This window comes from Castor canadensis, chromosome 19 (genome assembly GCF_047511655.1).
Source record: "Castor canadensis chromosome 19, mCasCan1.hap1v2, whole genome shotgun sequence".
In the NCBI taxonomy this organism is placed as follows: domain Eukaryota; kingdom Metazoa; phylum Chordata; class Mammalia; order Rodentia; family Castoridae; genus Castor; species Castor canadensis.
The window spans coordinates 21,757,104-21,818,051 of NC_133404.1; the positions used below are offsets into that span (position 1 = coordinate 21,757,104).

The 60,948-nt window shown below is 41.2% G+C and overlaps 1 long non-coding RNA gene and 1 pseudogene across 1 annotated transcript; one reads left to right on the forward strand and one right to left on the reverse strand.

Moving 5' to 3' along the window:
* Window positions 1-13,851: 13,851 nt before the first annotated feature.
* On the reverse strand, window positions 13,852-60,537 carry LOC141419241 (uncharacterized). Its single transcript, XR_012443993.1, has 4 exons — window positions 60,420-60,537; window positions 19,825-20,038; window positions 17,819-18,046; window positions 13,852-14,311 (listed from the first exon to the last, which is right to left on the reverse strand). It is a non-coding gene; the product is annotated as an uncharacterized lncRNA (long non-coding RNA).
* LOC109691344 (cytochrome c, somatic pseudogene) lies at window positions 25,551-25,971 on the forward strand (annotated as a pseudogene).
* Window positions 60,538-60,948: the final 411 nt, after the last annotated feature.

The following is a 60,948-nucleotide window of genomic DNA, read 5'->3' on the forward strand; positions in this document are numbered from 1 at the left end:
GCTAGGCAGGTGCTCTACAGCTTGAGCCATTCCACCAGCCCTACTTTGTGTTGGGTATTTTTGAGATAAGATCTCACAAGCTACTTTTCAGGCTGTCTTTGAACTGTGATCTTCCTGATCTCTACCTCCAGAGCAGTGAGGATTACAGGCGTGAATCATTGGATGGATACCACCTGGTTCCTCCCTTCCCAGCAGTTATCATAGGTTTTAAAAGCACCTGAGAAAGAAAAACACACTCCTCAGTCTCTAGACTCCATCTGAACCCCACCATGCTCCCCTTTGTATTTCTCTTCCCTAACTTTTAATAAATTCCATTTACACCCATGTGTCCTGCAATGGACTCTTCCCCCAGGACACAACGAATTTGGAAGTCTTCTGATCACAGACTGCACCAGCACCATTAACAAAAGTACTGTTTGAAGAACATCAGATCCTGGCTGTGGTGGGCACACTTAGGAATCTGGGAATTTCAAATTCTGCCTCCCAAATCCTCACTATAAATTTCAGTCCTGCTCGGGGAATCTGCTTCATTACACAGTGTGGCTGTGCTTAAGTATGCATTCAGCACAACAAAGAGCTTCTAAAACTCACACCCCATTTCTCTCCCACATGTGTAAGGACCCTCCATTAAATGGGCAATTTCTACCTCCACAGACAGAATAGTTGGGCTGGCAAAATCCACACATTCTTCCCCATTTTAGCTTTAAGCCTTTATAAGTAAGCAATATTCAACCAAAAATATTTATCTTTTTGGATAAAAATAAACCTCAGGATACAAACTACTCCAGTTTGTGTCTTAGAAAGGAATTCTGACTTGGATTCAAGTCTGACCTAAGAGAGAAATGTCATTTGTTTTCTAGGAGAGTTTTTGTTTTCTTTTTCTTAAGACAAGTTCTCATTATGTAACCCAGTCTGGCTGAACTCTCGATCCTCCTGCTCTACCTCCCAAGGCTGGGATTATAGACATGCACCACCACACCTGACAGGAAGTTGCTTTTTGTTCCTTTTTTCCCTGTACCTTATCTCTAGTTGTGGGGATCTTAGAAGAAATGGCACTATTTAATTTATAATTATATATTAGTGTAAAAGTTAATATCCCTAGGAAACTTATACATCAACTCTAATGAAAACACTCATAATTAAGCTTTTTAAAAAACTAGTAAAAATCAGACAAACATAAGATCACAGGACCTTCCTACACTATCGGAAGATAGGGAAGTGAAATGAAAGACTGAGCTCTGAGAAAGGATGCCTGGGAGATTAAGGATGAGGATGGAGCATCATAGCTGTATCTCTAACCTGTAAGAACATCCAGCTAAGAAAGCATAAATTCTAGATCCAATTGCCTTAACAGTGGGACTGGACATTGTGGTGCAAATCTGTAATCCCAGCTACACAGGAGGAACAGGTAGGAGGATCACAGTCTGGGGGAAACTCCCACAAAAAGTGAGACCTTATCTAAAAAAAAAAAAAAAAAATGCCTAAAGCAAAAAGGGATGGGGGGTGGCTCAAGTGGTAGAGCGCCAGCCTAACAAGCACAAGGCCCTCAGTTTAGACCCCAGTTACTGCCAAAAAAAAATAATTTACATACATATCAGCCAGTGTACCCAAAAGCTTGAGCCTCCTTAGCAGATTTCCTGTGAGATTTAAGCAAAATAATCAGTCTTAGTGTATAATGCTTATATGTACACATGCATAATGCTTACCTAGTTTCTAAGATACTTTCATGGACGTTACAGATATAATTTTCCCTGGAGAATTTGTAGAACCAGCAAGACCTATTAGTTGAAATCATCAACTAATAGGCATTTTGTGCAGATGAGCAAGCTGCCTCATTCTCCCTTCCTTCTTCCAGCTCTCTAACTCTTGGGATAATAAGACCTAAGCTGTCCCTGAGCCAAGAGGGAGGAGAAAAGAAAAGAGGGAGAAGAATCCAAGAGGCTTTGCCTTCTGGGAATTCCAAGTAAAAGATGAATGACTGTCGTGCTATAAATAGATCTACATAAATCTCAGCGTTTTAGCCCAGTTTTTGCCCTGCATGAGAGCACTGCGTAAAAACCTCACAGCATCACAGATCATCAACAGCAAATAGCATCCCTAGAAAAATCTCCTCTGTTACTGACCTTCATCCATAAAACGCATCCTGTTTTGTTTTTTGTTTTAATTTTTTCTAACATTCTAATTAAAGGGAAACAGCCCATCTCCATTTCTTTCCTGGTCACTTGATGCTCATGGTCCTAATATCAAAAAACAGTTGTCCCTTTATTGAATGGCACCATGTCAAACAAATAGTAAGTAGAGCCATCAGCCCAGCGATCTTGTCTAAACAAATGTTTTGAGATTAAAATATTGGCTCTTTAAATCCGCCATGTATTCAGTGGGTTATGTGGAGCAGTCATTACCATGAGCAAATGATTTGTTGCTTTTAATTAAATCCTGTAACAGTTATTGCCACTTTTGCACTAATCTGGAATACTGCAGTATTTTTTTTTGTTTGTTTGTTTGTTTTGGAAGATGATAAATCTTGCCTCCACAAAGCAACATGCAAAGTTCTTTTTTATTAATATTAAATTAGTTGGAGAATTTAAATAAATCATAGCTGAAAAGAAGAGTGAGCAAAGATTATCAGCTCAATGAATCTGTCCCTGTGCATTGAGGATGACAAGCTTATATTAACTGCTGGGCTGCATGGGAGAGTTGAGAACTATGTCTACTGGAAGTACTTGGGGAAATAACTCATGAGAAAAGCACAAGAGGCACAGGGAATCTTCGTTTTCTATTTCCTTCCTAAGTCTCCATTGTAATAGCAATGCTTCTGCTTCTTGATCTGACTTCATTGCTCATCAATGTTATTATCACAGATGATTGGCCATTTACGTGGCAAAGGTAAAGCAGCATAAAGCAGAAAAAGAAGAAGAAGAAAAAAAGAAACAAGTGACTTGAGAAGTTTCAAGTGTGTTTTTTTAACCTTGGTATACTTCTCTTTTTTGTGGTATTAGGATTTGAACTCAGGGCCTACACCTTGAGCCACTCCACCAGCCCTTTTTTGCTTAAACATGGTATACCTCTACAGCTTTCATTTCCATAATAACTTAAAGCTTTAAAATATATTTCCTCCATGAAAACAGGAAGGAAAACTACAATGAATAAATAGATAATTTAGGAAACAATTAAATGATATCTTTAAAATGCTAAAAGAAAAAATATTCTTCCAAAATGAAATAAAAATAAGAAAAAGGCTTTTTTGTTTGTTTATTTTTTATTTTTGTGGTTTTGAGGATGGAATCCATGACCTCATGCATGCTAGGCAAGAGGTCCAACACTGAACTATATTCCCAGCCCAAAAAGACACTTTTTTGTGGGACTGGAATTTGAACTCAGGACTTCATGCTTGCTTGGCAGGCTTTCTTACTGCTTGAGCCACTCCACCAGCCCTTTAAAAAGTCATTTTTGAACAAACAAAAGTGGAGCAAAGCAGCCAACAACTGGCCTGTACTTAAAGGATTGTTACAGACCACTCAGGAGACATAGGTAGAAGGGTCAAGGTCCAAACCTATCCAGGTAAAAACACAAGGCCCTATCTGAAAAATAACTAAAGACAAAAGGGCTTGGGTGGTGGCTCAAGTGGAAGAGCCCCTGCCTAGCAAGCACAAGGCCCTGAGTTCAAAGACCAATATCACCAAAAAAAAAAAATTGTCACAAGAGGTTATTTTCACTGACAGGAAATAATACCAGACAGAAACCCAATTCTGTAGGAGAAAGGATGCTGTATGGGAAAGCCATTGCCACTGCTCACTGAAAAGTGCTTTCTATTCCTTGTGCCTACCCCCACCTCCATTCCAGTGGGGATGATAGCAACCAGCACACATGCAGAGACCACATCAGGCTCCCACTCTGACATTGCCCTTGACCAAGATGAACAAGTAACTGTGAGGGCAAATTATCCACCAAACGTGGTCTTCTCAAAAGCAAACCAAGGACATAAGCAATCTCACTCCCAATTGAAATCTTCCTGAAGATTGAAGCCTGTGTTATCTGCCACAGCCAATGGCTGCAGCCCTCCCTTACTCCATGCTCCCCAATTCTTAGTTCTGGTTGCACCCACCTCCTCCCAATTCTTCACACAAAGTCCTGCTCTCTTCTACTGTAGAGCTTTTCAAGCACTGTGAAGCAGCCTCCTGAAGTGTCTTCCCACCCCAACTCTCGCCTATACCTATGTGAAGAGAGTTCCCTCCCTTCGCATCCCAGCTCAGCTATGCATTTCTCAGGACAGCGGTCCTGACCGTCCTTATTAAGATGCTGCTAGCATAGCACCTAGTTCATCTCCCATGGAGCAGAAAAGCACATTTGTTTGTGTGATTACTGGACTGAAGTCTATCACTGCATGATTATAAATTGTTTGAGGGCAAGGCCAAGTCATTTTGTGTCTTCCTCTCACTATTACCACCCAGTACTCAGCAGACTGTCTATCTTTGAATAAGTGTTTAGAGAATGAAGAAATATTAAATACCGGAAAAAAAGAGAACTGGGAGACACCTAAGCGCCCCTCCTCTTTACTTTGACCATGCTGCCATTTGTGACATGGAACCCACCTCAGAAAGGAGCTCTGGGATGCCACCCAGGGCTACATGTCTTCAGGTCCACTCAGAATTTGAGGGAAGAAAGACCAGAGTCTATGGAGGGAGAATATAGAGATACCCATGCAAAAACGGCATCTCTGAATAGAAAGAAAAGCTCCTCACTCGTTTTAAGTCTAACTTGACCAGGAAGGGAAGGTAGAATGAAACACTCTCACATTGTACCAGAACATGCAGAAATAGCTAGGGGGCTGAATAGCACCAGGCCAATAACTTCTAACTTTCTTTTTTATTTTTTGGGAACAAATTTTTACATGGCTAAAAATTTGAAGAGATATTATTTCCATTCAGCTGCATCAACTTTGAACAAACCAAGCAAAAGCAAATGAGAGACCATCCTGTTGTTCTCCAGAGCATGTTATATAATTTCCATAAATGTCTGGCATGAAGTTGGATAAGGCCACGAAGTGTCTTTTTCTCTTTTGAAGGTCAAAATATACATTTCTTTCTCCATAAATGGGCTAACCTTCTGTAAAAGTTGCTAGTAACCACACTCATATGTAAACATTTTTCTTTATAAACAGATTCTTCACATTTCATTTCTCATTTTAGAGCCCTATACATCTCAAAATAAAAAGTGATCACATGTATTTATAATGACTGACATCTCATTTTGGTAAATTATATGCTAAGGTGTAAGAAACACGATACTCCTGTCCTTAAGGTATAATTTGGCATATTTTTGTCATCGTACCCATCTTTATTTTTTTTTCAAGAGATCTTGCTTGAGAGATTGGAATAAATAGGTCTTTGTTAAAATCATCTTTTATTCTCCAAGACTGTTACAAAATGTCCTGTTCTGTCAGGCACTATGACTCACCAGTAATTCCAGAGCTCAGCTCACAAATGACAGAAGATGAGTCTGACACAGAGCCTTCTCCAGGAACATGAGCACACATTTCTTTGTTCTAGAAGAATGGAACTTTCTTTTTCTTTCTACCAACTACATGCATGGACATAAGCATGTACTTCACGTACACGCACATTGACATATGTACACATCACACATACACATGCTCACACATGTACTCACACACATGCACTGAAGATAACAGATCATGCTTTAGATGCTCAGATTTCCTTGAGGCAAATGAGTTCTTTGCAGAGATAGGATCTAATCCTGCTTAGAGTACTTCAAATGTTTCGACTTAGTGAGCAAATGAGTGCTAAAGTACCCTGTGACTCTTTGCCTTGTCCAATATTGAAATATCAGTCAACCAGGTGGCCAGATAAAATGGAGGACATCAATTACATTTGCAACATTTGAGACATAATTACATTAGAACACTATAACATTTACTTGAAATTCAAATTTAATAGGGCCTCCTGTATTTTTATTGCTAAATCTGGTGGTCCTGTAGTTAATGAATCAAGCAGCAAGAAACTCCTAACCTGTACCCCCATCAGTCCACATTCTTCTTGACTCTTCCTTGTCTGGAGTTTTCTCCTGTATTGACTATTGTGGGCCAGCCACAGCTGTCCTGACACAAGGAGAAAGAGTCCAATTGACTCAGGGGCCATAGGACCATGTGGCTGGGCTGTCCCTATCTCTGGGGGACTCAGAGCTGCCTGAGTGCCTCATGGCACTCAGTAAGCTGCCTGCGGGGTATGGAGGCACCATGGCCTAGCCTCTCAATCAGTGCTCTCTGTTCTTCCCAAAGCCATGGTTAAACCATGCCTGGCTGGAACTCTCAGTACAGGGAGCTTCACATAGCAGCCTTCCCTAACCCCATCCATGTCCCCAACCCCTTGTACTCACTTCTTTTCTCCCCAATGAAAATTCATCACAGCAAAACTCCAGGCCAAACATGGAGGCTTGTATACATTCTCCTCCATATTCTTATTTACATTCACCCACCTTGTAGTTAAGGACATAGCTATTTTCCAGAATTTACAATTGAAGAAACCAGGTTGTGTCATAAATATATGCTTTTAAGGCCTCCAAGTGGAAGACAAGACATGCATCAAAAGCATTTATAGATACATGACAGACCAAATACAGCTGTGTGATGCAATTGAACTCATGAGTCCTTCTGACAAACTGGACTAGCCTATGCCATCTTTCCATGGTATCTGGGATATCCAAATGAGTAGCATCATGAAAACAAATAGAAGCAACGGCAAGGTGGAATTTGATTACTCTAACAACATGTTTACCTTTTGATATTCCACCTCCGCTCTGTTAAGAATCACTGATAAAGGATACTATTTTTCCTTTTTTTTGGTGGTACTGGAGTTTGGGGGCCTTACACTTGCTAGGCAGGTGTACTACCATTTGAACCTCTCTGCAGCCTTTTTTTTGGTGTTGGTTATTTTCAAGACAGGGTCTTGTGAACTATTTGCCAAGGCTGGCTTCAAACTGTGATCCTCCTGATCTCTGTCTCCTGAGTTGCTAGGATTACAGGTGTGACCCACCAGCACTGGCTATTTTTCCTTTCTTTGCAAACACATATACATAATTACAGGGTTGGCATTTGTCATTTATCCTGGTGAATTCTGTCTTGAAGGAGTATATAACAGCAATAATACTAAAATTCTCATTCTTGATCTCATTTTTAATATGTCCTTACCAGCGATACCTTGAAAATCTTGTGGGTATCCTCAAATACATGGCCTGAAGCTGAAATACAACAGCCATGAGTTAGTTAGACACCCCAACGCTTTGCAGGGCTGTGAACTTGGTGGGAAAGGCACTCTGAATCAGGACTCTTCCTCGAGAAGAGCAGTTGGCCAGCCTGAAGGACATGAAATGTCTCATCTTGTTCATGATATGCAGATTGCAGATCTGAAATTTTCATTTCCTTTAACTAAAAGCTTTACTGAGACATAATTCAAATATAATTCTGCTACAAAACTAAATTCAATGCATGAAAAGCAGTAATTTTGAGCAAAATAAGGACAAACTCCTTTGGTGTCCATTTATCCATAACTACTTCCATCATTACTGATTGGTTTTTGATGAGGAAAAAAAACCTGATCCAATAAAACTTATCTCACTATCAGAAAATTATGGTTAATAATAAATTATATAATTTTCGCTTAGTTGTTTTATCTGGTAATATTAACACTGACTTGATTTAAATTTTAAGTTTTTGGGTTGGCAATGTAGCTCAATGATAGCGTGCTTTCCTACATGTGTAAAGCCCTGGTTCAATCTCCAGCACTGCAAAAAAAATTTTTTTAATTTAAAAATAAATAAAATTTAAATTATCATAAAATTGAGGCTTCATGGAGTACATACTTCTATTACTCAGATCTGTAGATGTTTGTGAGGGGTTCATACCATAAGTAACTCACCATTGAGTCCCCTCATTTTTGAGATGAGCTCCCTGATGTCTCACACAGATGATGGGGCAATGTCAAGTTTTTACGAAATTTTTAAAGATTTATCCTCAATCTCTATACTTAGAGATTTCATCACTTAAAGATGACATAGAGTTAACACACTTTGAGTGGACCTTGACTAATGGATTGTTGAAAGTCTGACATTAATTAAGGAAAATACTTTAACAGTCCCCCTTCCTGCAGGAATTCTCATGCTCTTTAACATATCAATGAGCCCTGGGAACCTACAAGAGGAAAACAGACAAGTAGAGCATGCCTCCTCCAAACTTATGCACTCCCGGAATTTTCTTTTCACTGAGCATCTCACACTTTGTCAAAGGTCTTTCCTGTGCCAGGCGTGAAAGAGAACATGTAGCCATTTTCGACACAGCTCAGGCATTCAGAAGCCTTCAGAGCCCACTACTCTCTGTGGCAAGCATCAGTTTCAACTGTCCAGAAATAAAAAAAAAAAAAAAAAAAAAGAATCACAGTCACTCAAGTCTCTCAAAACTAATAAGAACTTTGGCCAGGCACTGGTGGCTCACACCTATAATCCTAGCTATTCAGGAGGCAGAGATCAGGAGGATTGTGGTTCCAAGCCAGCCAGCCTGGGCAAATAGTTTGCAAGACCCTGTCTTGAAAAGCCCATCACAAAAAAAAAAAAAAAAAAGAAATGGCTGATGGGTGAAGTGGCTCAAGGTGTAGGCCCTTGTTCAAATTCCAGTAACGCAAAAAAAAAAAAAAATTTGTCTGACTTTCTTGATTTATGTGTTCAACCCAGTTGGCCATGAGTACAGACACAGCTGGTTTCCCCATCTGTAAGTTGGAAGCATTTTAGTCCTGGCTGTTAGGATGATGTATTTCCTCATCAGTGACCCCAACACAACAACTCAACTTAGTTTTTTCTTCTGTGGTATGCATTTATACACATTTACTTACGTCTGTCAATGACATCAAACATCCCTCCTGTCTCTATGTCTAAGAAAAATTGCTAAATACACCAAAGCCCCTTTCACAAACAGATATATGTATAAAAATCAGTGCCTTTAATAGGAATGTCTGGATTTAATAAAACAAAACAGTAGGAACCCTAGATAGAATGAAGACCTCATTTTGCAATTAAGGACAATGAAGGGTAGAGGATGAGGACATTGTACAAGACCATGCTTCTGATTACTGTCAGAGCTGAGGCCTATACCCTGGAACTCAAGTATCATTCTTGTAGTAAAACCTCAAAGAATATACATAATGATATGTGATAATCATTTGACATTTCCAGTCTGGTCACATTTGAATTTGTACATACTTTTTCCCTCCCAACAGTTTCTATGTACTTGGCAATTTGATGAAGTATGAGAATATTCAACTAAGTGGCCTTCAGTTCAACTGGTATCATGCATTTTCATAATAAACAAAGTACTGATTTCCTACTTAAGTTGTTATTATTTATACATAAGTTGCCCACAGGTGGAGTATCAGAATCATAAATAGGAAACACTCTTGGACATAAACACTGAGATACAGGGTTCCATTCACTCCATCCATTCATTCATCGTTTACCTAAAATCAATAAATCTAGTCTACATTTTGAATGTCTGGTTTATACCTGGTGTAAGAGACACACTAGGTTTTAAAAGACATAATCTCATCCCAAAGAATCTCACAGTTTAATTGAACAGTTGCATAAATATGAAAAAGTAGATCTGTACAGTGTTCTGAAAACAGTACCCCAAAGTACTTAGCTTTGACAGGCTAAGCAGTGTCAGAACCAACGTCTCTCTGTACTTTCTGAGCGGTTGTCTTTCTAACCTTCTCCTAGCCCCTGTCTCTCACCTCTCTTTCCTTTCTGAAGTTCCTTTATCTTCCTAAAATCTGGATCCTGCAGATTAACTCACAGAAATGGTGACATCACACCTAGACCCTAACTACTTTGTCCTAGGCTATTGTCTGTTCTTTGGACACGTTCATCTTCCCTAAAAATCATTTACTCTTTCTATAATATTAGCTACAGCCCCACTTTCCTGCCCCCTATGGAGAGAGTATATTATCTTCTAAATCTTACTTGGATATTGGGTCCTTACTCTCTGATGCATTTATGCACAGAATAAATTTGTATGCCTTTTCTCCTGTTAATCTGCCTACTACAACTTATTTCTCAGACTCAAGTATCAAGTCTCCAAAGGGAAGAGAGAAGGTTCTTTTGACCTTTTACAGAGTACTATGAGAGTTCAGAGGGGATGCTGAGCCAAACACAGAGATGGAGAGACCATGTGCCAGGAGCACTTCATGTAAGAGAATGGCCTGAAATGAACTCAAAGAACAAAAGGGACTTCATTCATGCAAAAAGGCATGAGAGAGGGAGAGAAAGGACAAGCCAAGAAGAGTCAGCTGAGCAAAAGCACCTGCAGGAGAGCCAGCAGGAGGAGTTACAACAGATCTCTGCTGCTGGACAGAGAAGGCAACTGAAGAGGAACAGGAAGTCAATGGTAAGAAGGCAAGCCAGTTGGGGAGGTGAGGAGGGCCTTGGGTACCATGTGGACTTTATTCTAGGCCAGGGAAGCTCAACCTCAGCATTATTGCCATTTGGGAGGAGACAATTTTTGTGAGGTCTGACCTGTGCATTGTAGGATATTAATAGCATCATTGAATTTTAACCACAAGATTCTGGAAGCATCCAACCATGTGTCTCCAGACATTACCAAGTGTCTCCTAGGGGCAAAATAGCCTCCAGTTAAGATCACAGTTCTAAGCAAAGGAGTCACTCAACTATCTTCTGACAAGGTCAGATTGGTCTGACACTGCAGACAGAGACTGATCAGGTGTGTGCCACAGAATAGCAGTCATCCTAGAGAGGGTCTGCGTTAGGAGGGAAGGAAGCTTCACACACAGGAATATCTGGGACTGACTAAGGTGAAAAGAGGGCAGACCCTGAATTCCAGCTGTGAGACACAGTGGCTCATGGGTCATGCTGAGGTAAAAGTGAATTTAGTGGTGAAAGTCAGGAGGTTCCATTAGGAACATGTCCCATTTGAAGTGGGGGCATAGGGAAGGATTAACTGTAATTCTCATGAAACAAGAAGGGCAAGTGTGTTAGTTAGCATTCCATTACTATGACAAAATACCTGAGGAAATCAATTTAAAGGAGGAAAAGTTTATCATGACTCATGGTTCCAGAGATCTCAGTCTGGTCAGTTGGTGAGGCAGCACATGGTGGCAGAAATGTGCGGCAGAGGGAAAGTTTCACCTCATAGTGACCAGGATTCAAAGAGAGAGACAGAAGATTCCAATGTGCCTTTCAAGGACCTAATATCCTAGCACTAAGCCCTACCTCCTAAAGGTTCTGGCACCTCCAAGGAGCACCACAGGCCACGAACCAAGCCTTCAACCTGTGGCCCTTGTGAGACTTTTAAGATTAAAATCATAATTGACAGGTACAAGCTAAAGGTTTCTATTTGGGTGCCACTACTCTATAGGATGTCATTGAAACCGTACAGGTGCCTTAAGTCCCTATGGAAAAGTTTCAGAACAAGCATCAGAGTAGGAAGTTCCCCGTTAGAGGAGGGTAAGAATGGGGACAAAGGACCCAGTGAAGGCAGAGTTAGAGACAGTCAGGGAGAGCAGGAGAACCAGCTATCCTGGAGACTACAGAGTGTCTGGGAAGAAATGTGGCCAGAGGTCCAGGGAGGGCAGAAGGGCACTGAGGAAGAGAGTTGGTTAGGAGGGTGGAGGAGGAGAAAGATGAGCGAGTCCCCTCTGAGTTTGAACACATCCCGGCAGCAGAGTTGAGCCAAGACATTTACCACCCAAGATTTCTGGAATCAAATGCCTCTGTCAGCTATGGTTATCAGTGCCACTATGTTTGCCTGACTGTCTGGTGCCTAAATCTGTTCTTTCCTTCAACTTTCTTGTTCATCATTTTATGATATTCCTCCATATATAAGCAGCAAGCCCCAGCACCCTCCCATTCAGTCCCTGTCTTTCCTGCATTCCCTTGGAGGATGGTATGGATCTAGATCTGGATGTAGATATAATGACAGATTGATATAACCTTCCAGAGCTCTCAAATCAGCTCCTTCCTGTGAATTGCCAAGGCCACACTCCCAGAGCCAGACCCTCAGAACTTTCACCCTTTATATGCAATCAAACTTACTGAATATATCACTACTTTTCTAAAACCTGGCTCCACTCATCTCATTCCTCTGCTCCACAGTCACCTGTGGGAGTCCCATGAGCACAGGACAAAAATCCAGCCACTTCAACTTGTCATCCAAGACCCTCCTCAGTATGGCTTCAGCCAGCTCTGGCTCTCACAGATTCCCATGCTGAGCCTATGTTCTGCCTCACCCCAATCATGGTCATCCTGCCTTCCTTCCCTTTATCACACTGCTGCCCCTGCCCGAAGGAGCCCTCTTTGTGCCTGCTTGCCTTTGATATAGCCTCCTTCGTGCATGGCCCCCTTCTTTCCACTGCTTCACCAACCTGTGGCTTCTTTTAATCACCATTTTGTGAGCTTATTATTATTGTGTACTTACTGCATCCCAGGAGGCTATGCATTTGCGAAGGGAGAGAAGGATTGCATCAGTAGAGATTGCATTTGGTAAATGTTTAGTAAATGTTAGCTGAGATGAATTAAAATAAACAAAGAAGCAATTTCAGTACCATTACTGCTGTTTGACTTTTTACTGTTATGAGGAAACGGACACTAAGAGATGTGAGTTCTGGTTGGAAAGTAACCATTGTAATTAAAGAAGAGGGATAAGGGAAGGAAGGAAAGACCTGAGGGGGAGAGAAGACTCTGGATTTACCCATTTTTCCCCCAAACCCTGAAAAAGAAAGGTCAAAAAGCATAATTTGCAAATTAGAAATTACAATATTACAAAAGTTGTAATTTACCTATTTTAAGAAGTCTATCTTTTTAATTATTAAATAAATTTAATAATATTTTCTATTAACATAAACATATACAATAGACTCTTTTGCTGCAGGAATATGGTCCAAAACCCCCAGAAGCATCCTGAAACCACAGATGTACTGAACTCTGTATATTCCTGTTCTCTGCTACACACACACAAGTTTAATTCCGTTTCCGTCTTAACTAAGTACTTGCCACACACGGTGGCCACAACTTTTGCAGTTTCAGATGTGACAGAAGAGCTAGCATGAATTCTTTTCCTTTTCACAGTATCATGGAGAGATTTGTTCTTATGGTGTATCTTAGCAACCTGAGCACCTTTTTTTTTCCTTTTCTTACTAAGTTGATAACTTTCACCTTGTCACTTAAAGGAAGCTCTTAATGGCTTCTCTTTGCCATGTCTCAATTACCAACACCACTGCTCTTTACCTTTGACGTCATTATTAGGTAAAATAAGGGTTGTTTGAACACACTCACTGTGATGTTCTGATCTGATAACCTAGATGGCTACGAAGGCACTGATGAGCAAGTAGCATATACAGCATGATAGGACAAATGGATGTCCTATCATGGTCTAGATGGGACAAAGAGGGAGGGAGTCAGCCCATACAATTGTGAGGAGTCCTAGTTAGTACTTAGTTGTCACATGGCGAGAATACCTCAAACCAGATTCAACTGTGCGAGAAATAGCTAACAGGCATCTCTGGCTATAAGCTCTGTAGGGCCTAGTACTAAATAAAAATGCAGAGACTCATTCAAATTTTACTAAGAATTTCAAGATGATATTAGAGAACATTAAACCCGACAGAGGCCAGGTGGGTGCTGGGCGCCATACTGCTGCCAGGCCAGATGCTCAGGAATTCAGCTCTGCTATCATTTAAATAAATAAGGCTAGCTTCTTCTCAGAGCAGTTTGCCAAATGATATATGTTTCCTTATTTGTTAAATTCAGGCCCGTGCCCAACTTCTTTTGCCCCTCTACCTCTGGTTTAGCTCAGAGGGGAAAGCAGCAGTCACGACTGTGTAATTGGTTTTTTTGTTTGTTTGTTTGTTTTCTGATTGTCCATCTTTTCAATCACTCCCTGCTCCAAAAAAACCCACATGGCAGAATGCTTCCCACTAAGTTCCATTTTGAAATGTCAGTCACCACACAAGTATGAAATGATTAAAAATTATGCACAAGGTGAGTGTGCACACTATTTTATTCAAAGAGTAGAACCACAAGTGCTCTCAGAGGCAGAGACTTCTGGTAAGAAAAAGAAGGACTAGAAAGTTTCAGAAGCTCCAAGCACAGGACTGTGGCTGTGACCCTGGTCACAAAGCAAACACATGACTCTATATAAATGTAGAATGAAGGCTTTATTTAACTCACCAGCCAAGAGTTCAGCAGGAAAGCAAACCTAGTTCAGACAAAATTCACAGAACACAGTCTGGAGCATCTGTCAGGAAGAAAAAAGTAAAAATGCCACTGAAATAAGTTTTCCAAGTATAGACAAATCTCAGCTAATATCCTAAGGAAGCAAAAGAAAACAAAAAAAGTGCCAAAGCCTGTGGTGGAATCTTCTCCTCTAGATACCAACAGTTTGTAGCTACAGTGACCACATGTAAGTCCATAGTCACGTTGTAAGGTCTGAGTCTGTACATGGAGAATTTAGAATGCCTCAGGACTTCCTCCTCTAATTCCTGGGGCAGTAAATATGACGAAATACCACACCCAGGATGATGTTATGGTACCTGCAAAAGGGATATTGCAGAAGTAATTAGATTAGTTGACTTTGAGCTTATCCAAAGGGAGATTGACTAGGTAGGCTTAGTCTGATCACATGTGCCCTCAAAAGCAGATAGTTTTCTCTAGCTGGTGGCAGGAGGGAAAGTTGAAAGGAAATATGAGATTTGGGAGATGGAGGTTATGAGTTGCTAAGATGAAGAGGCTACACACCAAGGACCTGAGAGTATCCCACAGTGGCTGAGAGCATCAAGCCTGGTGACTAGTAGAAAATGAGACCTCAATCCTAAAACCCCTCAGAACCTACCAACAACCTGAATGGTTCTCAAAACCAAAGGAGAACAAACAATAACAAAATGAAGGGAGTGTGAGAGCTGCAAGAACAGTCCATCTCCTACTCAATTCATTCCCTTCCCAGCTGGCTTCAAGATCTTCAGATTTCTCCTCCATCCCAGTGTGAAGGAGGGTCAGCCAGGGTACCCTCTCATCAAGTTGAACCTGTATTTCTCAAACATTTTTGACCAAGATTTACACACTAGGGTAATGTTCTTTACAACCCAAGATATATACACACACACACACATGTACACACACAAAAAATGTTGCCCCTTCATCTGTTGGGGTATGTTTCAAGATCCACAGTGGATACCTGAAAGCATGAGCAGTACTAAACCTTATTATACTGTTTTTCCTACATATACATACCTACAATAAAGTTTAGGTTATAAATTAAGCACAATTAAGAGATTAAGAACAATAGCAAAGTACAGCAATTATAACAATTTACTATAATAAAAATTACATGAATCTCTCTCTCTCTTTCCCTCTCTGCCTCTCCCAATATCTTTTTTGTACTTACCCTCTTCATGTGCTAATATGATAACTGAGACAAGTGCTAAATGACAAATGAGTGGATAGCTTATACAGTATAGATAAATTGAACTGGGTGGAACAGATCAAGACAGCACAAAATTTCATCATGGTACTCAAAATGCCCTGCAATTTAAAACTTATCAATTGTTTATTCTGGAATTCTTTTTAATATTCTTGGACCATGGTTGGCGTCAAGTAACTGAAGTCAACCTTAGTATAAAGTAAAACTGAAACTAAGGGAGAAGGACTACTATATTTGAAGTGAAAGTTTCACAAAAGTACATGATATGACATATCAGTTGAATTGTGTTCCCTCAAAATTCATATGCTAATATTTTCCAGAACCTCAGAATGTGATGGAATTTGGAGATTGGATCTTTAAAGAGATAAATTACAATAAAGTCATATTGATAGGCCCTGATCCAACATAACTGATGTCCTTATAAGAAGAGAAGATTAGGACACAGTTACACATAGATAAAGATCATGTAATGACACAGGGAAAAGACAGCCACTTGCAAGCCAATGAGGGACGCCTCTGAAGAAACCAACCCTGTTGGCACCTTGATCTTTGCCCCCTCAGGCTCCAGAACAGTGAGATAATGAATTTCTAGTGTTTAAATGTCCCAGTCTGTGGTATTTTGTCGAGGCAGCCCACAAACCTACTGTATGGTGGACTGATGTTTTTCTAGTCTTTGCTTTTCTTTCCTTCAACTTCAATGCTACTTGAGACAATATTGATTCCAGAAACACAAATGGACCACACCCACAGCTGGAAGGACAGAACTAAAAAATCTTTCTACTTACTACTCTGGTAATAAAACACATATTACTAATAGCTTTAGAAATGAAAACTCCATATAACCAATATGAAGGATAAGTTTGAGAAATAGAGCCTAAATTTAGTGCCTCTAAGTGAACTTCTCCAGTCATCCCTGACACAAACACAGCTAATGACACACCCTTTTCCATCCCCATAGAAAAAAGACAGTACTGGACTTGAGTTTAAGGAGAGGAAAGCATTTTTTACCTCTTTCTGAAACTGTGTACCCACCCTCAGAATGGAGCTTGTCTATGACTTCCATGTCACTCTGCAAAGAGGGAAGTGAGCAGTGGATTTTTAGGTTTGGCAACACTACATCCAGTGCTTTGCAGGATCACTTCTCCACCAAAAAGGCAAGAAATGATACCAAAACCAAGTCAGAGCTCCTGGCATTTCTGAAGCAAGGTACTGCCAAAATGTCCAAGACCTGATTCCATTCAGAGATGGAAAACTAAAAGTTTGGGAAATGTCATTAAAGTTATCATCACCACCATCTTCTACTGGTAGGAATTACCATAATAGGGTGTGTGGAATTTCACAGCTCATTAAACTAAACACTCCCCACAAATGGCATTTGGAAACCTATGGGATCTTTCACTAATCAGGTGTTGGCACCAAAAAGGCTGGGCCTGGAGGATAGTGTGAAGGCTCCATGCTCTGGCGCCAGATGGAGATAGAGGCCAGGGCCCTAGAGCATCCCCACTCCTCCTCCATGGGTCCTTGCTTCAGGCTTCCTTTGTACATGGGGATAGACAGCACCTATTTATTCCCCTGAAGATTCAGTACCTTGACCTCCTAAAACACTTAGAATCTTGCACTGTCTCTGCCCCTGAAATCCCGTGTTTACCAGGTGAGCACAAAATGGTCTGTGTATGTGTGTGTGTGTGAAATGCCCCTTCTGTTTCAGGACCTGAAGTGGGATTAAATTAATTTTATTTATTTATTTTATTTTGGTGGTACTGGGGTTTGAACTCTGGGCTTCACATTTGTGAGGATACCTCCATACCTCCAACCACTATTACTTTATTATTATTGCTATTATTATTACTATTGCAGTACTGGGAATTGAACTGAACGCCTTGAATGTATGAGTTATGCCCCCATTCCCCCTTTTATTTTTTAATTGATACATTATATCTGAACTTATTTATGGGGTACAGTATTGTAATTCGATATATGTATACAACGTATGGAGATCAAATCAGGGTAATTAGCATTTCCATCTCATCAAATATCACCATTTATATGCATAGGGAACCTTGGTGACTTCTCCTCTAGTTATTAGGAAAAGCATAAATAATTGCAGACTAAAGTTGCTCTCTTCTAGCTGGGTTTTGGTACTTGTCACCCTCCCTCCCACTGTCCCCGCTTTCTCCTACTCTTTCCTAGCCCTAGTGACTCCCATTCTACTCTGGAGTTCTATATTATGGAGTTCCAGAGCTGATGACAAAGCTGCTGCTGACCCTGGCAAGTGTCTAGAACATGCAACATGAATGGTTGAAGAGTTTTGTTAACCATTTTTACCTGTCTTTTTTTCTTTTAAAACTCTTGATGTTACAGCCCAAAAACTACAAAGCAAGGCCCAGGTCACGTTCTCTGGCAGGCAGCTTGGCAGCAACATGACACGAAGCATCTGGGATTTAACGTAGTGACGTGAGGATGTAATTAAAGGAGAATCGCCAAGTCTGTAACTTCTGGGAGTGCCAGCCCACGCAAGGAGTCCAAGTGCAGCTTCTGCTCAGCTGTCAAAGCCTAGGGAGTTCGTGAAAGTCAATAAAATGGTTAGTGTTGCTCCCCTAAGACTGATTTGAAGTGTACAAAATGGTTGGGGAAGGGCTGGCATACAGCAGGACTGTCATTGATGCATTGGTGAGTCCTGCTGTGGGGGGACCACAAACCTCCCGCACCTGGGACCTCTGCCCACATCTTTTCCAAAAGATACTCAGATCTCTAGGCTTAACAATTCTGACTCCAGTTCTGTCATAGTCACTCATCAAATGTGTTCATCCCAGCTGCAGCCTTGACCCTTCTTCCTCTCAGAACTTTGTGGGCCATGTTTCTGGGAATGTGACATTATAGATACTATCACCAGAAGGAAGAGAGAGGGGAGGGAAAGGAAACTACGTCCTCACGTGGTTAAAGGCAGAAAGGTGAGAGAGTTGGACACTGTGTGAAGCCTCATTCCATCCACAATTAGAGGTGGGTGCTGTCCTGGCCTAATCACTTATTTTGTGTGTGTGTGGGGGGGGGGGTGATACAGGGGTTTGAACTCACCAGCTCTTTTTTTGTATGTGTGTGATGGGTTTTTTTCTAGATAGGGTCTCGCAGAACTATTTGCCTGGGCTGGCTTTGAACTGCGATCTTCCTGATCTCTGCTTCCTGAGTAGCTAGAATTATTGGCATGAGCCACCGGCTCTAATCACCTCTTAAAACCCCTACCTATGAGTACTACCTCATCAACCCTGAATTTGAGCTTCACAGCCAAAGCAGTTCTGGAGCTGTGCCTCCCTGAGACAGCTTCTAGATATCTTTCACGCTGTTCTTCTCCACTTGGCTCCCCTCCTTCCCCATGAGAGCAGCACCAGAGAGGAATTCAAAGACCAGCAATGCAGGTTGTGGGTCGTGTCCACAGTGTTATTTTGCTGTAAAAAGGGGGTCAGAGTCACTCATTGTCTCTACTTTGTCTAAAGATGCTGAGAACACAGGTAGTGGGTGGAATTGGGGAGAGAATAAAGGCTTAGTTAGAATAACTCATCCTGGGAAGTGGGAGGAAGGTCAGGTTTAGGGACAGGTGACAGCAAACAGCTGTGTTTGCTTTCGCCCAGGCTGCGCCCCGCCCATGCTGTCTTGTGGCTGTCTTTGATTGTCCCTTCTGCACTGGCCACGCCCCGGCCACGCCCACCACGCGACTGATTTTTTTACCCTCCACATCGACCACGCCCCTGTCCCGCCCACACAGCTCTGTGATTGGCACTGGTTTTAATCTTCTGCATTGGCCACGCCCCAGTCACGCTCACACTGCCCGGTGGCTGGCTTGGATTTTACCCTCTGCCCCTTTCTCCCACCCCAGTCCTAGCAGGAGGACTTCAGGAGCCTCCCCCAGGAGACCACAGTCCCATCAGACTCCCAGGCAAAAGCAAGGAAGTGTGCCAGACTTCCCTCATAAGCTGAGAGCCCGGGGTTGAAAACCAAACCGCAGCAAGAGAATTTGGACGTACTCTCTTTGAATCAGAAGGAAGCGGTCAGAACAATTGTCTCAGCGGATGGACCTCTATTAGATGTAAAATTTTAATGGACTCTGCAACTTTCAACATGAAAACGTTTCGGGGTAAATCCTGAAAATGTGGCTATACAATCACAAAAATAACAGTGTTTGGGATTTTTAAGTGATGCGATCTATCAGATTGCCACTTGCCCTCCCGCCCCCTTCTCTTCTCCCCGCCCCCCTCCCCACACACCCACCCCCAAAAAAGGCCGGCTCTGCCAAAATAGCCTGACTCCAAACAAAAGTGGAAAGTGGATCAGAGTACCTGGGAAGCTGCTTCTCTGGAGGCTGGTGGGGACAAGTGGTGGAGGCAGATGGGGAGGCTGGCCTCCCCCATCCAGCACCCACTCAGAGGCTCCTGAACAGGTGCTAGGAGAGAACACCCCGCAGCCTTTCCTTCTTTCCAACTTTCTGGTTTGCAGCTTGCCATCCTTCAAGGATTCTCTTAGTGACCAGGTTTCTTCAAGCACCCACCTGACCTGTTTGGGAGACAACAGCCAACTCACATCCCCAAGAGAACCTCCCATTCTGAGACCTGTTACAAAAACGTGTCAGGGCTGAGGGTGTGGCTCAGTGGTAGAGCACTTGCCTAGCATGGACAGGTCCTGGGTTCCATCCCCAGCACCAGGGGGAAAAACACAAAACAAAAAAGTGTGGCACTTGGGCAAACACTGCTGTCATCCAGAGATTATGAGATCCAAAAGGCTAGCAGAACCACACATGTGATGTCGCTCTGGTCCTCTCCAGGTGGGAGGTGTTAGACTTTCTGCCTGGCTCTCAACCCCCTTCCAGATGAGGACAGTTCAACAGCCATTCAGATACACACTAATCTCCTCCCATCCCTAGAGTTGACCAACTAAGAGCCTTTGCCAAAGCCCTTCTCAAGAAACAGGAGATGGAAACCATGAATACCCCAATAATGTGAGGCAACACACCTGGATTCCAAAGATGCTCAGGCCCTTCCCATGCCACCTGGAGGCTCTGGTTACATTCAAATCACACAGGTGTGCCACCATCCCCACTGAACTCTGTTATTCTCCATCAGGAATCAAATGCCACGAATGTAATAATTTGTTGTAGAATCACTAGAAAAAGTGCCACGTGACTAATGAAGTAGAGAAATTATTTCAGAAGTCCTGTTTTCCATAGAGTATGTGTTTAAAATAAGAAGCTAGCACAGCGTGGCTCCTGTGGCTCATGCCTGTAATCCTAAATACTTGGGAGGCTAAGATCAGGAGGATCAAGGTCCAGGGCCAATCCAGGCTAATAGTTCATGAGAACACCATCTCCAAAATAATCAGAGAAAAGTGGACTGGAGGTGTAGCTCAAGAGGTAGAGTGCCTGCTTTACAAGCACAAAGCCCTGAGTTCAAACCTAGTCCACCAAAAAAAGCAGCTAGGGCATTTCTAGGCAAATGTTCCAGATTTTAGAACAAATAGGATTGTAATTATTTATCCATTTAGGTCCTGGAGACGGAACCCAGGATCTCTGACATGCCAAGCAATCACTCACTACTGAGAGATCCCTCCAACCCCCAACCCTAGAGATGTGCTTTTAGTATCTTTAAAAGGATGCACAAAGAAAGAAAAACAGAAAACACTATTAACTCAGTGATACTTTTGAATTATTTTGTATTGTATTACTCTTGATAAGATTTGTAGACACTTAGAAATAGTACATGCGAGTGGAGGCCAGACCTTTATTAATATAAAGATACTGCTCAAATATACTTGGGAGGTACCTAAAGGACCTCACTCAAGGCTATGCAGTGTTGCCAGCTTGGGAATGGTGCTGGCCAGGTAAAGTGGGGTGACCAGAGGCATCAGGATGGATCTGTCTGCCCTTTGAACAATCCAAACCACTTCAAATGAATAGAATTTTATTACCTTGAATAAAAATGAAACATGAGCTATTGAGGCTCCTTAAAACTCTTTGCAAGACAAAGGCTGGACATTTCTATCTTTGGATTGCTAAATGGTATTGATCCATGCTGATTTGGCATATTGTTCTCAATCTTTATAAAACTCTCAGTATTTGTCACTGGGATACATTTCATAACTTCACCTTGTTAAATACATATATCTTGGTACCATAATGCTTTAGTACGTCAAATATAAACTGAACAGAAAAATCAGGTGGGTTTTTTCTTTTTTTGGCACAAAGGATTACAATGCAACCTTGTGTATCATTAATTTTATTTTTAAATAGCCACATAATTGTTCTTCCTTGTCAAAATCAGTTCCCACAGCTAATCTTTTTTTTTTGACAGCTCTGTTAGACCGCAGAGGAGACAAAAGTCTCCATGACAGCTTCTCATGCTAGCACAGAACATTGTATTATTCTTACTGGAAGATATCAAAGTCAGTTTGTTTTTATGACGACAAATTTTCCTTAGGAAAGGCACAGGTATGAAGGGAAATAAGATCACGACACACATGAGTTGCACATTTAGGATGCCAGAGATGTTCTTTAGGAAGCTGTAAAAACAGTCATTTCATCAGAACATCAAGCTCTCTGGATTCTTTCTTGGATTCTCCCAGAATTCCCAGAGCTAGAATAGATCCCTTTTTCCTTTTCTAAATTCACTACTAATGTTGGCTTCAGAGGTTATTTCTTTGGCAAAGGGTGTGAGGTTATCAAAAATAAATTGTATTAGAAAATCTTTATGCCTGGCCTACCAAAGACATTACATGAAATTTAATTCATTTTCCACATCAACATTAGAACTCTTGTTATGAATTAAGTGGCAGAAAAATGTGGCAGTGAGGACGAGCACACAGTGGGCTGGGTGTGTATTGTGTCTCCTGTGACCTAAGGAAATAAGTCCCCGCTGGGAAAACTCAGGTCTCACTTAACCGTCAGCCATCTCCCTCCCTCTCTGTGTAATACCTGGTCTCTAGAGGGGCACCCTCGCCTCTCCCTCCATGCCACCATGTGCCCCCCGCCCCAAATTCTAAGGAAACCCATCAGGTATTTGATGACTGTTAGATTTAGACATATTCCATGTTCATTTCTTTCTTTCTTTTTTTTTTTTTTTTGGTTGTACTGGGTTTGAATTCAGGGCCTCAAGCTTGCTAGGCAGGCATTCTACCACTTGAGCCACTGTGCTAGTCCTTTTTTGTGTTTTGTATATTTGCCTGGGATGGCTTCAAACCACAGTCATTCTGATCTCTGCCTCCTGAATAGCTAGGATTACAGGTGTGAGCCACCTGGCACCTTGCTGTTCATTTCTTAAAAGCTATGAAAGTGCAAATTTGGAAGAAGGGATTATTCTTTATGAGAATTTTTTTTCCCAATAAAAACAGAAAAATGGGTTTGACAATGGCTACCATCTCAGCCGTAAGCAAAGGAAGGATAATTTCATTTGAGAAACACAGCTGCTTTCATCTTTTAATAGGGAAGTAAGACACTTCTCAGGAACATATGCAAAATAAGACTAAATATTTTGATAAAGATTACATTTTTATTTAAAGCCCAAGAAAGGAATTCAAATGAAAAGCAAGACAATATTTTGCAGGTGAAGTCATTTTTGTCTAGTGTTTTCCCCAGAGGGAATTCTGTAACCAGCTAAAGGCAAAACGTGACTATATCCTCTCAATTCCCCTGAAGACAAGGTATGACTTCACAAATCCTGTCACTAGCGGCATAGGCTTGGAACCAGTAGGTGGCACTGTTGCCCTCAACGCACTCCCTGCCTCTGCAAATTTTGCCTTCCTGAGATAGCAAAGAAAAATCCCAGTTTATCCTGGCATGGTGTCACTAACAATATCACAAATGCCTCTGAGCCTTTGAATTGTGTCCCTCCCATCAGAGTCCTTCTACTGAGTCCAGTCCTCCTAAGGTTTAGGAGAGGACAACCTTAAGGTTTAGGAGAGGACGACTTCAAGGTCTAGGGCCTGGGATGCTGATGACTGGCAGCTGCTATCCACAGGTGCCACCAGACTGCCCAGACTATTGCCCTCCCTGGGTAGTGATGACAGAGCACTGCCACTATCCTGCAGGTAGCACTTATGCTACCCTCTCTGTGTGACTGCAGTCAAGACACACTATCTAACGCAATGAATTGAAGTCAGTTCTCTACCTCATTACTGAGAGTTACTGCCAAACTGTATTTCTTGCAGGAATTTTTCTTTGCAAATCCGTGATAAGACCCAGAATAAATGGGATTAGGGAACCCAAAGGGAAAGACCTATCAGGGAGGTGTGAGGGCAGGAGAAAGAGGACAAGCACCATCCATCTCAACCCAGCGAAGTGCCTCTGAGGTGTATATCAGTGTAGACAATAGGCTGTATTGACTCCTATGATGTCTACATAACTACTAATAATTTTTCAGAGAAATATTAGCATTCACAACTGTATGTGTGTGTGTGTGTGTGTGTGTGTGTGTGGTATGTGTGTATGTGTGTGTGTGTATTGGGCATTGAACCCAGGCCTCTTGCATGCTGAATACACACTCTACCACTGAGCTACACCCTCAGCCCCAGCCTCAGCAACTTATATGAACACCTCAGAAGCAACTGAGAATGCATGAACCACTGTCTTGATTTCTAAATCATGTGGGTTTTCATCATTCCTGAGGGAAGGAGAAGGTAGGTTACCTCTACTCCAGGTCAGTTCTGGGATTCATACCATGGCAACAGCTGGGCGTGATGCTAGGGAGCCCCTTGGGCAGACTGCCACATGGTCCACATTTATTTTCATAGCATTATGCTCTGTTACAGTTTGGGATTGGGACAGCTGGTATATCACATATGTGACAACCCCAGTGTACACCAGGACAACATCCCGTCCAGATTAGGAAACAAGAGGAACTTTGAACATATTCCTCTGGAGGGGAGTAAGGCATGCTTCAGTTCTGGCAGTCTCTGTGTGAGAAAGCTCAACCTCACACCCTTCATCAGAGCAGAGATTTGAGAGTGATTTAGGGGCCTTACTCAACACCCTCCCACTTTCAAAGCCTTCATACATTCCAAAGACCAATTGGACAATTGTATTATTTTAACAACTAAAAATTCCCAGTGCTCTGAAACTCTCAAAGAAAGCTATTTTCGTCTTGAAGGTTGAGCCAGTATGTAATCTTTTCTCTGAATCATCCAACTTCTTACATAGATAAGCACTTCCCAGGTTCCCAAGAGAAAGCTACATTCACGATGCAAAAGCTTTTATTTTTAGGAACCTCTCTGCTCCCACCCCCTGCATGTCAGGGGGTGCTCCTTTCTCCCTTTCTATTTCTCCCTGCTTTGATAAATAAATCTTTGCTAATCTTCAAAACAAAGTTTTTTAATGTTTTTATTTTACAGTGACACGGGATGACACTGCCAGGATGAGCAGAGACCCTGAGGGACTGCTGGGGAATCACATGTGTCCACAGAGGTCTTAAGGAGTTGCAGATGTGAGATGAGATCTCCTTCTGTTGGGATTTTCCCTTTATTCAGAACTCCAAGGTCACCAAGAAGGTTTAACATGGGTAGGGAAACCATGTCTTCACGCCTCTAGGTCACAACCAAATTTATCAACAAAAAAGACAAAAGAGAATTTGTGTTTCTATTATAAAGTAGAATAAGTATACACCTTTTTCTATTGCCTAATTCAAATTCACTTAACTGTACAAATTTTTTAATTTGTGAAATTAATCAGAAAAGTATATCAACATCTTTTCTTCTAACATGACCTTAGAATTTCAGAATTGGGAGTGTACATTCTCCATGGGTGATGAGCCCTTTCTTTCTACTGCTCTATTTTTCTGTATGAGTGCTTACTATGCACAACAGACTTCATGGAGGAAGGTAAATGCACATACCAGGGCCTCATAAATCACGTGGGGGGAAGAAATTGTAAGTAAATGGTGACCACATCAGAGCAGGCATGGCCATATTTATATCAGACAAAATAGACTAAGCCCAAAGCTGTCAAAAGAGAGAGTGGAGCATCCGTCTTCTGATCAGTTTCCTTCATTGTGATAGTAACAAAAGAGCAGATTAAAGACGAGTGATGTTGGGAAAAGCAAGAAAATTTTTTCTTCAGAAGTGTGTCCAATGCCACACAGAGGAAAAGGGAGACAAGCACAAGACTGGGCCAAATTTCCATGGTTTCTTTGGATGCTCAAGACAGGTCAAGCCACTGGATTTTCTTATACAGATGCCAACAAGAACAAAGACATCACCCGGGGAGAAGATACCCTGATGGAGTATTTGGAGAATCCCAAAAAGTACATCTCTGGAAAAAAATGATCTTCACTGGCATTAAAAAGAAGGGAGAAAGGGCACACTTGATAGCTTATCTCAGAAAAACTACCAATGAGTAATAACCACAGCCTTTTTACAGAACAGAAATGTATCATGGCTTTTTTATGTATTACCATCAATTAATCTCATTAACACCAAAATTCAGATCATGAATGGCTAACAGAATGTTTTTGTTAGACAGTACTGATTTAAGTAAAATTGGTTTGTAGTTAAGTGAATGTGGTCTTTAAAAAAAATAATTTCAGTTAAGTAAATCCTGTCACTGTTTTCCCTTTCTAAAGATATGATTGTACATAAATAGTAATGTTCAACTTTTCACAGATGGGAAATGCCATATCAAAACCTAATAAGGATTGGTTTTATATTTAGATTTACATAACTGGTAATATGAACTTGCTTAAATTCTAGAAATTCCCTTCCCTATCTCAAAACCAAGGAAGACTCTCCTGTGTTTCAATTTGTGATCATTTGTCTGTTATAGGCAATGTTGAAGATAAGGAAGCAATGTCTTTATTTTTGGTCTTGACTACCATCAACCTAAGTAGCATTCCCTGTACTCAAAATGCTGCCTTTTGCTTATTGAAAGGCATTTTAGTGTAGTTTATGTATAATATAAAATAAAGAATATTTAATACTTCTCAAAAAAAACTGTCAGAAGAGACTAAAAGATTTTATTATATAATGATAAAAAATTTAAAACATGGTAATATAAATAAATATGCATGTACTCTTCATTAGTGTACCTATATATAAAAAGTGATAAATATTACATAAACTTTATTATAAATATTGTAAAGTGATCACAGACAGATCTAAAAGAGAAATAGACACCAATATACCAGTAGCAGGAGACTTCAACACCCAATGTTCAATAAAGGATACATCATCTAGAAAGAAAATTAATAAAGAAAAAGTATACTTGAGCAACAGTATAAAGCAAGTGGACCTAACAGACATATAAAAAGTATTCCATCCAGTAGCAGAAAATACATTCTTGTCAAGAGCCAATAGAACATTCTCCAAGTCAGTTTACATGACAGGTCACAAAACAAGCCATAACAAGTTTAACAGGACTGAATTATACCAGTGTCTTTTCTAACCACAGTAGAACAAAACCAGAAGTCAACAACAAAAGGAAATGGGGAAAGTTACACAAATGCGGACTATAAGCAACACACTCTTGAAAAACTATTGAGTCAAAAACTAAATCAAGCTGGGTGCTAGCTACTCGGGAGGCAGAGATTGGGGAAATTGCTGTTCAAGGCCAGCCATTTATGGAATCTCCCATAAATACAAGATCCTATTTGAAAAAAATGCCTAAAGCAAAAAGGGGGGAGTGGGAAGGGGGAAGTAGAGAGTAGGGATGGCTCAAGTGGTAGAGCACCTCCCTAGAAAGTACAAGAGCCTGACTTCAAACCCCAATATCACCAACAAATAAAGAAAAAGAGAAATTGGAAACTATCTTGAGACAAATGAAAATGAAAACACACATACTAAATCATATAGGATGCAGCAAAAGCAGTTCTAAGTGGGAAGTTTATAGCAATACATGTCTACATTAATAAAAGAAGAAAAGCCCATGCTCGATGGCTCAGACCTGTAATCCTTGCTACTGGGGAGGCAGAGATAGGGAATATTGCAGTTCAAGACCAGCCCAGGCAAAAAGTTCATGAGACCCCATCTCAACCAGTAAATGATGGGCATGCTGGTGTGTGTCTGTCACACCAGCTATACGGTAAGCATAAATACAGACTTTCATTACAGGCCAGCACAGGTATAATTGAGCTATTTGAAAAATAATAAAAGTGAAAGGAGGCATGGCTCAAGTGTTAGAGCATCTGCACAGCAAGCACTAGACCTTGAGTTCAAACACCAGTAACCCCAATAAGAAAAAAATTTTTTAAAAATCTCAAATAAAGTACCAAATGTTACACATAAAGGAAAATTAGAAAAAAGAATGACAAGCTAAGCCCAAAGTTAACAGAAGGAAGGAAATAATGAAGACTAGAGCAGAAATAAATGCAATAAAGAATAGAAAAAAAATCAACAAGTACTTACTAGTTAGGTAAAAAACATAAGACTCAAAATCAGAAATGAAAGAGGAGCTATTACAACTGATATCACAGAAATAAATCATAAAGGACTATTACAAACAACTAAACACCAACAATCTGGATAATCAAAAAGAATAGATAAATTCCTAGGAATATACAACCTATGAAGACTGAACCAAGAAGAAACATAAAACTGGAACAGAACAATAACAAACAAGGAAATTGAATCAGTTAATAATAATATATTTTAAAAAAAAAAACATTCCACAAAGGGAAAAGCCCAGGAACAGATGTTGTAAATTTTCTACTAAGCATTAAAAGAAGAATTAGCACCAACTTGCCTTAAACTCTCCAAAGAAGACGGAAGAGGAGAAGAGAAGGGAAGAGAAGGAGGAAGACACTCGTCACTTATTTTATGAAACCAAGATCACCATGATCCAGTACAAAGAAAACACAAGGAAATATAACTACAGTGTAATACTCCTTATGAATTAAATTCAAATAACTCCAACAAAATATTTAGCAAACCAAATTCATTAGAACAGTAAAAGAATCCTGCACCATAATCAAGTGAGATTCATGCCTGTAGTAAGGATGGCTCAATCTGTGCAAGTCAATCAGTGTGAAATATCTCATTATCCAAATGAGGGATAAATTGCATGATAATCTCCACAGAGACAGAAAGAGCATTGCCAAATCTAAATCTTTCATGATATAAACACTCAACAAACGGGGTATGGAAGAAACTTACCACAGCACAAGGGAAGTCAAACGTCAAAGTCCAGATAACATCATAGTCCATGGTGAGATTCTGAAAGTTATCCCACAAGATCTGTGCAATGCAAGGATGCCCACTCTGGCCACTGCTGCAATTCCACATAGTACTGAAAGTTCCAGACTTAGAAATTTAGGCAAGAAAAAGAAACAGGAAAAGCAGTTGTAAAATGATATGGAACCCCAAAAGAGCCCAAATAGTAAAACAATTTTTAGCAAGAAGAACAAAACTAGAGGAATTACACATCCTGACTTCAAAATAGTAAGGAATTACTATTCCTTACTTACAAAGTAGTAATAATCAAAACAGTGTGGTACCAACATAAAAATAGACATGGAACAATGAAACAGAAAAGAGAGCACAAAAATATACCCATGCCTAAACAGACAACCAACATCTCACAAGGATACTAAGAATGTATGAGGAGAAATGTTTGGGAAAAACCAGATATCCACATGCAGAGAAAAATGAAATTGGAGTCCTATCTTAGAGCATGCACAAAATCAACTCAAAATGGATTAAGGAAATCTACAGAAGACCAGAAACTGCAAAGCTCATAACAGAAAACCCAGAGCAAAGGCTTCTTCAGGTTTGGCCTTGACAATGATTTTTGAATATGGTTCCCAAAGAATAGACAGCAAAAGCAAAAACACAAGTGGGACTGTAACAAATTAAAAAAAACTTCTGCCCAGCAAAAGAAGCAACCAACAAAACCAAAGATTACCTACAGAATGGTAGAAAGTATTTGCAAACCATATCATTTGATAATACAAGGTTAATATAAAAAAATAAGGGCTGGGGACATAGCTAAACATGTACAAGGCCCCAGGTTTAATCCCCAGCACTGCACACACAAAAAAATACATGTATATATATGCATATGTACATACACACATACATATAACTATATAATAAACCATATGACATATAGTTATAATAGATATATATGTATCTCCTAAAACTTAATGGCAAAAGTGAGTGACTAAATAACCAGGCATAGTGGTTCACACTTATAATCCTAGCTACTCAGGAGGCAGAGATTAGAAAAACCAAAGTTTGAAACCAGGCAAGAAAGTTGTGAAACCCCATCTCGATCAATAAGCCAAGTGTGGCGATGCACATCTGTCATCCCAGCTACGTGTGACGTTTAAGTAGGAGAGCCAGTATCCAGGCTTGCCTGAATAGCAAGTGCAAGGCCCTGAGTTCAAATTCCATACTGCCAAAAAGAAAAATTAAAAAGGAATGGACAAAGGAATTGAATAGACATTTCTCCAAAGAGGATACACAAATGACTAATAGATTATGAAAAGATACTCACATCACTAACCATCAGGGGATGAAAATCAAAGCCACAAGATGTTACCTCACACATAGGTGGCTGTTCTTAGAAAAAGAAAAGATCACAAGTATTGGTGCAGAAGTGAGGAGAACAGCACCGTTGGGTGGTAAAGTAGTGAGGTCACTGTGGAAAATGATGCAGTTTCCCCCCAAAAATGAAAATAGAACTCCCATGTGATCCAGCTATACTAGTTTCCAAAGAAACTGAAAATCTGGATCTTGAGGAAATATCTGAACGACCATGTTAATTACATTATTCACAATAGCAAAGACATGAACACAACCTAAATGTCCAGATAGAGGAATAGAAAAAGAAAATAGTTGTGACAACATGCACGACTCTGGAAGACATCACACTAAGTGAAATAAACCAGACATCGAAGGAGAAATATTACATGTACCACAGACATGTGGAACTTAAATACCCAAACTCAGATTCGGACAGTAGAACAATGGCTCCCAATGGCTGAGAGGAGGGGAAAATGGAGAGATTGGCCAAAGGGAACAATCTCACCCATGGAGAGGAGCAAAGGGGAAGGGGCGGGGCTGGGGACATTATAAATATCAGTAGATCCCGTCCCACAACTGAAGAACTATCTCAGAACTCACAGAAAAGCCAATGAGTACTGATGGGTAGATCTAGTAGAGATTCCTGTCCTGGGAGCTATTAGTTTAAATGATTCTGGGATTCCATCCCTTCTCCTGAGTAATCCACCCCCAATCCAACCAGCCCACTTAAGATTGCCACCTTCATATCGATGTGTGGACATGACAACCCATCACAAAACTTCACAGTTCCATTTTCCTCTCTCTTTTATAAAATAGTCAATACAAAATGTAATAAAAAACATTTAAACAATTACCCCAACAGTAATGATGAAGCTACCAAAATTAAGCCTTTGGCCAGAGGCTAACCAGGGCCTCCATGAGCTGTCTCAAATTGCTGGTCAGTTGATATATCATAGGGGCAGGGGAGAAGAAGTGGGACTTGAACTCAGGAACTCATGCTTACTAAACAGACACTCTGCCACTTGAGCCACTCCACCAGCATTGATCAGTTGGTGTATAAAATTCTTAATCAACATTGTGAAAGGCAGATTGGGATGACGAATGAAAGACAAACAAGAAATTCAAGGTCTTGATTTCTTTTCTTCTTTAAACAAAATCTGTGTCTTACACGAGGTTTTGGATGTTGTTTGTAGTGTATTGTCAGTATTTCTGCTGTGTCATTAAATTTTCTTAGAAATGGACTGAAAATGGGCTTATAACATTCATCCAATGAATTTACCTTAATAAACTCAACTACTCCCCTTCCATTAATGCTATGGGAAATTTTTATTATAAACAAAAGATCCTAAAATTACTAACTGAATAGTGAAACTTTAATGCACATTATTTTTGTAGGTGAAATGCTTGGAAACAAAATATGGCTTTGAAGGGTATGTGTATTATCCTTTTTTTAAAACTTTCTTTTATCTTTTTGGCTGCACTGGGGATTGAACTCAGGATCCAGAGTTCTTGAGTGCTCTACCACTTGAGCCACACCCTACTCCAGCATCTTTTTTTTTGCCACATTACTCTCCAGAAGTATGATCACCTGGGCCCAGGTGAGCTGTGGGCTTGGCTTGGGAGTTAGCACCTGCCAAAGCAGCTCAGAGTATTGCTCCCTGCTCTCAGAAACCTGTAAACCAACCCTGAGGCCGGCCATGGTAAGGTTTCGTGCTAAGACCCAAGCTAGGCCTGGCATACTAGCCACCTCCCCAGCCTTAATGGAGGTTGACAGCTCACATCCTGCAAATGCTCCATGTCCCTCATCTTCCTGCCTGAGTCCCTGCAGTAGTTGGCCTGCATAGGATCATATGCCTTCTCCATACAGCAAAAGCAGGGCATGTGACTCACCTGTCCCCAGTCTTGGAAAAGAGTGTAAAAGACAATCATTTTGAGAGGTCCTTTCAAATACAATCAGCTAAGCCAGTCTAGGGCTCCTGTATGCACAATGCTGCTACTGTGGACCTGTCCCCATGAGCCAGGACTGGGCTCACACACAGTAGTAGGACTGTCCTTGCACATTCCCAACCCCACTCCAACAAATGACTATCAAAGAGGCACAGCTCTGGAAACTATGAAGAATCTTTTCTCTCTCTCTCTTTGGAGTTCATTAGTAGAGATGTCATCAGCAAGTAAGAAGACTTTCTCCAAACAGCAGGAGCCATGAATGTTAGTGATGCTGCGTCTTTTTGTTGTAAATGGAGTGTTTCCTCAGAACACCAAGATGGACAGCCCTGCAAGTGAATCTTGTGAGCATCCTTTCAGATCCGGGTATCATTCAGCAAGGAACTCATTCTTTAAGTGGTCCAATAAGACCATTAAATCTTTGTTCCAGCTCCATTAGTCATTTTATGTGACCAGATAAAGTGTTCAGTATGGCTTGTCTTTTGTTAATTAAAAATAAAATTGGACTGGGGGTGTAGCTCAGTGATAAAGTGTGTTGCCTAGAATATGCAAGGCCCCAGGTTCCATTCCCAGCTCCTTAAAAAACAAACAAAAAATAAGTAAAATTATAATGAGAATTACACATTATCTAAAAAAATAAATTTTTTTCTGGTATTTTAAAAACATAAGTCTTGGCTGGTAGAGTGGTTCAAGTGGCAGTTCAAACCCCAATACCACCAAAAAAATTAATAACAAGAATTCTTGCTGGTCATGGTGGTAATCTCAGCACTTGGAAAGCTGAGGCAGGAGGATCACAAGTTCAAGGCCAGACTCAACTACATAAGAAGACTGTGTCTCAAAAAAAAAATCTTAATTATTTCCTTTTTTATGTTATTAGAGTTCACAGTCTGCCAGATAAAAGCAGTAACAAGATATTTCACAAACTAAAATTCATCAAAATTTAGGTGCATATTCATCCAGCTAACCTAAAAATGCCATGCTTCATCTATGTCTAAATACACTAAGCTGTAAGACTCAGTCCCAGCACTAGAAGTAACCCCTTTACTTACTTAAATGTGTCTTAAGCCAAACCCTAGAGTTCAAGGCATGCCTGCCACACACGAAGCAAAGTAGCATGATGTCCCCTGTCCTTATTACCCATGTTTGTAAGTCACTACATGCATGTACAGTCACTAGTACAAACTCAGTGGTGCTAAGCATTGTTATATTGTTTTTATAACTTACTGGAATATAACTGGAGTCATAGTTTATCAATTTTTTAAAATTTTGACTACTATTGATAGTCTCCTTTTAAAAGATAGGTTCCAGGGTTTATTTCTCAACTTTTTTGTCCTCACATTCATTTATTTGTGTATGAAAATCAGAATGTATGTGAACTCACTTATTTGTTTATAAAAGTAGTCTACTTTCTTCTGAGAAAAATTGACTGGAATGCAACAAACAGTTTGACTCTTCGGTTAATGTGGCAGACACTTTCCATACATCAAGTGATCTAAATCTATAACTTCAAAGTTTTGACAGAGCAGGGCAGGGTGACTGACGTTGTAATCCCACCTACTCAGAAGGCAGAAATATGGAGGATCACCGTTAAAGGCCACACTGGGCAAAAAAGTTAGTGAGTCCCCATCTCAAAAACAAGGTGTACATGGGGATGTATGTCTATAATCCAGATACCAGGAAGCATAGAGAGGAAGATCACAGTCCAAAGCCAGCCCTGAGCAAAGATGTGAGGCTCTACCAAAATAGTAAAGAAAAAAAAGACTGGGAGCATGACTCAAGTGGTACAGTTTGCTAGCAAATGTGAGAGGCCCTGAGTTCAAACTCCAGCATATTTTTGACAGCAGTATGTTGAAACTATGTGATAAGTTGTTTTTTTCACAAAATATTGGAGCTGGGACTATATCTTAGCAATAGAGCACTTTGCTTAGCATGAGCAAGGGCCTGAGTTTGATCTCCAGCACTACCAAAACACACGAATGTGTATGTATTTAAAGTTGCTTCTGAGATTAATGCTGCCATCCTGTGTGCAGCCGTGAAGTGAGTAAGAAACCGGGACCGTTGTTAATGAAGACCGGGCCAGTCTAGACCTGAGAGCCGGGTCTTGCAGTGTACCCAACTCCAGCCCTCCCTTCCCATTGAGCTGTTTCACAACTCAGCAAGCTGTACACCACAGGGATGCAGACTACTTCCTGTGTGGAGCCCCGAGTGCTCAGTCCTTGCAGGTTCAGCCGGCATCCTCCTCCTGGTAGAAGAGACCATTGGGCTCCTGATGTATCCAGGCAGTTGTTCTTAGAGTCACCTTTCACTGGTGACAATAACTTACTATCAACTCCACTGATAATGAAATCTTTATCATGTGTTCAGTCTACAACTGTAGAATGACAATTTTGCCTTTTCTCTTGAAAATATCTTTTAATGTTATTAATCCTGATAAAGTCTTTTTCTTGTATTTCTCTCAAAACGTGAGACAGCAAATGGCTTTATTGACTTGCTAACCAACTCCATGGCAAGTAATGCAGTTTCTGATTTTTACTTTTAGCAAAATTGAATCAAACAGTCAACCTACTGAAAACCATTCATTTCATCATGATGAATTATCACATGATGTGGGTTATATAACTCAAAAGACATCCAAAGAATTGGATTCCCTTGTGCTAACAAAATCAGTCCATGTCCGTCAAGGTTTTTTGTTGCTGCTTCTGTCACAAGCTAACGTGGAAATAGATTGGATGATGAACTCTACCACAGCCCAGCACTGCTCATCCACTAAAGAGGAACTGACTGGAGAAGAATCCTCATCCATTTCATTAAGTGCTACATTTCCAATACAATTTTAATAATTGTTTAATAACAATTTCAAAGCATTTGTTGTTTTGGTCAGTGTAGGTATGTTTTGTGCCAGAGAAGTATGATAGGATAATCAATAAAAGACATTCAAGGAAAAAGATCAATTATTTTAGGATAAAATTGTGTGAAAAAGTAGAAAAGTAATAAACCTATAAGAAAAAAACTTTAAGTTCCTGCCTATCAAAGGTTTTGCTTATCTTTTTATTTCCTTTTTCTCTTTTTCATGGCTGTATACTTTTTTAGGGTGATGGTGTATTTCCTATTACCAGAGTATTTAGATTTCATTGTAATTATTTAAAAGTGACATAATATAAACATGTTTTATGGATAATTAAATATCAATGTTTCTAATATAACAGAAATTACATCCTTTTCATATTTAAACTTAGGATAAAGCAAGTCAAAAGTCATCTTTAAAATGTGTGAAAACACTGGCAGAGTGATTCAAATGGTAGAGCACCTGCCTAGCAAGCATTAAGCCTTGAGTTCAAAACCCAGTAGCACCAATAAAAAAATCCATTCCAAATAAAATATGTAAAAATGTACGTCATTATTCAGTGGCCTGTTAAAAAAAGTTTAGAGACCATCACTACAACCACTGATGTTTAATTTTGGTGGGGGCAGTTTTCTGACATACACAAATTAAAATTTGTTTACATGGTTAAATCTCTTGGTCTTTCTTTGTGCTTCTACTGTCTTGCTGCTTAGGTAGGCCTTCCTCGTTGTCTTACACCTCTCCAGTATTTAACAGCACCTTGGGAACATATTTTAACACAGCAATTCCCTCTTGCATTTCACTGAGAGGTGTTTGCTAGTAACGTCAGCACCTGCTCATCAGGACCTCAAGAACACAACTTTCTTTATAAAGAAAAAAATTTGAGACTTGGGTAAGCAACGTCAGGAGCATATGGCAGAACAAACCACTCATAATAGAAACCTGAAGAGAGGACAAGGAGGTGGAGGTGGAGGGGGGAGAGAAGGAGGGGAGAAGAGGGAGTGAGAAGGAGAGGGAGAGAGAGAGGAGAGAGAGAGCAGGATCTCACAATCTGCTTCAAGGTATGCCCATTGATAACCTAAGAACCTCCCACTAGACCCCACCTTGGGGGGCCTCTGCCTGCAAGGGTTCAACCACCCCCAAAGCACCACCGTGGGAACTAAGCCTTAAAGACATGGCCTTTGAGGGAACACTCAACATCTAATTGCACTCCTCGAGAGAGGATTGTGTTACCTCGCACTCGTGGCATATTTTCAAATTCACATTTCACATTTTCATTCACAGTTTCAAAGACTTAATTCTCAGCATATGTTGACATTACGAAACTTGCTTGCTCTTTTAAATGTGTCCATTGGAATCTAAACAGCTTAAAAACTTGACACCTACCACCCTCCATTTCACCTTCCATATTTAAAAACATGTGAACAAGCTCTTCCTTCACTTAACTGTCTTTGTCCTTCAATTTATATTTTCATTTCCTGCCCCCACAGTTTTATTAAAATAATTCTTTATGCTTAAAAGTCTTTTGTAGGTCACACTATCAGATTTTCTGCAACAAAAAGTAAGTCTAAAACGTTTTTAATTTTCTTAAACATGTCTGCAAATGTTAAGTGATTTTTTTTCCAATTGTTACTAACATTCAATTCATTAAAGCAAAATGTCTATAGCATAGTTTTTGATAAATCATTATAACAATTACTGAAATATACTTTCTTTTTGCAGTGCTGGGGATGGAATCCAGGGCCCTGCTAATGCTAGGAGAGTGCTCTATTGCTGAGTTACACCCCCATTTTTTAGAAACAAATCTTATAATGAGATTAATTGTACTGAGGAGTTTTCAAATAATTTCATGTTTCCAGGGATGAATATTACTTACCAGTAGCACAAGATAGGGTTCAGCATCAATTATATAGAGGAAAACCTCTTTACGTAAATAAACATGTGCTGGATGTGATTGTGCAAGATGTAATACCAACCTCAGGAGGCTGAGGCAGGAGAATTGCTAGTTTGAGGCCAGGCTGGGCTACATCAGGAGACCCTGTCTCAAATAAATAAATAAATACGTACATGTGAATGGAAGGTATTTGTTATAAAAATTCTGCTTCTGTGCTATGTGCTGAGTGATAATTTTCAAATATCTTTAATGGCGTGACCTATCAGCTTTCAAATTGATTAGATCCTCTTTCAGTTCCTGGAAAGCAAAGACCTAGAAGAATCTGCTTGGCCAAAGGATTTGTAATCCAGCCATCAGCCATTCACTTCCTCCCACACTTCCCCAATACTGTGCATATTCTTTTGTCTGCTGGGCCCTGGAGGCCTTTTTTTCTCTGGGCAAATGCATCTTTGCCCTGATTGGAAGATGTCAACTTGGGGAGAGAGAAGAGTGGGGAAATTGCACCTCCATCAGAGCCTGCTCAGGCTGGTGATTTAAGCAGCCAAGATCTAGAACATGGTTCCTTGAACCTGCCCGTAGGCCTGCCAACCTTTGTGTCTTGCTGGGATTTGCTGATCTCAGTTTGCAAATGGCTGCATGGCACAAAGCCAAACTCCCTCACTCTAATGAAGACAAAAATACAATGCCCAAATCTTTTTTTAAAAAAATTGCTAAAGTTGAATTATTTATTCACATGATAAGCAAACAGTTATGGAGGACACTACACCACATGGCCACCCTTCTTCTGAGAGCCCCACTTGTGCCAGAACCAGAGAAACCATGTGCCTGGCCTGGAAACCCAGTGGTTGAGTGGCACAGGGCAAGAATTTGGACAGTGAGCTGCCCAAGGGTGAAGGACACAGAATCATCCCCAGGAGAGGCTGGAAGTCAATAGCTCATTTCCAAATACAGTCTGCAAGATATAGAGGTGAGGCAGCCCTGTCACCATGGTCACAAATGCTATCATTTTTGTTGTGTCACAAATCTGGGTCCTTAATTGAAACCAGGTTACAGACCATGTTGTAGCAAAACTGTTTTCAACACAACTAACTTTAAAAACAGTGTTCTCTTTCTTAGTGGTCAGACTTGAACCATTGCTCTTGTTAACAAAATTACACGTGCGTGTATGTGCATACCATTTGCTTTTAAAAAGGAGATGAAAGTTTTCTGCTCAAAAGCACCTTTAATGTCATAAGTGGAGTTTATGACTGGTGAAATATCCTTAGGTGAAGTCACTCTGTACCCATATTAGCATGCCAGCGCCCAGGCAATCAGGGAGAGCTATAGCCTGCAGCCCAGAAGTTATGGTAGTGTCTGAGCAGAAGGGCCACTCTTGGCCTCCCATGGGACAGTGCCAGCATTGAGGACAACACAGAAGTCATGTTCTTTGTGGTTATGAGGAAGACAGGCAAGGCCAAGAGCTTGAAGAAAGTTTCAAGCCATCCTGGGGGTAAAAAGCCATTTCATTATCACAAGGAAGCTCCCTGTATAGCCACCTTTATCTCAAACAAGCACAAAAGTCATTTTTTTCCTCTTTTTTTCTTCTACAAAATGGGGGCAGGGGGGAGAAATGACCCAAGCCTTGTATGCACATATGAATAATAAAACAATTTTTAAAAATGGGAGAAAAGGAGTGCAGAGTGGGAGTGGGGAGTGGGGGAAATGGGGGGGTGGGGAGGGTATCAGCGGGGCAGGGGGAGGCATTAGGGGAGAAAGGGGGTAAGAGGGTGAATACGGTGCAAAAACTGTGTACATATGTATGTAAAGGGAAAAATGACACCTGTTGAAACTATTCCAGAAATGGAGGGAGGGGGCATAAAGGAAGGCAGTGGAGGGGTGAATTCAAGTATGATAGATTTGCTACATTGTAAGAACCTGTGTAAATGCCACAATGTACCCCACCAAGCACAACAATTAAAAAAAATAAATAAATAAAATTTAACATTCAACGGATCGATTGACTCAATTATTGAATTGCCTTAGGTGAAGAATAAATTATTTTCTATATCTCCTGTATAGTTATTAATGAAATAAGTACAACACTGACACGCATATAAAGATTTACAAAGAGATATTTGGCAATGATGTAGGAAGCTGCTCTTCTCTCTTATTTTGTTACAGATTTTCTGATGATTAAAGGATCTTTAATAATGAGCTGACAAATGCTTTAGTGAGAGTAGTTTTAATCAGTTTAACTCAAATTTAATTGAATGTACCTGTTAGAAGAACCTGGGTTGTGCTGTAAAACTCAGTGGTTTAAGGCAGCTGATGCTTCTTTTCTCTCACATCTGGAAGATAGATCTAAAAGATCAACCTGTACACAAATAAATATATATATATATTTATGAAAAAAACATTTCACGGTGGGTGATATAAAGTAGTCTCTCATGCTGCTTCAACTCATTGCAAGCAATGTGAAAACCTTGCTCCTTGAGGTTGGCATCTTAGGCTGTCTCTGGCAAGGCACAGAAGCCCATGTGAGCGAGCCGGTGGCAGGGAGCCCGGAGGACATGTGACAAGGACCTGCTTTGCTTCCCCCAGAGCCCAGGCTGCTGTAGCTCTGAACAAAGACTTTCTCCCTGACAACATCCTTGACTAGACCTCAACATTGACCTTTAAAGATTTTAGCAAGGCCTGGGGATGTAACTCAGGGTAGAGCGCTTGTCTTGCAGGCCACGGGGAGCACAAAAAAAAGACAAGACTTCATCAAACACCAACATGGCTTCTAGTAGTTCAACTCCAGACCTACATCCCTAGAACTCATGACCCTCCTGCCTCAGCCTCTGAAGTGCTGGGATTACAGGCATGTACCACCACACCTAGACATACTTATCCTCAAAGTACCTGCTTGAGAAAACTCCAGGCTACCAAAAGACTTTACTGTTAGTTCCAGCCAACACCTGAGGCTAGGCCTTTGTCCCCGAGCCTCTGTGGGAGGGTAGGAGCCTTACTTCAGCCAGCACAAGTTAGCAAACCCAATTTTTGCATTTTGGGAAGTTTCCACTTCCTGATTCTGCTGACTCTTCACTCACCTCCTCCTGCTCTTTTGTTCTCCCTTGAAAACACCCAGTCACTTCTGTAGAGATGAAACACCCGCTGGACCCTCTTCTCTATTGCAACAGTTATGCTCCACTAAAATCTGCCCTGGTCACTTTAACTTGTGCCTAACTTGTTTCTCTGTGAGGCTGAGGGGAGAAGGAAGGGTGCCCAGACCTGGCCTGCTGTCTAGGGTTTGTGAAGAAAAAACTGGTTCTGCTTTGTTTCCATGAACGCAATCCTTCCTAATATACCCGGGCCCATGGTCACCATGGTCATCCCAGCCCCGCAACTGATCTGGTGTGGAGGCAATCAGAGGTAGAGCCCCACCTCGCAGGTGTGCTTGAGTCCCTTCCTCAAGCAAAGGTCACTAGCTTCTCACCCCAAGTCAGCCTCCTTTCTGTCCTGCCTCTGGACATCTTGCCAGCCCTCACCAGAAACCTGTTATGCATGCCCTCTTTCTGTATAGAAGAGTTCTTACATGGGCCATGCCCTCCTCTTTGGACAGTTTTTCATGACTGGGGTTATTATCACAATTAAACATTATTTTGCTCCTAACAGTGACTGTGAACCTGCCAAGTCTCATCTTCAATCCTGATGTAGGTTCCAGTGCAGGATACCCACAGGTACACTGCTACTCAGAGTCCATCCCCCTGTGAGACCAGCTGGTGCGTGCCTCTGGGGACTCCACCAGGGTGCTCAAGTGACCCTTTGAGACAAAAAAATCTACCCTGGGGCATGCTAAGACCTTTCTGTGCTTGAGCACATTGCTGAAAATGATCTGCACAGATTTTCATCACCCAAGAGCCCTAGGGTGGGGATACATTTTATGGATGGCAGAAAAGTGTCACAGAGGAGACACGGTCCTCTGAGGACCACAACCCAGTGATATTGGATTGGATTTTACCACCTCTTGTCTGGCTTGAGTGAGGCAACACCATATAGCACTCTCCAGGGGAATTCCCCACTGGGGGCTTCTAAGGGGAAACGACCCCCTTCCGTCTTGCCTGGGTGATCACCATGAGTCAGCCTGAGCCCTGATTCCTTCAGGGCTGAAAGAATCCATGCTGGAGTCTCCCCTGACCTGTAGGACATCTCACTCTGTATTGGGTTCTAATATTAACAAAATGACCACACATTCAACCACTTAAAACAGCAGTTCTGGTGAATCAGGATTCTGGATGCATGTTATCAGGGTCCTCTGTTCAGGCCTACCAGGATGAAATAAAAGCATCTGCATGGACTGTGGTCTTATGGCAGGTGCAGGATCCTCTTCCAAGATCACTAGTTCTTAGTGAATTCATATCCTTGTGTTGGTAACACTGAGGTCCACATGTCTTTGCTGGTTGTCAGCCATGGGTCACTCTGGGCTCCTAGAAGTCAATAAGCCTAGGCCATTTGGCCAACTCCAATAAAAATATGTCAGCTCATTTCCCAAGACCAGCAGAAGGATGTCTATTGCTGTTTGTTGCCCTTTTAAAGACTCCCCTGCTTTGGGCTAGCTCCCCCAGGATAATCTCCCTTTGGATTAACTCAAAGTGAAGTGATTAGGGACCTTGATCACCTAGGCAAAGTCCCTTTTTGCCACTTCACAGTGAAAACCAACCCCATCCTCCTCACAGGTCTGGCCTACACTCAAGGAGAAGGGATTGTTCAGGGCATGGACACCATAGGTGGTGACTTTTGGAACCATTTTAGAACTCTGCCTACCACACACCCCATTACTGAATTTTGTCAGGGCCACTGAAGTCATATCATTTACAAAATGAAATCATGCCATTTACAAAAAAATTCACAGAACTGGAGATCATCATGCCAAATGAAATATGCCAGACTCAGTGAGGTAAATATCATGTCACCTGTTTTCCTCTCATATGCAGAATCTAGATTTTTTAAAGACATGAAAGTAGAGGGGGAACTATTTAAGAAGAGAAAGGAGACTAGAGAGTGGGGGTCGGAGGGGGAACTAGAGAGGGTGATGAAGGGAAACATATGATCAAAGTATATACATACATGTAAATGACATAATGAAACCTATTTTTTTTACAATTAATATATACTAATAAGAAAAGAAAATAAGGCCATGTTGTTTGAAGGAAAAGTGAATGGAGCTGGAGATCCATCCTGACACTGGAATCCCTAGTTCCCTCTTAGACCTATAGAATAGGGGGAACATTCCCATTAAAAACAAGACATCCAAGGGAGTGTTCTGGAATTGTACACTCTCAGGACACTTTGATGCCATCATAACCAACTGGGGAGAGGGGAATGAGCAACTCTGCAAACCAAAGGTTTGCCCCGCTACCTACCCACCTGCCATAATCACATTGTCACTGTAGACTGACCTCTAACCAATTTGAAGCCTTATGTAACTTCTGAGGGCTGAAGTTTGTCCAGACAGATGAAGGCTTTGCTTAACACCTTAACACCAACCATGTCACATGGATCCTCCTCCACACTCAGCATCACAGATTGGCTAACTTCCAGACTCCCCAGCAAGTAGGGTAAAGGAAAGACAGACCACCTGGACAAGGGAGAGAAAGAAGTGCCACCGGGAGCTTGTACAATAGGCATGGTTGATCCAGAGGAATGATCGAAGAAGAAAATATCCAAGATTTGACACTAAGCTTCTGCTACTAAATAAGAATCTGCAAGAACCATGATACATTTGAGTCAATAATCCTACTTAGTCCTTCCTCTATCACCATAGCATGGCAAGCAACTTTATTCAATTTCTATTAATTGAGTATAATTGGTATGGTCTAGGAAAAAATTCTCATGGCTCAGAAGGGTTCACAATGAAAACTCAAAATCCTAGCTGGATGTGATGGTGCATACCTATAAACCCAGCATTCAGAGGGTGGAACCAGGAAGATTGTGAGTTCTAAGCCATTCTAGGTTACATACACAGACCTGTCTTCAAAAGAGAAAGAAAGAGAAAGGAAGGGAGAGACGGAGGGAAAGAAGGAGGGAGGGAGAAAGAACACTGGAAAAAAAAAATCAAAGTCTTTCCCTTCTCACTCTGCTGGGTAACTACTGCTCACAGATTGCAGCTTCTCGGTTTCTGTTTAAGTCTTTTTCTCCAAGTCATGGGAAACCTCCTCTGTTTTAGCTTCCAGATTTATCACACGGTATTCAGCCATTCCCAATTTATTATCCTAGCATCCCTTGACTTATTTTCACTGACATGTTTCTAAACTCCAAGACCACATTCAAGCCTGCAGAGAGTCTTTTTATATTGTCAATTTAAAGCCACATCTTCCTTTGATGTGTGTGTATGTGTGTATGTGTATTACATGTGTGGATATATATGCACACAATATTACATATACACATGATGTTACTATAAATCATTGAATACAGACATATACTCAGTTAATATCCATATCCAGTTAAGTTTGCTCCTGTCCGCTGGACTCTCCTTCCCCTGGGTCAGTGTCTGTGTCTTGATCTTTCTCTGTTGTCATCTTTCACATGTCTGGTTTTCCTTTTCAGGGAAGACTGCAAGGACCAGCACAGGTAGTTGGGTAAGAGGGCAGAACTCCCCAACAATGGGACCACCGAGGGTGCATGGCAGAAGACACCGAACAGGCAGGCAGGCTGTTGGAGCCTTGTACCCAGTGTAGGGAACTCTGCCTTTCATGAACCTCGGCCCAGTGAGCAGCAAAGCTTCAGTGGAGGCCCAGGCATATTGTCCTGTTTTCAGACAAAGGTACAAAGCAAGGACATGCAGAGAGCCACTGGGCCTCCCCACCACTCCTGCTCTTTGTGCTGAAGGACCCTGAGCTTGTTTCTCATGTCTTCCAGGGGAGAACACTACTTCCTTCTTTTTTCTGGTAATACTGGGGTTTGGCCTTGAGTTGCTAAGCAGGTGCTCGAACCATTTGCACCACACCCCCAGCCTAGTTTGCACGTTTTCTGTCATTTCAATAGGACTCCCAGAAAAGGAGCTAGACCCTTGTCAGTCATACCAACCACACCATCTTCATCAGTCTTCCCACTGACCACCTACACTCACCTAGTCTCCTGAGACTGGAATTTGGATGTTGGCTGAGGGTTGCATGTCCTTTCACACCTCAATGTGTGGAAAAATTGTGCCTTCCCAAGGGAAGCAGCCTGCAGGTGATGCTCAGTGTGCAGAGCTATTATGGTCAAATTCAAATCTCAGGACCCACTTTCAATTATTCTGATCAAGGAAGTGTAAGATGAGCTCAGAATTCTAACCAGGTGCATGGAGATGGATTGTAAGAACAGGGCTGCTTTGGAGAAAAGTGCCTAGATTTGACCATCACTTATTGGCTCTGTGGTATTGAGGAATTTTGTCCAGCTCTCCAAGCAGTAGAAAAGTGAGTAGAATGGCCCCTACTATATTGGGTTTGATAAGAGGATTGCATGGCACAATGCAGTAGAAGACAGCATGGCATGGAGATAGCACAAAACAGATGCTAGAATTAAAATTACTATCCACGTGATTGCTGGTACCTGGAGGCCATCTGTGCTTGCATGGCTTGTTTTAGATGGTTGAGTCGAAGCCTTCAAGCTATGGAGTTCAAGTTGTACTCTTTATGTGAGATCTTCATGAGCCAGTGGAATGTGAAGACCATCTCATTCTTCTTAAAGGGACTCTGGCCCCACGCCACTTGAAACCTCCTGATGGCTTATCTAGGTTGTTCTGACTCCTAGGACTGCAGGCTGTCAGCCATCAATTCTTTCAGCAGTCAGAATGCCTGCCTCTAACTCCCTTGGGAAATTTGTGATTTCTAATCTATTATTATTAGGAAAATCAAACACCAAACATGTTAGAACTGGTGCCAAATTAAAATAAAATATATCATGACTACTGTGTCTTGAATCTCACTGGTTGACCTTTTCGATTGAGTGGATACTGTGGTTGGGGCATCTCATCCCTCATGTGGTTGTGTGTGTGTGTGTGTGTCTTTTCTTTACTAAGTGCCTTAGCAGGCTAATGTACTCTGGAGAAAACCTTGCTTTGACTCAGCACCAATTTTTTGTTAAATATTTGTTCTTGGTAATAGCACTTTCATTTTCTTTGAGAAAAAATTTAAAAAGCCATGTTATTACTACCACTAATCTATAACTCCAGGTGTATTGTGTACCTCTTCATCATAGGCAGAGTTCAGATAATAACTGCAGTTTTCAAAGGAACCCCAATATCTGGAACAAAACTACGTCCACAGAGAACAGAGATCAGAGACCAGAGCTTGAGCTGCTGCCAAAATTGACGATAGTATCTTTCCCTACTTTGAAAAGATCAGGAGACATTAACCAGTGATGAATCAGGTGATTAAGATGAAATGGAAAATGTTCCTTTCTGATCTAACATGATCGTCAATGGTCAGAGAAGAAAGCTGATTTGAAATACTGGAGTAGGTGGGTCAGAGGTCATCTTGATAAATTTCAAAGGAAAAGAATGACCTTGATTTAAATTGGTGAATAGTGCTTCAAAAGAGAAAAGGGGGTGTTTTAAAGTACACCCCTTTTTTTCTTTGATCCTGTCACAGACCTGAAAGATGAAAACACGTCATAACAAAGTGGATGTCAATTTAAATATCATCTACTCTGGAAAACATGATCTTATCAAAGAAAGAGAGGGAGGGAGGGAGCAAAATGGGGCTCACATTAAGCATGGTGATTCTGAGAATCAAGGAGATCATTTCCTCCTGGCAGAAAAGCAAAAATGTGAGATTAGAAAAATAGAATAATGTGGAAGTACTTTTTTCCAATTTATATTTACTTCATTTTATACTTTAAAGAAAGTCCAGAGAAAATTGAGTTTCTTATTTCTCTTTTTAAAATCCTATGATGCCTCCCCTTTCTTGCTCTATGTGTGCAGAACAAAGCAGGACATGCATGGAGGACACAAAGGGCACCTTCTCTGAGTGCAGAGTCCAGGGTGGTTAACATGGCTCGGTCACCTGCGTCAAACATGATGGCCACCTAGGGTTGGCTCTGGTTTTGCTGGCCATGGCATCCTGGCCAGACTTATCTAAGCCTCAGAACACTCCCATCAGGGAAAACAGGAGAATGTCACCTCTTCAGCGCTGTTTGAGTGATTTTGATTCAGATACTGACAGTTTTCCGCAGTATTTTGCAAAATGAATTGTCTTCTCAGTATTTTTCAGTTCAAGTATTCATGCTTTCGGCTGTTGACAGAGTGGAGCATCCTCACTCGGCTATATCTCCACCTCCCACATGTTGGATGCAAGTCTCCTAACACACAGGCCCTTTGTACCATCTGCATGAGCTACTGGTGTAGTGTTTGTTGAGTATAGTAATAATAATACTTCTTTGAACTCAACAATGCTTAAAAATAATTATATACCACAACCAAATGGTGACCAGAACAATAGATGCTAGGCAAGTCAAAGATGCATCTAGGAGGATGAGGATATAGCTCAATGGGACTGACTTGCCTAGCATGCAGGAGGCCCTGAGTTTGATTCCCAGCCCCACACACACACACATGCACACACCACTATATATAATATACGTTGTACCAAATGACGTAGTTTAACGATATAGCAGTCCGCAGAGTGTCAGTCACTTCCCCTCATGACTGTGTCACCAACTGGAAACTTTGACTTGCTGTCAATGCCCACCATCACAAAAAAATACCAGGCCACATGTTGCTAGCCTAGGAAAAGCTCAAAATTCAAAGTTCAAAGTATGGTTTCACTAAATGCACATCACTTTTGCACTTTCGTAAATATTTTTAAATGTAAGTTGAACCATCATAAGTCAGGGACCTTCTGTACTTTTATGATCACTAAATAGAAAACTTGAAGATAAATGCCAAATGATCTCATATTTTCTCCTAAGAGAGCAAGAAACTAAGAAAGGTATTTTTTTCTCTAATTACACAGGTGTAAAAAGTGGATTCCTTGGGAGAAGAGTCTTGAAAAGTTTGAAATATAAAAGATGACATTCCTATAAGAGAATGGCACCTTTTACTAAGTGATAACTAAGCAGAGAATTAAGAGTTGATGTGGTAGTAAAACTATTTTATTTGCACCTAGATTGGTTCACAAATTCTGGCAGAATTATGGTCCCATTCTCTAGAATTGGCTCATTATTGTAAATCCAAGCCAGATAGAAATTTACTTATTTAATTTTATTTGAAAGAAGTTCAGACTAAGGTGCTTAGGCATGTACTATGGGAACTTTGAGCATGAAACTCTGAGGATGCAGATTGTCAGTGATTTTTTTTGTGGTGGCGATACTGGGGTTTGACCTCAGGCCCTCGCGCCACCCTCAAGTCCTTTTTGCTTTAGTTATTTTTGGAATAGGGCCTCAAGTTTATTCCCCTGCTCGCTTGGACTGTGATCCTCCTGTTTATGCTTACTATGTAGCTGGGGTGACAGGTGCACACCACCACATCAGCTTTTATTGTTTGAGATGGGGTCTCAAAAAGTTTTTGCTGGGGTCAGCCTGGAGCTGTGATCTTCCTGCTCTCTGCCTCCCAGTTAGCTAGGATTACAGGTGTGACCCACTGCGCCCAGCAATATATTTAAAAATTATTTTCACTGAAATAATATAGAATCCTTTATTTGAAATTAACTCCACCCAAATTTTAGCTAATGCCTTTCCCGGAGCCAAGATAGCAAACATTCCTAAGGACCATAAGTATAAAATTCCAACGGTCTCATGTCCACCCACCTTCTGAATCCAGCCCCCAGCCCCCTCATTTTCGGTCTCACTCAGTCTTGTTTCCTGCTGTACCCACAGCACCTCCCCTCCCCCGTTCTCCTATCCCAACAGTGTTTGTTCCAGCACCAAAACTTATCACTGTTCCCTAAACACACCATGAGTCTTCTGGCCTCCTGGACTGGCACACAGTACTGCTTTGGCTTTCTCTCCCCCCACACAGCCACTTACAGCTCCTAGAATTCAATTACTCATCAAGGTCAGTCAAAATGCCACCATCGTGTCAAAGCGTTCTGTCCAATTGAGAATCTTCTTTTTCTCTTTCCCCTTAAATTTTTAACCTAGTCTGTATCACAGTCATTCAGTGAAGTTAACTGAACATTTTATGGGGCGTTGAACATTCACCGGGCTCTAGCACGTGTGTTTAGGCATTTCTATTAAATCATCCCTAGCCTTCGGTCACTCAGGGTTTCTTCCTCGTGTTGTAGTAATGTGTGTTCACTCTTCATTAGGCAATGAGCCTGCAGAGAGCAGCACGTTTCTGCTTAGCTTTGTACCAGGAGACTGGCTGATGCAAAGGAGCCAGTATAACTTAGCTCATCCCCGGGAAGCTGCTCTGCACCTGGGGATCCCAGACACCAGCCTCCCCAAAGCAATCAGCAATAAGAGACAAAAATGTACAAGGTCGTCACAGTGGAGAGACTGATACATAAGGACAGTTACCGTATTAGGGAGATAAACTCATAGTCAGATAGAAAACTCTGATAATAACTAGTTCTCTCCTCAGAGAGAACCTACCAGATATTAAAACATATTAAGAGTACAATAAATTTATGTTAATAAAAATTCAAAAACTGGACCCTTCCCTAATTAAAATAGTGTGGTGTTGAGTCAGGATGTAATGGCACACGCCACAACAAAAATCTTAGAAGCCTGGGCTGTAGTAGTAAGATTCCGACTCAAAAAACCACCACCAACCACAAAAAAGTGTAGCGTTGACAACAAAAAGGACAGCAGACCAATGAACAGAATCTGAAGTCCTGAAATATAACCAAGTACATAAGGAGATATGGCGTGTGATAAACATAGCCTCTTAAACTAAAAAGTAAAAGACAAGATTCTCAAACAGATGTTGGGACAAAGAGCTATTTAGAAGAAGCGAGACTGAATCTATACCTTAGTCTCTGGACCACTCAGTGTCTGCAGAGGATTGCTCCAGGAATTTTGGAGAAATTTTGGAGATACTAAAATTCACATCTGGAGATATACAAAATTGAGTAGCATTTGCACATAACCTGCACACATCCTCCTGCATACTGTTAATCATCTCCAGGGGACTTATAATACCTAATACGGTGTAAATTCCACACGTACCTCTTACACTGTTCTGTTTAGGGAACGGTGACAGGGGAAGTCTGTACATATTCAGGACAGCAGTAACTTTTTTCAAATATTTTCAATCTGTGTTTAATTGAATCTGCGAAGGGGCAAAAATCTGTGGATGTGAATACTGCAAATGTATGAAAAATCTAAATGTAGAATACTGAGATAAATTCTAGAAGAAAATATATGTAAATCTCCTTGTCACCTGGTGTAAGGAAAACTCCTAAATTATGACCGAAAATGCAACTTTTCCTAAGTGTGACTCAAAATTTGAAATTTAGACCCACTGAAAGAAAAGAGTAGCAGTGGTCAAGATGTTACATAGGAAAAAATGCAAATAGCCACTAATCATAGAAAAAGTTGATCCTTCTCACATGACTAGAAGAAACATGGATTTAAAACGTACTGAGAAAGCCAGGTGCAGGTGGCTCACACCTGTAATCCTAGCTACTCAGGAGGCAGAGATCAGGAGGATTGCAGCTCAAAGCCAGCCTGGGCAAATAGTTCGTGAGATTCTATCTTGAAAAAACTTATTACAAAAAAAGGACTGGTGGAGTGGCTCAAGGTGTAGGCCCTGAGTTCAAACCCCAGTACTGCAAAAAATTTAAATAAGTAAGTAAAACAGAGATACCATTTCCTATCTCCCAGGTTGACAAAAATACAAAATATTGATGACAAACTATCCCAAGACCACAGGGAAGCAGCCACACTCCACTCAGACACGGATGGTGGTACTGTCACAGAGGGAGATGTGGCAATACCAAACAAAACCACGTATGTATTTACTCATGACCCTGCAATCACGCTTCTAGGAATCTAGCTTAAAACTACGCTTGCAAAAAATATGAAAATATGTAGGCAAGAGTGTTTATTCATTGCAGCAAAAAGACCAGCAATAGTCTGCATGTCATAACAGCAGGAAACTGACAGAATACACTATCTGTAACCTGAAATTGTAAAAAGCAAGGAGGAATCTGGGAGTCGTTATGTTGAGGTTGGTATGTTATCTCTTGACTTTGAATTTGCTTAGCTTTCTTTGTAATAAGACTGTTAAGTTGTGCGCACACTTCCTCCCCAGGGACATTAGTCGTGGAGAAAGTCAGTCTCTGTCATTAACACACAGCCGTGAATGAGGCCTGTGCCTCTTTCAACAGCGTATGACAGCTTTCTATTTGGGAAGTGTTGAGTGTTTCTAAGTTGAAAGTCACTGCTGTAAGACTTATGCCTGGCTACTTTACAAAGAAATATTTTGTTGCCATCGAGATTCTATTTCACTCTTTAAATTTATGGATCTGGCTGCCCTTCAGACTTCCCCTGGCTACAGACACTTCAGCTGGCTTATCCCCGCTCCCTTCGTGCAACTGCCACGAAATGCTGTTGCTATAGCTTGAGTTCGTTTTTTCCTTTTTAGTACTGCACAACCCAAGCTCGTTCCCTCTGGGCCCCCGGGTAGCCCTGCTCAGGGGAGCAAAGGCATTGTAAGTAGTGTTTCATGCCTTTGAATAGCCAAAACATAACTCTGTCCCGTCCCCACCTCCCTCCCCCAGCACTGGAAAGCAACCATGCAAATAAATAAATGAAATAAAAACTTGTGTTCACACAAAACCTTGCACACAGATATTTATAGCAACTTTATTCATAATTGCCTAAACACGGAAGCAACTGAGATGGTGTACTTCAATAGGTAAATGGATAAATAAATTGTGGTATATTCATAGAATGAAATATTATTCAGCTTTAAAAATAAATGAGCTACCATACCATGAAAAAACATGAAGAAACTCAAACGCATGTCACTGAGTAAAAAAAACCAACCTGAAAAGGCTGCATCTTATATGATTTTAACCACATGGTATACTGGAAAAGGCAAAAACATGTAGACAATAAAAAATAAATCAGAGTCTGGGATCTGGCTCAGTGGTAGAACATTTTCCTAGCATTGCATAGGGCCCTAAGGTTCACCCCCAGCACCACAAAAAAAAAAAAAAAATCCATGGTTGCTACAGGTGGTTGGAGGGGGTATGAAGGGGATACAGGTGGTTCTTAGGACAGCGACACCACTCTTAAGTGATACTGTGGTGGTGCACACAAACCCAAGGAATGTGCACCAAGAGCAAAGCCTGATGCCACTGTGGACTTTGGGCACAGTGGATAATAATGCGTTCACTGATTATTACAAATATAACAAACACTCTGTGAGGGAATTCTAATAATGGGGGAACCGATGTAGTGAGAGAGCAGAGAGTATCTGGGAATTCTGTGGCTTCCTCTTTTTTTTTTTTGGTGGATTGAACTCAGGGCCTCAAGCTTGCTAGGCAAGTGCTTTATCACTTGAGCCATGCCCTCAGCCCCCTTCCTTTCAATTTTGTTATAAATATAAGCCCACTCTAAAAACTAAAGTCTTTTTTTAATGAGATTGCTTCGATAAATAAAGATCTAGAGAAATTATTAGGCACTAATCAAAGGAAAATATATTGCATAAAAATGCAAGTCACAATTTCATCATGCCAAGATTTCCAATTCCTACAAACACTGCTTTGGTTCATAGCTTGGTCCACCATTCATCCACCTTAATTAATATGGATAAATATTCCCATTCTAGCCTCCTTATCCTTTCTAAGTCTTTTTTTCCTTTCCAACTCAAGTCAATTAAGGCAGCAGTTCTAGCATCCTATAGAAATTTCCCGTGTACTCACTGTTTTAAAAATAGCACTTCTCTTCATTAAAGATGAAAAAAAAAAAGATCAAAGCTCTTCTTATTTCAGTTCCACAGGAGTGTAACCAGATGACCTAAGTGGTCCAACCGCCTGGTTGATCCACGCTACTCACAGGTTGGCTGCCTCAGAAGGGACCAAGCCTCAGGCTTTCAACATGTACCTTACACTTCTGCAGCCACCTTTTAAGATAAAATCTGTTTTCACATGTGCCAACAGTCCTCATGAGCACAGAGAGGGAAGGTCATTGGCAAGTAGGTGGCTTTGGGCCACATCACAAATAACTTTCTAATTCTTCCTACAAGTTTCTCACACCTGCCCTATTCTGCACACAATGACTTTATCTACATCCTGCCCTCCCTTCTTCTCACCTGGACAACTATTTTCTCTAGGCTCCCTCTTTGATGTACATCTCACCTTTAATATCTTCACTTTAATCTACTTTGCATAGTGTTACCATGAAAACTTAAAGCATGGCTTCAAAGTCAAAATTCCTTAGTATACAAAATTGTTAGAAACCATGAACTATCAGTTTTCTCCCATCAGAGGAGCCCAAGTACACAGCTGTATAGTTTCTTGTTGGCTCACTTGATACAAACTCCATACAGTGCTCCAGCACTTTGGAAGGACTGTGTCCGTGTCTATTCACATCAAATGCATTTTTCATTTGACTGAGAAACCAGTTGTAGGATTCTAACCGATATAAATTCACCAGCCTATGCACAAAGGTATATGAATAGCATACATTTTTGATCACATTGTTTACAGAAGAAAACTATTGAAAATGATCTAAATGTTTATCAATGTATGCATTTTTATCTTGGGAATACTTTGTTAGAAAACAGAATTGACCTATCACAAAGGGTAAGATAGATCCACACATCTTACAGGGAAAAATCACCCATATCACACGCTCATCGTTACATGATAAACAAAAACACAGGATAAATTATATTACCACCATTTATGTAAGAAAAAATGATGCATTTATAGGGAAATTCAGACTCTATTAAACCTGCTTGTTGGTACCAAGTAAGAAAGTGTCTCCTCCTCTTATATAATAATTTTTTGAGACAGGGTCTTACTATGTAGCACAGGCCAGCCTCAAACTTGAGATCTTCCTAGCTCAGCCTTCCAGTGATAGGATTACAGGTATGAACTACCATGTCTGGCTTTTATAATAATTCTTAAAACTGGAAAAAAGTATAAGACCAACGAAGGTCTGATTTTTCTTCTCACCCTCTCATTTTGCTGCTGGTGAATTTTCTGCATCTTCCCCTTCCCCATGGTGAACCCATGGCTCAGAAGGGGAGTGACATTTCTGTGGAGAATGGGTAAAGGAGGCTTGCAGTTTTTATTCTGGAGTTTTCTGTGTTGTAAGAATGTCTATAATGACCAGTGGGAGGGGAAGGATATAAGGAAAGGGTGTAGAAGGGTGAATGTAGTAGAAATATTATGTACTCATGCATGAAAATGGGAAAATGAGAACTTTTGAAACTATTCCAGGAATGCGGGGAGGAAGGACAAAAACGAATGATGGCGGGAGTAAATTAACTATGGTATATTGCAAGAACTTTTGTAAATGTCACAATGTACCCCCAGAACAACAATAATATGATCGTGACAAATAAATTAATAAAAAAGAATGTCTGAAATGGAATTATCATATGCCTCTTTTGTAGTCTAGCTGTGCATATTTCAAAGGGTCCTGACCCCAGTCTCACTTACAAACACCACCACCATGGTCTTATCACGTCAGATTTCTCCGAAGATTCAGGAACAGTCCAGAGTAGTGCCTGGACTCAGTCTCACATCAACACCTCTGCCCAGCATCCCTCTTCCTGCAGTCTTGGCTTGGCTCTCATGTGCTTCTCCTTCCAAAAGACAAAGAAGAGCTGTGATTCTGAATGAGTCAGCACACGCCACCTCAAAATATACCAAACTCATATATGGAGCATTCCATGCTGAAGTCACTCGAGGTGCTGGAGCTTCAGTTGGCCTGTCTTTTCTGGCACAAAGCTAGCCATAAAAATCCTTTTGGGAGGGAGTCTCCTCCCATATTCAGGCAGGAGAATGGCCTTAATCACGAGGCCTGTAACTGGGGCCATTATGACTCTAAACAAACTCCTTGAGCTAATCCTTATCTTCCCTGCTTTGTGCATCTCTCTCCCACTATTCTCCTGCAGACATCTCTAGAACTCCATGCTGATCAAGAAAACCATTGCTCCCGTCTTTCCTTCACAAATGTATTGATCTAAAACACATAAAAGCATAATGCTTTTGTCATTTCCTCAGACTTCACTGTACTGTGAAGATATAAAATTAGCACAACTTGGATACGTTCTTTTATTAATCAGCCTTTGAATTAATTCACTTCCCTAAATATAACCAAAGAATCCACTAGGAACAAAGGGATGGTAAAGGGAATCTCGCTCTCAATCTCTCTCTCTCTCTCTCTCAATAAAATCTTAGGAAATCAAAGTTAGTTGGGTATGCTGGCATACCACTCTAATCCCAGCTACTCAGGAACCTTCGACAGAAGGATCAAGAGTTCAGGCCAGGCTGGGCTTCACAGTAAGACCCTGTGTCAAAATAAAATTTAAAAGACTGGTGGCATAAGGCCAGGTATGGTGGCTCAAGCCTGTAAACCTAGCTACTCAGGAGGATTGCAGGTCAAAGCCAGGCCCAGCAAAAATTCAGGAGACCATGTCTCAACCAGGCATGGAAGCACACACCTGTCATAGGGAAACATTTAAATAAGAGCATTGCAGTACAGGCTGGCACAGGCCAAAAGTAAGACCCTATTTCAAAAATAACCAACACAACTGGGCACCCGTGGTCATGCCTGTAATCCTAGCAACTCAGGAGGCAGAGATCAGGAGGATCATAGTTCTAAGCCAGCCCAGGCAAATAGCTCAAGACATCCCATCTCAAGAAAACCTATCACAAAAAAGGGCTGGTGGAATAGCTCAAGATGTAGGCCCTGGGTTCAAACCCCAGTACCATTAAAAAAGGGAAAAAAACCAATCAAACATTAAAAAAACAACAACAACCAAAAAAAACCATCACAAAGGGCTGGAGTCTGCCTTAAGGGGTAGAGTGCCTGCCTGCCTGGGAGTACCAAACCTTGAGTTCAACCTCCAGTAGGGGAAGAAAAGAGTCTGGAATGTAGTTCAATGGTAAAGCATTTTCCTAGCATGTATTAGGTCTTGGGTTCAATTCCCAGTACCCTCTCCTCCCACTGGAAAAAAAAAACATACATGAAGTCCACAAAAAACAATAAGAGAAAGCTATATAATTGAAAAAAAATATGATGGACTAAGGTTCAAAAATATCAGGCACTAGAAATTCCAAACTGCCACAGTGGTCAATGTGGAAAATGAAAGGCATGCCTGGGAGAGAACCCAGGCTTCCAAAAATAGAAACAGTCAACACTGAGAAACTTCAAGTGCAGCCTAGAAATTAGGTATTTTAGAGAGGACTGTGAGTAATAGCATTTTAAGATGTCCAGAACCTGAAGAAGTAGCATCAGCCCATAATCCCAGCTACTTGGGAGGCTGAAGCAAGAGGATCACTTGAGCCCAGGGGTTTGAGGGTAGCCTAGGCTGCATCGTAAGACCTGGTTTCAAAAAAAAAAGAGTGTCTAAAAGCCCATTATAAAGCATGAAAGAAGACCAAAAAAGCTTAAGCACAACAGAGATCAAAAGAGAGACAGAGAAACAGAGAGAGAAACACAGAGAGAGACAGAAGAAAAAAATATACCCATTTGGAAAAATGATTACGAATAATAACAAATGCAAACCAAGGTGACAAAGTACAATATGCCTAAGAAATTAACAAACATATCATGATAAAAATTCTTGGCTCAAGAGGCTCCAAAGGCCCCAAGCTATGCACAAGGACACAAATCTGAGACACAATAGGGAAACTGAGCAAGGCTGAGTGGGAAGGAGCAAAAGCAAGGACCTGGGAGGCGACACCTATGTGACTACGCCCGAGGCACTGAACTGCACCTTCAACCTCAACAAGAACCCCATGGCCCTGACTCTCTATCCCCTTGCCCCCCTTCCATGTGCCCTCTGCTGGTCCTGACAGATGCATTCATGCCCTAACAAATAGATGTGTTGAGCCAACACACTGATGCTAACCAAGGTGTTTATCACAACCTGGAAAGTCCCATCATACCAACTGGAGAACACTGGCCAGCAGAGCAGTCACTGCATGTCAGAACACTCTGGCACTTCCTTTTGTGTGTTTGTTTGCTTTAGTTTGGTGTGTGTGTGGGAGGGGGCTGTGTGCACATGCACACACTGGGGATTTTGAAGCCTCTTGCTCCTGGATACACTCTACCACGGAGTCTGAGTAATCAAAGCAGACTTAAAACTCATGGTAGAGAAAAACAGCTGAAAGACCTCAGGGAAACTCATAAGGCAAAGACATTCCTCTCATTTGCTCCACCCAAGTCTGGACAAAATACCAGAGTCCAGGAGAGAGTGAGTGAGAGCATTAAACCTGGCCAGGGTCCCTGCACTGGCCAAGGGAGAAGGGGCAGAGCAGACTCCCTTTTCCAATTCTTCTCATTTGCCCAGTCCCTGTCCAGCTTCTTCCTACCATTAACTCCTCCCCCAAGATTCAGGTGTCTACATGTTGACCAGATGGCCTTAAACTCCAGTGCTTAAGGGATCCTCCTATCAGCCTTCTTTATTTTTTTTTGGTGGGACTAGAGTTTGAACTCAGGGTTTCCATCACTCTACCACTGTAGAATAGACTGTAGTCCATTTTACTCTGGTTATTTTAGAGGAGGGATCTCATGAACTACTTGCCCAAGCTGGCCTGAATTGCAGTCCTCCCAATCTCAGCCTCCCAAGTAGTTAGGATTATAGGCATGAGCCACAGGTGCTAGCTTTACCTCATCCTCTGAGTAGCTAGGACTTTAGGCAACACTACACTAGCTTCCCCCCTTTTATTAAGTGTTTTGCTATACCTGTTATTCCAATATCTTTCACTCCTACAAAGTGCCTTCCCAAGTCTTCAGTCTCCCTTTTTCTCACATTCATCTTTTTCTCTCTTTCTCGCTCTCATTTTTTTTTTTTTTGGTACTGGGGTTTGAACTCAAGGCCTGCACCTTGAGCCACTCCACCAGTCCTTTTTTGTGATAGGTTTTTTTAAGATAGGGTCACATGAACTATTTTCCTGGGCTGGCTTTGAACTGTGATCCTCCTGATCTCTGCCTCCTGAGTAGCTAGGATTACAGGCATGAGTCACTGGCAGCCAACACATTCATCTTTTTCCTGTTATTATTACTGTGATAAATATTAGGTTATGTATGTGGACATATATGCTTACTAGCTTTTCATTCTCCCTCCCAACTGTCTTGCTTATTCATTTCTCCAATATTAAATGGACAACGTACTATTTTCTGGCCATGATTCTAGCACTGGGTGAAGGAAGCAATCAAACACAGTGTCTGTCCTCCTGATCTCAAAGTCTTTACATTCAAACAGGATGGGTGTGGCCCAGGAAAGAAAGGCAAGTACACAAAATCTACTGCATACCATAACATCAGGTGTTGGTGAGTGCTTTGAAGACAGATAACTCAGGAGAGTGCTCAGAGAGACAGAGGAAGACTTTCATCCAAGAGCCTCATGAGACAATTTGGAAATGATCTGTGCCCTGTGGCCAGGGCTGAGGTAAGAACAGGAAGGAGAAACCAGAAGACCTGGGCTGCTTGTGCAGGTGTGAGTGAGGGGGAGAAGCAAGGAATGGGGCCAAGGAGACAACAAAAGGCGAGACATGCTGAGCTCTGGAAAGGACCGTAGAAAGTCAGTAGAGGACTTTGAACGTGGTAGAAACCTCAGCTTGTGTACATGTAACACAAGGTACATCTTCAGATCACTCTTTGAGCCAGGGGTGTAGCTCAGTGGTAGAGCGCTTGCCTAGTATGTGCTAAGCCCTGGGTTTGATGCCCAGCACTGAAATAATAAGTAATAAATAGATAATAAATTTATTCTGGCTACTGTGTAGGAAATAGACCATACTGGGGAGGGAGGAGAGATGTTAGGAAGGGGGGTGAAACCAGACATGGGAGGCTTATTTCAACACCTCAAGGGAAGCCAAATGCTGGTGGCTCATGCTTGTAATTCCAGCTACTCAGGAGGCAGAGATCAGGAGGATTGTGGTTCGAAGCCAATCTGGGCAAATAGTTCATGAGGCCCTATCTCGAAAATACTCAGTACAAAAAAGGGCTGGTGGAATGACTCAAAAGGCAAAGTGCCTGCCTAAAAAGCAAGAGATTCTGAGTTCAAGCTCCAGTACTGCCAATAAAAAAAAAAAATCAAGGGACGGATAGTGGTGGCTTGGCCTAGGGTGGTGGAAGAGAAGAAGGAAACCAGTGAGGAGAGGTGCATTAGAGGTATAATTTGAGAGAGGACCTCTAGGATTTGTTTACATATTGGAGATGGACGTCAAGAGGAAGTGAGTAGTCACTCTTCTTCTTTTCTTTTTCTTTTTTTGATGGTACTGGGGCTTGAACTCAGGGCCTCACAATTGCCTTTGTTAGCCAGGCACTCTATCATTTGAGCCACTCCACCAGCACTCTTTTCCTATCTCTGAGTTATTCTCTGTGGTTTGTCTTTACTCTGCCTTTCTTTTCTTTACTTAACAAACTACTGTAAGGATCTCAGTTAGATGAATTATTTATTAGTCTTTCTGAAAAAAAATGTTTTGTGTCTTCCTAATATTAAATGCCTCCTTAACATATAACTTATTCAGAACTTATTACAATAGCAAGTTTACTGACATGTGTATCAGAATTACTTTTTTATTTAGGATTGCTCTAAATCTTCTCTTAGTATATCAGAGGCCACATTTCTCCTTATTTTTTCATTCCAAAGGAAAATCCCTTTCTCTTCAGCATACTGATACGAAGTACATTTTATAGCTGCAAATTGAAGGTATTTAAACAATGATTGCTGCAGTAGCAATGGGTACCCTACTACCCATATTATAATTTCTAAATATCATTTCCCACACCAGGCAGTTAGGACTGTTTGGAGAAATAGTTCATTCCAATGGGCACCATAAGCAATGTACAAGACAACCTTGGGACACTATGTTACCAAAGACACGAAGGAAGCTGTCACACACCACTGGAGTAGTGTTAAAAGATCCAGAAGGCTGGTTGTGATGGTATGCACCCTTTAATCCTAGCATTTAGGAAACGGAGGCAGAAAGATCGTGAGTTTGAGGCCAACCCAGTCTACATAGCAAGAACCTGTCTCAAAACACACAAACAAAAGAAAAAAGATCCAGAAACCAACTGGAAGAGACGCCCCCTGGTCTATAATGGGAACACTGGAACACCACAATAATATCTGCAACAGATTGAATAACATCAACTATACTGAAATCCCTGAGTACATTGCAAGACAAAGCAAAAAAATACCAAAATTGGTCACCAATGGAAGATGTTATGGAATCAACTCATTATTCTACAAACTGGTAAATAAAGGGTAGTAACACAGCATTTTCAAAAAGAAAAATTAAGAAAGATCCTTGAAAACATTGACTTAGCCCAGTGCACCAATAGAGGAAGTTAGGAATTGATGGCTAAAACTTCCAGGACCCTAAATGGAAATGTTTACAAATCTACAGATTATTACCAGAGAATAATCCAATGTATTGCATTTTGCCACAGCAATGATTACAGGCATGTATCAGAGCCAAAGGTGACTCCAGCAAGGGATCCAGAGAGGTTGGAACATGCTGTCCTACACTCCCTTGAAAAGGCTTATGGTCAGGGGCACAGGGCTTCTCAGATCAAGGCCCATGTGACTGGAGAGGCAGGTGAGAAGCAGGCCAATAAAGCAGAACCAACACGCAAAGCCAATCTGGGAAAGTAAGGTGCAGAGGATAACAGAGACTGAGGGCAGGAGAGTGCCCGTGCGTTCTGTCTCGGTTTATTGCTGTGTGTCCATTTAAATGGAGCTAGAACAAGTAAGCCATTTCTATGTAGTCAGTAATAAAATAAATAAATGATGTGTTATTACAAAGAACAGAGATCTGCTTCTCCCTGGAAAGGCCACAATGGGTCTTCCCGTCTGTGCCAGGGAATTCAAGTTGCAGCATCAGGCCTGGAGTGTATGATTGCAAGACAGCTGCGGGATTGTCAAGGAGAGGTCTGAGCCTCTCCATGCAGTCACCCCACTTAAGTATGCTGTAGGAAGGGAGCATATATGGACAAGATGTCATTTAACGGGGTTCTAACTTTCAAGTTATTTTTGAAGTGTAATGCACATTTAGGAAAGTAGACACATCACAAATGCTCAATTAAAAAATTATTACAAAGCCAATGCTCCCATATCAAAAAATACAACATTGCCAGCACCAAGAAAATCACTTCACCCACTGACGCCCCTCCTCTGTAAAGGCAACCACCAAAGCAAGGAGAAATGAAAGGAAACATGCAAAACCCCTTGGCGGAGGCAGAGTGTTAACAAACTCCCAGTTTCCTTGTGATCTTTTCCAACCAACTCCCGCACCCGCCCACAGGCAACCAACAAAACAGAATCAAACACCAGAGAGTTGCTTCTTTTTTCTTTTTGGCAGTACTGGGGTTTGAATTCAGGGTCTTGTACTTGCTAGGCAGGTACTCTATCATTTGAGCCATGTCACCAGACTTTTTTTTCTGGCTGTCACTCAGCATAATGTTTTGAGATTCATCCACATCCTTGAGTGTATCCTTAACTTATTGCTGGATAGTATTCCACGGTGTGGACACACCTGTGAGATATGTATTGCCTTGTACATGCTAGGCAAGTGTTCTTCCATTGAGCTACACCCTCAGCCCTCTGACACTTATTTTTTGGTTTTCATCTATGATTCCTGGCTTATAATATCTGTCCCAAGACTTCTCTGACCTACCTTTGTCCAGCAGTAAGTTGGAGGATCCTCGTGATTCTGGAGGGGCCAAAACCTGGAGGGAAGAGTGCAACACAGAGAAGCCACGAGTGCTAAAGCTGACAGGCCTGGCTGGATTTCCCCATCCAGTCTATTTGTATTGCATCATACACTTTTTGTCCAACCGTATTTTGACACAGTCATCCATGTTTCAGTGACATGATGCCTTATGCAATGAAGCCTCCATAAGCCTTAAAAGGACAGGGCTTGGTGAGTATCCACAGAGATGAACAAGCAGAGGTTTGGAGGGTGGTACACACAGAGGGTAGTTATGGAAGCTCCTTGCCCCTTCTCCCAGACCTTACCCTATGCATCTTTTCATCTGTTTCCTTTGTATTATCCTTCATAATAAACTAGAAAAATGTGTTTGCAAATTCTATGAGTCGCTTGCTGCTCAAGCAAATTAATCAAGCCCAAGGAGGAGATTGTTGGAACCCTGAATTATAGCCAATCGGAACTACAAATAAAACATGGCTCTTGCAGTTGACAAGTA